At 49.7% G+C, this 68,110-nt stretch overlaps 12 protein-coding genes across 12 annotated transcripts; 7 read left to right on the top strand and 5 right to left on the bottom strand.

The window, feature by feature from the left end:
- Window positions 1-16,903: 16,903 nt before the first annotated feature.
- EI90DRAFT_3145771 (Asp-domain-containing protein) lies at window positions 16,904-18,514 on the bottom strand (the record flags this gene model as incomplete). The annotated part of the gene is made up of 7 exons (XM_039065341.1): window positions 16,904-16,953; window positions 17,014-17,202; window positions 17,259-17,668; window positions 17,726-17,878; window positions 17,938-18,009; window positions 18,086-18,277; window positions 18,339-18,514. The coding sequence occupies 7 exons, from the start codon at window positions 18,512-18,514 to the stop codon at window positions 16,904-16,906; spliced, it is 1,242 nt and encodes a 413-aa protein (XP_038915476.1).
- A 2,945-nt stretch (window positions 18,515-21,459) lies between these two features.
- Window positions 21,460-23,820, top strand: EI90DRAFT_3060577 (6-phosphogluconate dehydrogenase). Its single transcript, XM_039060502.1, has 9 exons — window positions 21,460-21,493; window positions 21,595-21,697; window positions 21,913-22,329; window positions 22,394-22,875; window positions 22,951-23,013; window positions 23,077-23,161; window positions 23,234-23,379; window positions 23,482-23,560; window positions 23,616-23,820. Exons 1-9 carry the CDS (start codon window positions 21,491-21,493, stop codon window positions 23,669-23,671), a joined length of 1,434 nt encoding a protein of 477 aa, XP_038915477.1. The 5' UTR covers window positions 21,460-21,490; the 3' UTR covers window positions 23,672-23,820.
- A 341-nt stretch (window positions 23,821-24,161) lies between these two features.
- EI90DRAFT_1186348 (Golgin subfamily A member 7/ERF4 family-domain-containing protein) lies at window positions 24,162-25,925 on the top strand. The gene is made up of 6 exons (XM_039051556.1): window positions 24,162-24,338; window positions 24,409-25,065; window positions 25,124-25,282; window positions 25,366-25,402; window positions 25,456-25,605; window positions 25,666-25,925. Exons 2-6 carry the CDS (start codon window positions 24,500-24,502, stop codon window positions 25,804-25,806), a joined length of 1,053 nt encoding a protein of 350 aa, XP_038915478.1. The 5' UTR covers window positions 24,162-24,338; window positions 24,409-24,499; the 3' UTR covers window positions 25,807-25,925.
- A 30-nt stretch (window positions 25,926-25,955) lies between these two features.
- Window positions 25,956-29,132, top strand: EI90DRAFT_3060582 (uncharacterized protein). The gene is made up of 5 exons (XM_039060503.1): window positions 25,956-26,143; window positions 26,190-26,460; window positions 26,514-26,622; window positions 26,672-26,713; window positions 26,769-29,132. The coding sequence occupies exons 1-5, from the start codon at window positions 26,029-26,031 to the stop codon at window positions 28,962-28,964; spliced, it is 2,733 nt and encodes a 910-aa protein (XP_038915479.1). The 5' UTR covers window positions 25,956-26,028; the 3' UTR covers window positions 28,965-29,132.
- EI90DRAFT_1187027 (uncharacterized protein) lies at window positions 29,117-30,354 on the bottom strand. Its single transcript, XM_039051557.1, has 4 exons — window positions 29,693-30,354; window positions 29,605-29,634; window positions 29,409-29,544; window positions 29,117-29,329 (listed from the first exon to the last, which is right to left on the bottom strand). The coding sequence occupies exons 1-4, from the start codon at window positions 29,940-29,942 to the stop codon at window positions 29,215-29,217; spliced, it is 531 nt and encodes a 176-aa protein (XP_038915480.1). The 5' UTR covers window positions 29,943-30,354; the 3' UTR covers window positions 29,117-29,214.
- Window positions 30,355-30,570: 216 nt separating this feature from the next.
- Window positions 30,571-32,240, top strand: EI90DRAFT_3060588 (regulator of chromosome condensation 1/beta-lactamase-inhibitor protein II). The gene has a single exon (XM_039060504.1). It carries the CDS (start codon window positions 30,768-30,770, stop codon window positions 32,091-32,093), a length of 1,326 nt encoding a protein of 441 aa, XP_038915481.1. The 5' UTR covers window positions 30,571-30,767; the 3' UTR covers window positions 32,094-32,240.
- On the bottom strand, window positions 32,178-34,347 carry EI90DRAFT_3145774 (uncharacterized protein; the record flags this gene model as incomplete). The annotated part of the gene is made up of 6 exons (XM_039065342.1): window positions 32,178-32,700; window positions 32,757-33,085; window positions 33,143-33,962; window positions 34,026-34,142; window positions 34,200-34,278; window positions 34,326-34,347. The coding sequence occupies 6 exons, from the start codon at window positions 34,345-34,347 to the stop codon at window positions 32,178-32,180; spliced, it is 1,890 nt and encodes a 629-aa protein (XP_038915482.1).
- A 123-nt stretch (window positions 34,348-34,470) lies between these two features.
- On the top strand, window positions 34,471-36,442 carry EI90DRAFT_3280961 (arsenical pump-driving ATPase; the record flags this gene model as incomplete). The annotated part of the gene is made up of 8 exons (XM_039066793.1): window positions 34,471-34,543; window positions 34,696-34,763; window positions 34,825-34,963; window positions 35,115-35,208; window positions 35,274-35,424; window positions 35,540-35,647; window positions 35,711-35,849; window positions 35,901-36,442. The coding sequence occupies 8 exons, from the start codon at window positions 34,471-34,473 to the stop codon at window positions 36,086-36,088; spliced, it is 960 nt and encodes a 319-aa protein (XP_038915483.1). The 3' UTR covers window positions 36,089-36,442.
- A 557-nt stretch (window positions 36,443-36,999) lies between these two features.
- EI90DRAFT_3145776 (protein-tyrosine phosphatase-like protein) lies at window positions 37,000-40,748 on the top strand (the record flags this gene model as incomplete). The annotated part of the gene is made up of 6 exons (XM_039065343.1): window positions 37,000-37,507; window positions 37,659-37,805; window positions 37,833-38,046; window positions 38,103-39,328; window positions 40,248-40,450; window positions 40,641-40,748. The coding sequence occupies 6 exons, from the start codon at window positions 37,000-37,002 to the stop codon at window positions 40,746-40,748; spliced, it is 2,406 nt and encodes an 801-aa protein (XP_038915484.1).
- A 332-nt stretch (window positions 40,749-41,080) lies between these two features.
- Window positions 41,081-42,372, bottom strand: EI90DRAFT_3145777 (DHBP synthase RibB-like alpha/beta domain-containing protein; the record flags this gene model as incomplete). Its single annotated transcript, XM_039065344.1, has 2 exons — window positions 41,081-41,725; window positions 41,746-42,372. The coding sequence occupies 2 exons, from the start codon at window positions 42,370-42,372 to the stop codon at window positions 41,081-41,083; spliced, it is 1,272 nt and encodes a 423-aa protein (XP_038915485.1).
- A 1,891-nt stretch (window positions 42,373-44,263) lies between these two features.
- Window positions 44,264-44,517, bottom strand: EI90DRAFT_2834224 (uncharacterized protein; the record flags this gene model as incomplete). The annotated part of the gene is made up of 2 exons (XM_039053641.1): window positions 44,264-44,374; window positions 44,425-44,517. Coding segments are annotated over 2 exons (204 nt in total), but the record flags the coding sequence as incomplete, so codon positions are not given.
- A 648-nt stretch (window positions 44,518-45,165) lies between these two features.
- EI90DRAFT_1187473 (uncharacterized protein) lies at window positions 45,166-46,188 on the top strand. Its single transcript, XM_039051558.1, has 2 exons — window positions 45,166-45,436; window positions 45,507-46,188. The coding sequence occupies exons 1-2, from the start codon at window positions 45,382-45,384 to the stop codon at window positions 46,025-46,027; spliced, it is 576 nt and encodes a 191-aa protein (XP_038915487.1). The 5' UTR covers window positions 45,166-45,381; the 3' UTR covers window positions 46,028-46,188.
- The last annotated feature ends 21,922 nt before the right edge of the window (window positions 46,189-68,110 follow it).

The raw sequence follows: 68,110 nt of genomic DNA on the forward strand, positions 1-68,110 counted from the left end.
GACCCCCGCTGCAACCCATGACTGCCCCTGTGACCCCCACAGCCATGGCCCCATGCCCCCCAGCCCCACTCCCTCAGCCAATGGACCTCGACCATTCAAGGGCAGACCAGCGATGAGGGCTATGCCATAACTGCAATGCCCCCAGGCACTTTGCATGAGACTGCCCTGTTAGAATGGGCGGAAACGGACGACTCCGGAGTGGAATCGGAGACTTAGCGTGGAGGGACCTTGGCCTCAGCGACTCAAGCGGAGCGCTGTGCCATTGCTGTTTGTCCATTTGGTCCTTAATTTCACAGTAGGTGAGCAGGAAGTCTCTTGGGGGCATTTCAGGTCGATTTCGGACTAAAACCAAAACGAGTATGTACAAGCGCCGATATATATAATGGAAGGGGCAAAAGCACAAAGAGAACAAAGGGTGACCGAATCGGAACGAAGACGTCCGAACGGGAACAAAGGGTAGAGGGGGCGGAGCGGTACCGAAGGTCATAGGGCAAGACCTGTGATACGTCCGAAAGGAGGTAGAGAGGGCGAGGCCCAGAGGGGCAGGAGGATGAGGGGAAGTGGGGATGATGACTAACTGGCTAGAATAGAAAGAAGCAGTAGTCCAAATAGGGATGAAGGGAAAATGCGAGAAATACATTACAGGCGGCGAGAGTGCCGAAGGCGGTCCGCGAAGCTTGGGGGTTGCGGAGCTTACGGAGGTTATGGAGGCGGGGTTGGAAGTCCAAGGAATATTGGCAATGGTGTTTACGTAGTATGAGGTCACCAATGCAATGGACTAAGACCGAGGTGGAGTCAAAGTCCGAGGTAGGGACTATGACGGAGGCTCGGAGTAAGGTACGAACGGTGTCCGAGTGTGAAGTACGGAGCAGCGGTGGACGGTCGTAACTTGGCGGAAGGGTAACGGAAGGAGGAGAGAGGGGACAGGTAAGGAAGAGGGAGTGGCGGAAAGGAGAGTAGTCAGGTCCGAAGGTGAGTATCGGAACGGACGGGGGAAGCGTAGGGGGATGACGGGAGGGTGGAGGTGTTGTGAGGGGGGAGCGGAGTTGTAGGAAGGGTGGCGAGTGGGGCGATGTTCGGTCCGAGATGAGTATCGGAACGGACGGAGAAAGGGTCGGAGAGGTAAGAGGAGGGGTGTGTTGCCAAGACCGAAGGTGAGTATCGGAACGGCAGCGGTAGGTTATGACTCCGGAGGTGAAGAGGGTGGAGGTCCGGAAGTCAGGTCGGGGTCAGGTATGCATGGATATGACACCCCTCCCAAAAGTTCACCAAATACACCACATGCACCCAGAGGACCTTCGAGCACTCGCGGAGGGGCTGAGAAGCCAGCTGATGGGGACACCTGAGAGGGATGAAGAGGGAGAGGAAGCAGACCCCCCAGGGGATTTTCGAAAAGGCAACCGGTGAGGGATGTGTCCTGGCCACCTATGAGCAATAGTACCCAGTGTAAATACCAAGATATGTGTGAGTCCGCACTGTTGTCCAAATTCCACTGGGTAATTGCTAAGAAACAGAGGAAAACTGCATCTCAACCAGGAAAGGCACGAGAGCTGCTGGCCCACCACCTGAGGTGGCTGTCTCCCCACCCACCATCTATGTGCTCGTCAAACAGTCCCCCCGCTCCCTCAACATGAAAGTAAAGGTGACTGCATTACCATCCCTCGCTGCAGTCACCATTTCAGCGCTGTTAGACTCTGGCATGACTGGGAACTTCGTAAGCCCAGACTTCATCCAGAAGCACAGGCTCAAGACAACCCTGCTCCCCCAGCCCATCCCAGTGCACAATGTAGATGGAACGCCAAATGAGAATGGGGCCATCACTGAAGAGCTGTAAGCCCTGTTGATGTTTGGCCAACACACAGAATGGGCCTGCTGAAGGAGAGAATGAAGGAAGGTCAGTTGGGAGGTTCAAACAAGACCACCACCAAGCTGTTCCCTGGTTCTTTAGTTAGGGAAGTGTACTAGTAAAATTTGGTGTAATTATAGTACCAATCCGAGTGTTTTGGCTAATTCTATTTTATGGGTTAGTCTAAAAGTTTCTGAGAATTGACTTACAGATAAACAAAGCCCTGCGGAGCTGTTCCTCTATTGTAATTTCTCAATTTGTCTGGGTGTAATTCTGTGTAGGATCGTTTAATTTGGATTTTAACTTGAATCAAATCTTTTACTTGGTGAATTTTCAAAGATTCTACTCAGTTAATGGGTTTAGATCGTGTCTGAAGTGTTCCTTGACCTTGTCTTATTTTTAACTTATTTTTATTGCTTGTTTTAAGAGTAGCAAAATAACTGTTTTGTGTTTACACTTTGAAATCTGGAGTGTTAACCAGCTCTCCTGTTGAAATATTTACTTAATATTCCTCTCCCTATTTGCTGCCTTTTACTACAGTGGCAATCTTAACTGTATATCACTTTTTCGCACTGGAGTGATAACCAGAAATGCTTGAGAAAAATAATACTCTATTTTCTTACTTCTCTGAGGGGGGCGAAAAGTCACAGAAAGGGTCTCCCTTTTATACTCCTTGGGTTGCCTTCCTTTTTCACGCTCTACCTTGTATTTACAGGATTTATTTACAGTGTATTTTCCTCAAACTGAATAAAAATGAATTTTTCACACTATAGTTCTACTGTGCTCAGACTGCACCTAGAATCCTTATCGTCCTTCCTTGCCTAAGCTATTTTAATGGTTTAATTAGAACTTGACTGCGCTGCATTTGTCACAGTTTTCTATTTCAAATTCCTCTTATTTACCATTTAGTTTGCTATGACTTGGTCATTCTGAATTCAAACTTTGCTTTACTATGCATATGGCTGTGCTGAGACCTTCAGCTGATTTATTCTATTTTTATCCAGTGACATTTAGTTGAAATGAGACTTGAAATGATAAAATGAGTGAATTGTTCAGGTTTAGAATCGAAAGAAAAAGTTGCTAGTAGTTAAGAATTGATCAAACGAATGTGTTATAGCTCTCTGCTTCATTAGTATATCGTTCCCTAAAATTCCTGCCATGGTCCATCATAGTTTAGTGGATTTCGTGAATTTCATCCATTTCCCCTTATTCCCGCTTGTATTATTGCATCCCAGTCCTTCTTATGTATTGTTTGTTGTTATAATAGGTCGTCCTCAAAGATATCATATTTTTATGTATTTTATTTGGGGCTCAGGACCTCTAGAAGTTGTCTTCCCATGCATATTCAGGTTACTAACTTCATGTCCTTGTATCTCATTCATTTCTGAAGGTTTTTCACGTTCTCAGCTTCATAAATCTTTATTTATTCCCACCTTTCCAATGGTACTAAAGTTGTACTCTAACTCTCGGTTTTGGTCAAGTTAGCAAAAGTTTGTGTGCACATTTGGTAATCACGTGTGTTGTTCCCATACTCGTTCATATGTGGGCACCATTTCTGTTTAATTGTTCGGAATTTATTGTATGCGTGGGTGTTTGTATCCTCAATATGGGCTTCCATGATTTATTTCAGATTTTTCCCTCATGTTCTAAGGTGTTTTTGTACTTTCCGTGCTCTGTTTTGACTGGGGTCTTCCTTATTTGGACAGAAATTGGTCTTCGTGATCTGCTGAAGTGTGGATCTTGGTTCCAACGGCCGGTTCCCTTCACATCGCCACCCTCATGTGTCTTTAAGCATGATGCGGATTTCTAATTCCCATTGTTGGTCTAACTTCACAACGGCTGGACCGTTTGGGCTGAAACTTTGCATAACGATAGTTTCCAATTTATAATATTTTCCATGTAAATTTCGTTATGTGTTTTAAATATGGATCTTGCGTGAACGTCGTCTCTTCCCTGAGCTGTGACTTTGATGTCACTCATCCCATTAATGAATATCTCATTGATGCGTGGTCCTTTTATTATGAAGATTTGGGTGAATTAAGAGTATATCCCTTCCTTTCTAATGGGCTCTCAAGCTCGTCTCGGTCGTTACTGGTTGTTCTTCATGCTTTCCTTTTGTACGTTGTCCTCATTTTCCGTGAATTTTGGTCATATCTCCGTCATTTATGGGTAGTTTTCTTTGAAATTACTTTCATTGGGTCCGTTTGAGAACCATCTACGTTCCCTATTATAAACACGACTTTGAATTTTGCATTGGTTCCTAAGGAATCCTTGTTCCATAGTACTTCCAACCTCAGCTATGTGTGCGGGTGTGGGAAAGTAGTTTCCGTGGAGGTTCTCTGGTTGGTTTTATAGTCAAATCTTGCTCGATTGTCCTAGTTCCTTGTTCAATATTCGCTATAAGTTCCCCCGAGCATTCCGTCTTGTTGGTGCTAAGCTTGAAGTATTTTTATTAATTTTCTTTCTTCCAATTTATCGTATGTAGTCGTAATAATTTGTTAAAATTTGTTAAAATTCAAGTTCTTCTATTTTCTGATATCTACTTGATGTATGGGGTTTTTCGTGGTTTATCTGACATATTTCCATAATGAGTTTCCATAGGGTGACCGTTATTTCTCCTACACCGCTTCGCCATGGTGAACCTAGGGCAGCAGTCCCTTATCATTGGGCACTCATGGCTGCTACACCACAACCCAGAGGTCAACTGGGCATGGCAGAAGGTCATCATGTCTCGTTGCCCCTCCTCCTGCCAGTCACCCAAGCAACCGCTGAGCAGACCCCTGAAGTGGAGCCTGGGGATGGGATCTATGCTGTGGGACACAACCTGAGGGTGACGACCATGCTGTAGGCGGGATAACCTACTATACTCTACACTGCCAGTATTTTCGCAGTTTACTTTCATTAAGGGTTCCTCACATGCAAAGATCACCTACCAATGCCCATGGTGCATAAAAACATTTTATTTCATTTTATAATGGGTACAATTGTGCATAATGCACTGGTACTGAATTGGTCCAGTCCAAAAACTATGCTTGGCACTGCCAGCCGCTGAGAGACGATCAAGGGCTCAGAAAATAGAGAAAAATCATAAACATGGATTCCCCAAATTTCATCCAGATCGACCCAGCTGTTGTGGAACAATGGTGGTGAGGATTTCCCATCTACCTGTGAGGTTTTGCACAATGTGGAAGGGCACGTGAGGGTGGCGGTGTCGAAAGTCCCATGCAGTGGAGCCGAGATCTGTACTTTGGGAGATTGTGAAACTGGTTTTCGGCCCAAAATGGAAATCACAAGCCATACCAAAGTAAACAAACAACCAAAATGCACTCTGGAGTGCTCAGAAAAATTCAGAAAAATCACAAAGGACGCATATGAAGATCCAATTGACATGGGGACTCTTGCAGACACTTTCCAGGATGTCTAACCCTGTGCATGGGCCAATTTCACGATTCTCATGCCCACCACTTGGTCAAATCTCAACCATTTGGGACAAATTTGGTATCGGGAGAAAGCTACGAACCAGGAAATTGAATGAAGAGGTCGGAAAGGGATGCTACAGGTAGGAAGAGACGGATGAGTGTGGTATGATGGTGGAAATTGGTGGAGGATGGCAATTATCAGTGGATATGGCCCGCTTATCACTCCTGTCTTTCTTTTATTGAACTTCCACGTTGGCCGTTGGACTTATCGGCTGTACTTAATGGTCCACATGGTGTCCGTAACAACAATCTTTCGTTTTATATTTTCTTTCCATTTGTTTTTCCACATTATTGCTGTTCCATGTGTTTAAAAGCTCTGTACACATAGGAATGGAAGAGTGACCTCCCTTTTGACTACAAAAGAGACTGTATGTCAGGGCACACACCCTGACTAGCCCGGACCCGGACCTGCATCCAGACCCGCACCTGGACCCGCATGTGTGCTCCGCCCCGCACGCTCCACATGCCGCATGCTCCGGGCCCGGTTCCTATTCCTCATATGACTTCCGGGTATCCCCAGAAGTTTTGCTGATATTGGGGCCACTGTGGGAAGATGAGAAGTTAGCTTCCTTCTCATCTTCTTGCCCACAGTAGGCAAGTGTATATACTTGCCCTTGTTTTATCTCATCTTCTTACCCACAGTAGGTTGTGCCCTGGATAGGGCTGGTTACACCATGGGGCTGTGGACCATAGGGGAGGGTCATGGGGACCCAGGAGTTGTCCCCTGACACTGTAGCGCTGAGAGATCCAAGTAGGAAAGAAATTCTAAGCTTGACTCCTTGAGTATTATAAGGAATCCCTGATGATTGTCCAAGATGGACCAGGGGTACGTAATTCTTAAAGAGTTTTTGTGACTGTTTTTGTTTGTTAGCACCTGGACCGAACCTAGGATGAGCTTAAGACATCCCAGACTCCCTCCCCACGAATTTGCTTGCATTTAGGGGGTTAGATCTATAGCCTGCTTGCAATGCCATCCCAACACCTAGCAGAAGAAGCCCAAGATGCGGAGGTGAAACCGCTGATGCTGGAAGAGCTGGTGCCCGAGCACTACAGAGACTTCCAGGATGTATTCTCAAAGGAAGCCTTCAATGTGCTGCCCACCCCCCCTAAAGCCCTGGGACCACGCTATTGATCTAACCCCAGACGCCAAGCTCCCTAGGAGCAAAACCTTCCCCCTGTCCTGACCAGAACAGAAAGAGCTAGATGAGTTCCTATGTGAGTGTCATATCCATACATACCCAATCCTGACCCGACTCCCAGACCCTCCGCTTCATCACCTCCGGAGTCCTACCCTATCCCTGTCCACTCCAATACCCACCTTCAGACCGAACAACACTCCTCCTCACATCCCTCTCCTACCCTATCCCTGTCTGCTCCGATATTCACCTTGGGGCCTGACAATCATTCCTCCTCTTACTCCCCCTTCCATCCCTCTTCCACCAAATCTCCACCAAAAGTTACCACCTTCCGCCACCATCCAGTACCTTGTACTCGAACACCACCCGTACCTTTGCTCTGAGATTCCATCATGATTCTGACCTCGGACTTTTGACTGTCCATTGCATTGATGACCTCATTCTACGTAAACACCATTGCCAACATTCCTCAGACTTTCAACCCTGCCTCTGCAACCTCCTAAGCTCTGCAACCTCCAAGCTTCACGGACCACACTCAGCACCTCTGCCACTTGTAATGTATCTTTTGCACTTTCCCCTCATCCCTATTTGGACTACTGCTTCCTTCCATTTTAGCCAGTTAGTCATCATCCCCACTTCACCTCATCCTCCTGCCCCTCCAGGCTTCGCCCTCCCTATCTCCTTTCAGATGTACCACAGGGTCTAACCTATGACCTTCAGTGCCGCTCTGCTTCCATCATCCCCTTTGTCTCTGTTTGGATGCCTTTGTCCTGTTTTGGACCCCCTTTGATTTCCTTGTGCTTTCGTTGTAACGGGTCTATCGCCTAGACTCGAGACAGAGAGAAGGGGGAGGGTGGTAGTGTGCACAGGTGTGGTTCGTGGGGCCGGGTTTTGGTCCGTGGGTGCTACTGAGTCTGCAAAAACCTCAAACAAACACTCACCTACATCTCTCTTGGACGTCAAGGCTGAGTATTATGATGTGAGGGGTCTTAGACGTGAGCAACTAGCTCAGAGGGGGCGTTAGGGTCGTGGATGGCGTCTTTGCCACTTGGATGTAACTTCTGCTTGTCCCTTCACGGGTCTATTCAGTACTAACTTGTTATGTACAAGCTGTTATCTAGTTTATATATGTTTGAAATGGAATGAATGGCATGGGGGAATGTAAATGGGCCGTTAGGCAACCGTAAATGATGAATATCCAATTGGGAACAAAGAAACAATAAAAGAAAAATGAATGAATGGGGAATATGTGATAACGGTCCGAAATGGAAATTGTGAAGGTTAACTCCGTAACACTTCGCCACAGCGCCCGCCTATCCTCCCGTCAGCAACCTCCTCGTCTCCAGCTTTCCAACGAGCCCTTATTCATCCCAATTGGTGCAGTACTTCTTGAGATGTGGCCATTGACAGGTGCTGTCAAGACCATGTGAGACTCTACTCCGTGCTGAACCATCCGGGTATGGGATTGCCATTCTGGGAAATGCTCCAGGGGTTAAGAAGGAAGGTATAGCATCACTATCGGGTAGAAAAACGGCTGGGTTGTATGTGTGGTTATGGAGATCTGGAGAGGGGGTGAAATTGGCAGCGTGGTTGGGCATGGGAATTTTGCTTGGGGTTGTCAGGAATGATGGGGAAAATAAGGAAAAATAAGGAATGAGTTTATGGAGCGTTGGATAGTGATAGAATGAGCATCAGGAGCGTCAGAGGGTATGTGGTGTATGTTGGTGGCCAAATTCCGCAGAATCCGACTTTTTGCGGTGCACGGAGTTGTCCCCACAACATTGTCCCTCCACTATATACAGGCGCTTGTACATACTCGTTTTGGACCCTCAGTCTAAAATCGACCAGAAATGCCCCCTAGAGACTTCCTGCTCACTGCTTCTGAAATTAAGGACCAAATGGACAAACAGCAATGGCACAGCACTCCCCATCGCTGAGGCCAAGGTCCCTCCTTGCTAAGTCTCCGGTTCCACTCTGGAATTGTCCGCTCTTGCCCGGTTCTAACAGTGAGAACCTGTGGAATGGGCGCATACACCCATCAAAGTTGCTGATGGGTGCTGCAAGCGGGAACGGACTCCTAGAGGGGAGAGAGGGGGAAGAGGGAAGGGAACGCTCCAGCTCACTCCCTGACACTCAGGGAAGAAGAGGGGGGGGGGGGGGTGAAAAGGGGTTGGGAGGTCCACTGTACTAGGTTCAATGTTTTTAGCAAACAAAACCAACCACTCAACTAAACTGGTGGAATTGCCCTAAGGACCAATTTTTTCCTTAGCTTTAGTTACTAAGCCTCTCGTTGCACCCCAGAGTGCACTGACTCCAAGCTAGATGTGAAGAGGGGGGGAATTCACTTCTCTTTCCTAACTAAAGTACATACTTATATCGAATTGCTACATTGTGCCAAGGAATAGTTCCGAAACAAATGGCTTTGGCTAGAGTAAGCCTCCACCACCAATGGCAGTAAGGTTCGGGTGCCATTGGCTGGAGTAAAATCCCAAAGAACAAAAGAAAAATGAAGTGAAAATGAAAAACTTCGTCATATCACGTCCATCACTGCGTCAAAACTTGGTCCCTTCATACCATCCGACTCTCCTCAACTGTAGCTTTCGAACGATACCAATTTTGTGGAATTTGGTGTAGAATTGGCTAAGAACGGGAATTCAGTGGCATGGGATCCACAATGTTATATCCATATCAACTCTGCCAAACCTCCACCCTACTCCACCATTGTTCCGGTCCACCTCCGCCTCCAATCTCTGGTACCTTCTCCGGTACCTCTTATCCTCACCCTAAACATTTATTAATATTTCTATCCACCCCATATTACTATGGACCTCCGAGGACCTCTGTCACCCCTGCAAAGGTTTTCCCACTTTCCAATAGCTGTCGCTAATTCCACCCTTCACCTACCCACTCCACAATGCTCATTAAGGTGATTCTCTCATGAGCTCACTGACCTGGCAAGTGGGTAAGTCCCTCTTGGGTTTTCCCTTTGTTTCCAATTTGTCTTGTATTATGTATATAAGTCATGTACTGTAGTTGATGGCACCTCAGTGCAAAATCGATGAAAGACTATCCCCCAGAGTTTGCACCCCTTTCTGAAGTTAAGGACCAGACTCCTAAAGCGTTACTGAACATAGGCACAGCACTCCTCTCCAAGTCGCTGAGGCCACAGTCCTTCTGCCCATTCTCTACCTCCAGCCTCCCTTCCGGGGAAAGGTCCAGGGATACTGCCCCCCCTTGCTGTGTCTCTGACAGACAATACAATTGTCCATGCACAGGGAAACTTGGACTAAATTATCTCCTAAAATTCCGAAAGTTCCTTGACAATATCCCTTGCATTGCTCGCATATTCCTAGCTTGAATTCCTCTGGAATTTCGCTGAGGCTGACCCAAACGTGACCATCCAATGTTCTCATGTAGTCCCATGACACATGTCAAGTCCAGGAGTCAGATAATTCCCTTGGTTTCTCCACAACCACTCTTCCGTTCTGGATGAGATTCTGCGCTGGGTCTATGGGTATTATTCCACAATTAATGACCCCTAGATCATCCTCCACCGTCGACTTTTGACCTTTTTCCAATTGAGTTTTGGTCAAGTGCACGAATTAAATGTAAGAGGATTGTCAGGGCTCGGTCCTCGATCAGGGACAGCCTGACCTCAGTCCTAGGTGTGTGCGGTGTTCCAGGTGGTTGGGCGCTAGACCCTGTCCTCAGCTCCTCAAACTCACTGAAGGGACTAAGTGGGGATTGAGTTGTCATGTATTACAGAGGGTAACTACAACTTGCCTAAGTGGGGATTGAGTTGAGAAGAAGGGTAAGTTTCCCTATTCCCCGCTTGGCTACTATAAAAAGGAAGTGTACTGTACAGTTCATAACGTGACTCCGGGTAGAAGCCGAGCATGTTCCCATGACTCGGAAAAGGTGTCACATGGGTTAAGGCGAGTTGCTCGCCTTAACCCACGTGATTTTTCCCATGGGCTCACATGCAGGCTGAAGCTGTGAGAGGTATGTAGGGATGGGGAGGTCTGGGGAGTGGGGGAAGTCTGGGAAGGTGGTTCTGGGGTGTGGTTGGGTGCCCTGACAGCGGGGTCAGGGGCTGATCCCTGACAAGGATTCCTCTGCGTGATTTCTCCACCAATTCTCAACTGATTCCTTTGGGGATGCATTCATTCGGTTTGTATGAAAACCCTGTCTTTTCTCCTTTATTGTTCACTTTTCTCATTCTTGATCCTTAATAATGTACAAAGGTGAGTGCCCATTTTTGATGTGTATATCGCGAAAAATTCCATGTTTTGGAGTATGCCCATCCTACCCTCCTACAGTGCCCCTGTATTCTTCGTCAAGAAGAAAGATGGGTCCCTGTGCCTGGTCCAGGATTACTGAAAGCTCAATGAAATAATGGTCAAGAACTCATACCCCTTCCCACTCATTTCTGACACCCTTGTGCACCTTCGAAATGCAAAGTATTTCTTGGCGCTAGATCTGCGCTGGGGGTTCAACAACATGCAGATCAAAGATGGTGATGAGTGGAAGGTGGCGTTCATGACCAACCAGGGCCTGTTTGAACCCACAGTGATGTTCTTCAGGCTGTGCAACTCCCCAGCGACCTTCCAGACCATGATGAACAACATCCTCCAGGACTTCATCGACCAAGAGGTTGTTATCTGCTACATGGACGACATCCTGATCTTCATGTCCACCCTAGAGGAACATCGGAAAGTCATGCAGGAAGTGCTGGAAACACTACGAAGGAAGAAGCTCTTCCTCAAACTGGAAAAGTGCAAGTTTGAGCAGCACCGCATCGAGTACCTTGGACTCATCATCTCCGAGGGCAGCATTGCCATGGACCCAGTGAAGGTCCAGAGAGTCCTTGACTGGCCAACACCAACAAAGGTGAAGGAGGTACAATCCTTTCTGGGCTTTTGTCAGAGACCTGGTCAAGATGAAGGAGTGTCTCCATGGTGGAGGGCTTTGGCCTCAGCGACTTGTGCCAGGAGCGCTGTGCCAAGTAACATGTCCATGCTCTAACTTACTAAACTGGCAACCAGAACTGAAGGGGGTAAACACTAGTCGATTTTATTACTGAAGTGTAACCTATGTACAAGTTGAGTATATATAGTTACAGCGAGGGCGGGTCCAAGTGGAGCAGAGCTAACAGGGTTAGACATTAGCCGATTGAATATTACCGATGAGTCAGGTTACAGGGTTAACGGATAGGCAGGCGATAACCCAGAAATGGAAAGGAGGGATAGGCCCGAAGGTGGGCATTGCAGGGCAAGCAAGTGTATTGTCCAGTGGAGGCGGGAGTGCGCTAGCGGACATCGGAGCTGTCCGGAAGCCTTCGGGGCTCCGTACTTAGGGAGGCGTAGGTAATAAATTGAAAGGAGGGGGTGGTGACCATCGAGGGGTACCGAGGGGATTGTGGAATACGGGAGCTCCAAGGTTAGTGAAGAAGGAGCGGAAGTAGACCAGAGGGATCAGAGGGATTGGAAGTTGATGGCCGGGGATGGATATGACAGCTTTGTAAACTTCTACCATCGCTTCATCAAGGACTTCTCTGAGACAGTGCGGCCACTCCACACCCTAACCCGCAAAGCAAAGGCCTGGACATGGGGGGAGAATGAAGAGTGTGCCTTTGGCACCCTCAAGGACACTGTCACCTCCACCCCTGTCCTTGCTTTTCCCGCTGACTCCAGCCACTACAAACTCGAGTGTGACACCTCCAACTTTGCCACTGGCACCATCCTGTCCCAGCTCCAAACCAATGGCAAGTTCCACCCAATCGCCTTCATGTCCAAGAGCTTCACCGAGGTGGAATGCAACTATGAAATGTATGACAAAGAAATGCTCACGATAGTCCGAGCGCTAGAAGAGTGGCGTCATTTCATAGAAGGGGCTGAGGAGAAGGTCAATATCTACACAGACCACCACAACCTAGGCTACTTCTGCACTGTGCAGAGGCTGAATCGCTGCCAAGCACAGTGGTCGATGTTCCTGTCCCACTTCCACTTCACCCTCATCCACATCCAGGGAAGCTCATGGGGAAACCAGATGCCCTTTCTGTCATATCCATGCAATCCCGACCTCCGCTCCGGGCTCCCGGAACTCCGAACCTGATTTCCAGAGTCCTACCCTACCGCTGTCCGTTCCAATATTCACCTTCAGACCCAACACCACACCTCCCCTCACCCCTCATGCCACCTCCACCCTCCCGTCCTTCTCCTACCCTATCTCCGTCTGCTCTGATACTCATCTCAGACTGAACATCACCCCTTCTGCCACCTCCTCCTTGCTGACTTGAATTCCCTCAAGAGACTTTCCCTCTGCTAGATCCGAAATTAGGGACCCCCAGGACAACCAGCAATGGCACAGCGCTCCACCTGAGTCACTGAGGCCAAGGTCCTTCCACGCTAAGTCTCCAATTCCACTCCGGAGTCGTCCGAATCCACCCGTTCTAACACTTTCCCGCCATGTCGACCACCCGAAGGGGAGGGATGACAACGACAGCCTGACCCTCCTACAGCCAGAATGGTTTGAAGCCCGCATGACCAAGGCTGTCACAGTGGAAGGAGAAGAAACAGCTATCCTGGAAAGAATACATGTGGCAAAAGACCGTGATGAGAAGGTGCTGAAAGTGCTGAAGGAGCTAGGAGATGGAACCCTCAGTGGAGCAGAGATGGAGAGTTAGTCCTCTACTGGGGGAAGGTATATGTCCCGAAGGACCTGCAACTCCGCCATGACCTGGTGCCACTACACCATGACACATGGGTGACAGGACACCTGGGGCAATGGAAAACCCTGGAGCTCATCTCCCACGACTACTGGTGGCCCTGGATGGCAGAGTATGTAGGCCATTACGTAGTGGGGTGCGACGCCTGCAACCGAGTCAAGTCATTCCCCTCACAGAAGGTGGGGAAGCTCATGCCAAACAAAGTCCCCACCCGCCACTGGCAGGTAATCTCCGTAGATATGATCGGAGAGCTCCCTGAGTCAAAGGGTTACAATGCCATCCTAGTGGTGGTAGACTGCCTGTCTAAACACATCCACGCAATCCCCACAGTCATGGCAGTAGACTTGGCTGGGATTGCCCGACTCTTCCTTGAACATGTCAGGAAGCATCACAGGCTCCCTGAGGAGATTCTCAGCGACAGAGGGAGCGCCTTGTCTCTCAGTTCTCCAAAGAGCTAGCAGCCCTACTAGCGGTCAAGCTGACCCCCTTGGCACCTTACTACCCACAGACGGACAGACAGATGGAGTGGGTGAACCAGGAGATAGAAGCCTACCTCCAAGTGTTTGTCAATCACCACCAGGATGACTGGGTGGACTGGCTCCCACTAGTGGAGTTCTCCCATAACAACTGCATCCACGCATCAACCCACCACACCCCCTTTGAGCTCGACACAGGCCAACACCCCAGGATGGGGACAGAACCCGCATGTGCATCAGAAGTCAAAGCCGCTGACATGTTCACCTCGAGACTGATGAAAATGCAGGAAGAGGCAAAGGCAGCGCTAGAGCACACGGCAGAGGAGATGGCCCGCTACTATGACCAAAACTGAAAAGTAGCGCCTGAGTACAAAGAAGGCGATCAAGTCTGGCTCAGCACCCAAAACTACACCACAGACTGCCCAACCAAAAAGCTAGACCACAAATGGACCGGCCCCTTCAAAATCCTTAAGGTTGTATCCCCTGCTGCCATCAAACTCCAGCTCACAGCGTGACAAAGTGGAGTCCACCCAGTGGTATCAGTAATGAATGTCCGGCCCTACCGCCCAGATGAGATCACTGAACAACCCACCGACCCCTGCCCAGGCCCCAAAATCGTAGATGGAGGAGAAGAGTACGAAGTCAAGAAGGTCCTCAACTCCCACTGGCATTGCAGAAAGCTCTGGTATCTGGTGAAGTTTACAGGCTGGCCAAACTCCAAGAACGAGTGGCTCCCTCATGACAACCGGGCCAACGTGCACGACTGGATTGAGGAGTTCCACAGAGCACACCCAGGCACCCTGGGCAGAGAGCAAGAGAACCCCCTGGCCACTTTGAGGCGAAGTGGCTTAAGGAGGGGGTGATGTCAGGGCACGCTGCTCTCCCTCCCTTTGCCTCTCTTTCCTTTTCCTTTCCTCCTTTCTTTCTTTCTTTATATGGACGACCTCCTCTCTTACTTGTGTAGCACGGATGCATCCGACACCGAGTACTCCACATGGGTACCATGCTGCTGGATATGCCATGCATCCCCACTTGTACTTCTTTCCTCTAACACTTGGGATTGCCCACGGAGCCACCCACAATAGCCCAGCTCTGTCCGGGGTGACGTGGCACCCCCACATGACCCATCCCTGCCTGTACATAAACCGAGCCGAAGCAGAACCGAAGAAGTAGCCTTCTTCTCATTACTGCTTCAGGCAAGTACCTTAGTCTAGTTTAGTTTAGTTTAGCCTTTCATTCTAATAATGATCATTACTGCTTCAGCCTAAGAAGCCAGATAGGGATGCAAGCCCGAGTGAGGGCCACCCACCATACATTCCCGTTACTCTGCTGCCACCCGGGCCGCTACCCCCACCTCTCCTGCACCGTCCCTGACAACATACTCGTTTGCTCCCCAGTGTCAAGGCATACCCCACCTGACCCTGCACTGCATCCCATGCCACCCTGCCCTACTCCGCTCCCCCCACTATCACTCCCCATTCCTCCTCCTTTCCTTTTTCTTCTTTCTCTATTTCTGTTCCATGGTCAACTTCCCTTTTCTCTATGTATCACTACACACCTAATGCCACTCCCCCAATTGCTGCACCTGCCATACACATTTCTGCTCACAGTGGCACACCTCTGGGATCTCCCACAGAGACACACAGAGAGGTGCAGTGTCAGGGACAGCTCCAAAAGCGGTGAGGTCCCTGCGTGCGGGACTCGGTGGGACGAATAGCGGCTGTGCGTAGCAGCGATCCCGTCGCGGGGTGAGCGTCCCTGACCACTTAGTCTGAAGTGGGAAGTTGAGAAGAAGGCTGCTTCTTCTGTTCCCACCCCAGGCACTATTATATACATGCAGCTAGGGTCACATGGAGGAAGCCACATCATCTCCACACACAGCCGCACCTCCCTGGGTGTCTCCGTGGGAGATCCCGGAGGTGGCCGCTCAGTAGGTGGGAGTGTGCACGGCGCATGCGGTGATCAGGGGGGGGCGGGGTTAGGTATGTAGTGGTACATAGAGAAAGGGAAATCGACCATAGGATAGAAATAGAAATAGAGATAGAGAGAAAGGGGAAAGTGGGGGAGGAGAGAGGGGGAGTGATAGTGGGGTAGTGCAGTACGGTGCGGGGTGCGGCGCGGGGTCAGGCAGGCGTGCCCTGACACCAGACTTACTCCATGATATCCAAATGATGTAAACCAGGTGACTGGACAAATGACATAAAATGGACAAGCCTGGTATCAAACCCAGGACCTCTAGCGTGCATCCATACACTACTCACCCATTATGCCGGGGGGGTTACTCCATCCCATATTCCAACAGGAAGAAGTCATTGTTGGAATATGAGTCACATGATTAGATTGAACCGGAATATCCGAGAATATTCTAGGGGTTACTAGGTGCCTGCATAAGCGCTGGGCATAGAAGAGCCTGGAATGTTATTCAGGAGTATAAATATGGGTGCTTTAGCACCGTATGTTCTTTAGTTAGTTACAGTTATATTTCTTTCTATATTACATCTTGGTTGCGAGTGAACCGCTGAAGCGGGTTGCCATATTTGGAACGCCGCGTTTACAACAGTCATACCAGTGTATCCAAGTACCAACAAAGTCCGGAGCATGGTGGCAAGACAGTAAAGACATTTATGAGAGTAAATATTCTATTTTTTTTTTCTTGGACATCCCCATTCTCTCTGTTGACTGAAACTAGTCTACTTCATTATATATGCATACAAGATGTGCAAGCATTAGCAATACATTTTTCTCTCTGAAATGCATCCAGTCGTGATGTGATGGGGTCAGGTCAACACCTGATTTATGAAACGGTTCGGTGGTTCGGTTCGGTTCGAACCTGGTTCACAAAATTCCAACATCATAGAGGACCCGAACCGAACCATCTCTGAACCAAGGCCGAACCGAACCGCGGTTCTGGTTCATCCTGGTTCGGTTCATGGTTCATTCACGGTTCGAACCGGTTCACCGTGAACTTCGGTACCCCTATTTACCAAGGTATGTAGAACCAACTATACTTCCTAGCGTTGGCATTCATTGTGTTGAAAACTGGCATTGACATTTGGCCAACGCGGACTGAAACATAGAAAACTAAATCAAGCAATATCGTACACTCAACAACCGCGAATCGTCAGAATTCAAGAATGTTACGGAGAAATACACTGTTCAACGGAAGCGTTCAGGATGGGGAGCGAGACGTGGTGTTCATTTCTGAGTGTTGACTAAAGCTAAAGGCAAAGCATTCTGGATCACACTCGAAGTTTAGCGAATCCGACGCGGGAGTGGTCAAAGTCAAAGGCTGGAAAAAACAAGATCTGCTTGACTCATATTGCCAAGAGGGGAATAAAGGAACGCTCACCTGTATAAACGTTCCTCATAAAAACATCGCCAAGGATCCAGACGTCGCCGCCAGGGTGGCCGACAATGCCACCAATGCAGACGCTTGACTCGTTGAACACTACGTTGCCGACGTTGAAGTATTTGGAGGCAATGGGATACGAAGTTCCGTTGAACGTGAAGGAGACTTGAGGATCAGGGCTGCAGGGGTCTATGGAAAATGGTCAAGTTTTCGCAGACAAGGTAGAGGGACGATTGGGAACGCACAAGAGTAGTAGACAGTCTCATCTATGATGTCAAAGATATGACTGCCAGGAATACCCCGATAGAACTGCGCAACTGTATGGGGATCACCGACAATAAGAGTGGTACCTGAATCAATAAAGGATGATAGACCGCCGACCACCTTCGTTCCCCCAACATTGATACCATCGAGATTAATCCGCCAAAATTTCTGTTGGGTCACAGAGTTCCACTGAAGAGGACCACTGAAGAGCGACTCGTCGGTTCCACCAAGGCGGAGCTCTGAGCCAGACTCTGAAAGGTACAATGCGAAGACACCTTGGGAGACGGTTCCCTGCTGTATGAGGGTGTTGAAGAAAGGCGTAGCATTAAAGGCAGAAGCCGCTGGCCAGGCGAGGCCCAGCAAGCCATCTGTCGGTCTAACCTTGAACTGCCTGTTGAGCCAAGTAATGAATGAAAAAGAACCACAGTCAACATAATTGGAGACAAACGGGCTGTAGCTGGTGGCGGATCCGAAGGTTTGATGCTCAGCAGTGAGGCCGGCCACGGTGACAGTGTCATTGTATAGCTGTCCGCTGGCGAAAGAACCGTCGAAATAAGGATCGTTGAAGGGTTTTCCCACACTGGAGGAAGTAGAGCTCAATCTAAATAAAGATATGATAAATGCAATGCAGCATCGCGGATTCTGAAAGGGCGAGCAAACCTAGGGTTGTAACGCGTATGTGCTCCGCAATTCTGGCAAGATACATCAGGGATAAAGAGGTCACTGCTTCCGCTATGTCAAATTGAAGTAGGAGAGAGGGCATGTGGTTCACTCCCAATTTCCTCTAAAACATCCGGAGGCAACTCACGTATCGAAATCGACGGTAAACGTAACAGGAGGGGTTCCGACTGAGATGTTTCCGTACCAAAATAGCTCCCTATAGTCTGTTAAGCTATCGTTGCCGATACCTCTTTTCGAGGTGTGGGTCACTCTGTTCCTGGTGGGAGGACGGACTGATCCAGTACTCCTCTCGTAATTCTTCGAGGTGGTCTCGTATTTGCTGGGGAGAAGGAAAGATATTCACTGAAAATCCACGGAAGCTATTAAAGTTGCATTCTTACGCGACGACATAGGCGAGGTGGGCCCGGATAGCCATCATGTCGACGACGCCATCCTTGGCGAAGGTGGAACCCCTCTTGCTAATTGGAATAGAAATGCCTTTTTCATTAGCGTGGATGGGACTGGCAAAGACCAGGAAAGGTAGAGACACAACGATGAGAGGTATGGTGAACTTCATTTCGGCTGAAAGAGGGAGCGCCGCGACAAGTAGATGCGGGGGGTGGGCACCAGTAGTGAGAGCCCCATTCTTATTCCCTGCGGGAAAGAGCAGGTCCCTGATTTATCTCTAGCATCGCATTCGGTGCTATCTCATGGCGATGTATAATAAAATGACCCATTCAATCCACGTCGGTATCTATGAATGAAGAATAATGAGCGATTTGGAAACGTAAAAGGAAACGACGAAAATAAGAATCGTCAGTAAACTTGCCTTCTCATTAACCAGATGGTCATGGGCGCTTGGTAACAGCTCCGTCTCAGCTTCAGAAAGAACTTCCCAAGATTACTAGCTTGCTTTCGTTATGGGTGGGACACAGTGTTGGAGGGGGTTGTCATCTCTCCAACGGACATCTCTTTGGTTTGTTCTCTGTCTATGCCCTGATTTGTGGTTCATCAGACTGAGGTTTCAGTCGACTCGGCGTTGAGTCCATACGGCGCCGCTTGGCGCATCGAGTCAGCACAAGACTGGCGAATCGAAGGCGTACTAGCTGGCTTGCCTGATCATCGCTGCGATGGCCTATATACCGTGTCACGCTTCTAGTCAACAAGGCTTTCCATAGACTTTGGAATAATGAGCCAAAACATTGCATGTAAAAACACTCAAATTTACCGCATGGACACCGACCGCTCGACATCGCGCTTCATCTTAGTGGCAGTGGTGTGTAAGGAGCGCGTCCGGACACCCCCGAGACTCAGGCAATCTCACGGTTACTCATTCTTGAGGGAACACGGTAGCCTCCAGATGCTTCCTCATGCTGAACGGACGACAAATACTGTGAGTTCAAGCGAGTAAGCAACGCATTTAGGGGAAGTCCCATGGTTGCAATTATTGGGCTTGCCATCAAATGCTCCATTTTTGGTAGAGAGGAACTCCTCCGCTGAATCCACAATGGCCGATCTTTCTCTTTCTTTGCAAACAGCTGCATTGGTACCGGTCTAGTACAGGAAACCCCACAGGTATTGGGTCACGCATGATCATCACTCCTACCAGCTGACGTACATTTCCACATGCCCGGCGCGTAAGCCTAGAACGCTCACATGAGCAGCTCCAACCCCCATGCAATCGTATGGTACCACGTTACGCTTTTAATTTGCTGCCAAGCAAATTAAAAATGTCTAGAAACCCGCAGCAAGAAGTGCAAGGACCCTTGGTCTTCTGAGTGCGAGATTCCCCAGGTTATGATGGAAGGAGTTGGACAGAAGCCATCGATGCGTTTCTTCTTCTAGGACGCGTCGGCCGCAAGGTGCAAAAGCTCTGATCTGCCATGTATGTATGTGTGGCTGCGCACTCTTAGACTCGTCCTTCAAGTTCTAACACTGCAAAACAACCCTAAAAAGAACGGCTGTGCAACGAGCGCGCGAGCCTGGGGCAATTTAACATGCCAACCGAATTAAGCAAGTGACCAGCCACTCTTTCCAACGGAATTCCCAATACGCGTGAATTGAGGAGATATGCATATGTAGATGTGATTGTTAGGATGATTAACCATGTAGCAGTTATGGTCTAGTTCTGGGATATACGTGATACTTACGTCTGTATGCGTGTACTGCCTCTATTAGACTGGCGTGATTCAGATGTTGTAGTGAGTTATGTAAGTATGGCCAGTATGTGATCATGGTGGATTTGGGCACCGCGCCCATCATAGAACAAGAAGCATGGAAATCGGGCTGTGCAGGCAAACGCTCGGACATAGAACCACTTGTGTGCGCTGTAGCTTTTAATGTGATACGTAATCATTTTGCTGAGCGCCAATTCGGGGCCAGAGGTATTTGTAGCTGAATGACTAGCGTTATCGATGTGCCAGTGTGGCGCTTTCAATTCAATGGACCAGCACCCACACGATTGAGATGGCGCTTGATACTTAAGCTAGCTGGGCTAATGGCTAAGTCATGTAAGGACGATCAATCGTCCTTTGTGCGAACCACACTGGTCTCCATTGAACCCGGGCAAACTTGCCATGACTGCAAGCGAACGATGGATTGAGTGGGGGGTGGGATCCGGCTATTCCCGAAGGCCGTGGGAGTGGACTCAGCGCAACGATGGGCAGGTACATGATTGTATCACTGTGAGTACAACACATCGTCATTGATGCACCTGGGAAGAACGGAGTTATTTTCACCAGGTCGTTATCCTGGCTGTGATTCAATCACACGTTTTGGCATGTACATATCATGGAGAAGCGGGCATGCACGACTCGAAGACATAAAGACGAATCAACGATATTGCGGAGATCCAAGGAACGATCCGGGAAAATGGGCCCGCACGGACCCGCCTGCCTCTGAAAAATGAAAACAAATAGCCTAGTCAGATTGAGTGGGTCTCGCTCAGATTTTGGGACAGTCCCCTTTGGAAGACCAGCATGATTTGATCGACATACTTCATGATGAAGCAGATGTCCGTACATCATTTCGTGCGAATCGCCCTGCAGAAATGGGGGGCTAACAAGCGATGGGGGTTGGTCAAGCGAGCCTGGAGGGCGGACTGCTAATGATTTATTGATCTAATCACCGGCCGGAACACAATTCAAATAGCATCTTCCCTTTCCACTTTGACACCCAAAGGCGCCGACGTCGTGGTCGGCCATTTAATGATCGATAAATAATCCTTATGTTCTGTCAAAGGATGAAAGGATTCTCGGGCAGTCGTTGATGCGTTTGAGATTGCCGAATCCGCCATTGTGAAAATCGGATTCTCACACTATTACAAAGATCCGTTTCTCCCACTCTACTCTAACTTGCCTTTCTACCACCTTTCCACCTCCTCCAAGCTTGACGCCTGTTCTTCCAAAACTTGTCAGAAAAACATGTCTCAGCCAGTGTACGCATATATTCATCGCCAGGTGTTCCTCCATATCGCTAAGTAACGTCATCGGTGTATCATGGCTGGGTCGTTTGGTCGTCTAGTGGTGACATCGGCCTTATTGGCTTAGCTGTTATGGTATGCTACTTCATCTTACACCATCGGGAGCGCTTTGGTCCGCCAAGGACCGTTGCTGATTATCGTCGATTTGTCGATTTGATCTTTGATAATGGCTACAGGGTCAAAATTTGATCCTTAACATCAATGACAAAGGTTTTACCGTCGTTGCGTATAACCGAACGACTAGTAAGGTCGATGACTTCCTTGCTAAAGAAGCTAAAGGTATGTTTGGTGGTGGACTTCTTGAAGAGAGTTTTTGCTGATGTGTTGCTGCTACGATCGTGTTTCTTGAACGCCGATCGGGTGTTCGATCTTGCCGTCGGCCGTGCGAACTTTCATTGTGATATTCCCTCCTGCCTTATTTACGCCGTTTTTGCGTTGGATGTGACGACAATGACCCCAAAATTGCCCTCGGGGATTTCGGTATGAATGAATAGGAACGAATGTTCAGGGAGCGCGCTCCATCGAGGAGCTCGTCGCCAAATTGAAGAGACCCCGCAAGATTATTCTCCTCGTCAAGGCTGGTGACGCAGTGGATAACTTTATCCAACAGCTTGTCCCTCATCTCGAAAAGGGTGATATCATCATTGATGGTGGTAACTCTCATTACCCAGATACCACTCGTCGCGTGAAGGAACTTGATCCCAAAGGAATTCTATTCGTGGGGTCTGGTGTATCGGGTGGCGAGGAAGGCGCTAGACATGGTCCTTCGCTCATGCCTGGTGGTCATCCTGATGCTTGGCCTCATATCAAGGAGATCTTCCAGAAGACGGCTGCACAGGCGTTTGGTGAGCCGTGCTGCGATTGGGTAGGTGAGGAAGGAGCTGGCCATTATGTCAAGATGGTGCATAACGGTAGGGGAATTGGAATTAAAGTCTTATTGTGCGATCTAACAACCCACCTCCTTTTCGCGTTTAGGTATTGAATATGGTGACATGCAACTGATTGCCGAGGCATACGATATCCTCAAGCGAGGTCTTGGATTGAGCGAAGCAGAAATTGCCGACGTCTTTGAGACATGGAACAAGGGCGTACTCGATTCTTTCCTCATCGAAATCACTTTCAACATCCTCAGGTACAACGACCCAATAGATGGTCGGCCCCTCGTCACCAAGATCCTGGACAAAGCAGGCCAAAAGGGAACGGGTAAATGGACGGCGATCGCTGCTCTTGATGCCGGTACGCCTGTGACGCTCATTGGGGAGGCCGTTTTCGCTCGCTGTCTTTCGGCCATTAAGGAGGAACGTGTAAGGGCTAGTGCGGTCATTGCTGGACCTCAGAGGGAGACGTTCAAGGGTGATAAGAAGCAGTTCATTGATGATCTGGAGCAGGCGTTGTATGCTTCGAAGCTTATTTCATATACGCAAGGGTTCATTCTTATGCGTGAGACTGCTAAGGAGGTGAGTACCGTTTAGCTAAGGTTGGTCATGTTGATCCGGGCTTGCTGAATTGCCTTTCGGGGCCGGGGTTTCTAGCTCAATTGGAATTTGAACTATGCTGGTATTGCTCGTATGTGGCGCGGTGGATGTATCATCAAGGTCAGTTACGATATGACTAGGCTTGGGGGTTTGAGAAGATGATCAAACTTCTCGTCCATTTAGAGTGTTTTCTTGGCCGATATCACCAAGGCTTACGACAAGAATCCCAAGCTGGAGTCTTTGCTCTTCGATGACTTCTTCAACAAGGGTACTTGTCGTCTTCCCATCAGCTTCCGTTAGTCCAGCTTGCTGACGGACACTTTGAATGTCTCTCTCTCAGCTATTCATAAGGCTCAGCCTGGCTGGCGTCGTGTTATTGCTCAGTCTGTTCTTTGGGGCGTCACACTTCCTGCCTTCAGCACGGCTCTCGCATTCCTTGATGGCTATCGCTCCGCGGTCGTCCCAGCTAACTTGATTCAGGCTCAGGTACGATTTCGTTCTCCTTAGCATTCGTCTCGGTGGTCCTTTTAGAGGCTGAATCCTTTTCGTTCGCTGACGTGCCGTTACGTTGTTTCGTCCATTTGTTAGCGTGATTACTTTGGTGCGCATACATTCCGCGTATTGCCTGGTAATGAGAACAAGTTGCTTCCTGCGGGCAAGGATATCCGTGAGTTTTCTGACTGACGGTCTTATTGGTTTTTGATCGGTGCCTTCTTTGCTAGACATTAACTGGACTGGTCGTGGTGGGAACGTCTCTGCTTCTACCTACATTGCGTAGGGCAGAGTGCAGTTAGGAGAACTTGCACGGATACGAATAGACCATCGCACCGTCTTTTTTTGCTTCCATACGCTTGTCTATGTCCCAGCGCCTCTTCCCGCGCCTTTCTCCCCTCTCACACATCACTGCATCCCCTCCGTCTTTCCTTCTTCGTATTTTTGCTGCCACAATTATTGAAACGGAACTTTTTCTTCCCAATTTTGTCTTGGGGAGAAGGAGAGAATCATGTTTTTGAATCCCTAACTCAACTGTTCTTGTTAGTTTTTCCTTGTTCATTTGTAAACTACAATCAGTGTGAAGGTCAAAAAATCGAAGAGTGAAAAATGGTTAGAATGCGATCGATACGAGGATATTTTTTGGGCATCGTGGGATTCAGTAGTGAGGTGGCTTCGAGAGACCCGAGAAGAGAGATTACAATATGGATTTGTTTATGTAGTGAAATTCGGGAAAGCGCGCGTCATGTAGTCGGGAATGAATTGAGCCGGGGGGTTGCCGGTACGAGCATAAATTACTGATCTTCGACGTTCCGAATCCTAAGGTTTCAATTAGGCGGTTTTGGTCTTGGGGTGCTGGCGGCGAGGGGTCCTCACGGTTCTTTGACTTACGAGCTTTAATCGTAGCTAGGGTTCAATTTCTACGCGCACGTCTATCTCGTATACGCCCGCTGGTATGGAGGCTAACACCGTTTCTGGTCAACGACAAGACCTTGAACGCGATGATCCTGAACTTGAGGGTAGAACTCACGCAAAGGCACATGCTGTGGTTGGTCCGGAGAGTGAGGGGCGCCCTTCCCCTTCAAATGAGGTGATTGTTGGGGAGGCCGCTCTTATGGATGGCGACGCAAATGGTGGGGAGGGAGAATCGGAACGCTCCCATCGAGGACACCAAGATTCTCCCAAGGATACTCGGAGTCGGAGACTTTCTACGTCATCACCTTCATCACATCCTCAACCTAGTTCCAACCCTACCACTCCACCAATTTCACCAGTTAAAACGGAAGAAAAGCACGTCAGGATTTCTGCTGAAGACGAAGAGGATAAAGAACTAGAGGAAAGGCGGGAAGTGGAGACGAGCCGCCATTCTCTCGAACTTGATTCGTCGCCCCAAAGGACGAAGAGTGCGCGTCGGCATGGATTGCTAGGTCAGACGGCGCTGAATGAGATGGTGTTTGCGAACCCTTCGACGTCTCCCCACAGACATGCGAGGCCCTCAGATGGAGATGGCGAAGGGGAAGAAGAGGATAGGGATGGTGATTATGGTGATTATGTTGTGGTGACCTCGCTGGATGTTGTCTCGGAGAAGGAAATGAGACGAACGGCGATGGCGAAGAGGAAGATCGAGTTTGGAACGGATCCGAATGCTGGTGGTCGGACGATGGGAGATCAGAGTGAAGTGTAAGTTTTTTTTTTTCCATCTTGTGAATATGGGGTGTTGAGTTTGCAATACGGATAGACAACATGAAGAGATTAGACCTCCTAAATCGTCGTATTATATTGGACCTCCGGGTGTCGACTCTGCTTATGGGACTCCACCTATTGGTCAAATTGGTATACATTATCCTCGGGAAATATTCAGGATCGAGCGCGATTATACAGCTGGAGAACTTCCTCAGTACGTTTGTTCACCTGGTCTGTTTCGACGACCGGCCCCATACTTTCTCGGTTGGCTGATCAAGGTACTGTTTGGATGTTTAGATTTCTTCCCACGTATCCCCTGGAACTCGAAGGGAGGGTATGCTATCTGCTCATCTCTGTGCTCACATGCAAGCTGACACTATCGCGCAGATCACACCCACACAATTCCAGGAGACCATCAACGACATAAATGAAATCCTTATATCGGCATATAGTACACAAGCTGCATTTTGGGAGAATTTGCTAGCTGTGGCCACTTTGTACACAAGCATGCTTTTCATCAAAACGCATTACAACAAGGTTGGTTTAGTTGTTTTTTTTTTTTTGAATAGCTCCCATCATTGCTTAATCGGTTATTAGGAAATGCGACGGTTGAAGATGCTCATCGATGAAAAAAATGCAATCATGTACCATCCTCAGGGTCTACATATCGTATGGCCTCGAAAGTCAGCTTTCCTTTTCGTGAGTGTTGTTCCCATCTTGATGGTCCTGCAATATTAATCAAAGTCCCCAATTGTCACAGTTGGAGATTGAATATTATGTGCGTTGTCCTCACTTTTCTATCGTCGCGTCTTGCAAACTGATTGTACTTGATAGTGATATTAATTATGGATAATTTTGTATTCGATGCATTCAGTTTATCATATAAACCTTGACTCCCTCAATGTGCACTTCGAATTCTAACAATATCGGAATTTGACTTGATCATTGCCATCTTGAGGCATGTATGTCGGAGCATGCCGCTTTTTCGAGCACTCCTTTCTACTCACACGCTACCCTCAAACAGCAAGACAGCAAGTGATGGCGATGCACAGCACTCTAGACGACGCGGTTAGAGGTGACTCCAATATTGACTTGTCGGGTCTTGTTCTGATCGAGCCTAGGCGCCAGTTCTGCTGTTGATCTTGAGATGGAAGAAATAGATCGCAGTCCGTCTCCCAGCACTCTATCTAATCAAATCTTGGGGCGCTTGAGTGATATACGGACTGCATTGCTATCTGTTGAATTGACCAATGACTTGGGGTATAAACCTGGACTTCTGAATCTCCTCGGCCAAATTGATCAACGGGTACAAATATTCCATTTCCGGCTACTCAGCGACCCCAATGCTCGTCTCCTGAGGGAGGCGAATCAGAAACTACCGGAAATGGACAGGTTGGAACACCAAATGCCTTTAATCTCCACTGTCTAGCTGACGCAGGTTCCAGTCTGACAAAAGCGCTTATGGCTGCGTTTAAGGGGGGATCGAGAGCGGACGTGCTCAATGGAATCAGTGTCTTTGAGAACTCGGCAAGTGACTGGATAGGCAGCGGTGCAGTTGAGTAGCACCTTTGTGCCGCAGCCTCATGCTGAGGTCCATTTTCAGGAAGAAGAGCAATCACCCGAGCAGAAGCCATCAGTTTTTGACGTAAGCATGCGACGACAGCTTTGCCTGAGCCTCCCTCAAATAAGTCATCCGTCAGACCCTTGCTGTGGACGTTCCGATGGATAAACCCCTATGCCGGCTTGAGACCGCCTTTCTAGGCAATGGCGGAATCCGCAAGAAATTCTACAAAGTCGAGGATTTTGTCGAATGGCTGTACGACGAGCAAGGCCTTGGACAGGACTGGAGTGTCCGAAGCGCCCATCTCTTCCGTGAAACTGACCCCATACATCACGAGTACGCCATTTTTGGACTCCAGGAATCGTCTTTCTCTAGTTGGCTTCGCGTGGAGCGAGCAGCTCGATTCAAGGATCGCCGTCATCGGCTCCAAGCCGACATGTTTGATCCTCTTTTCAAAGGGACGCCGTTGCGGCAGCAGCTTTGGCTTGGAGCCTCCAAAGAAGATATTATATCACCCAATGGAAGGGAGATTCTAGTCCTCTCCATACATGATCCGGATACTGCGCGTTTATCGCTTCAGGAATTAACACACCAAATATCGGAATCTTCTGCTATAAGTGATATATATCTGCTTTTTACAGAGAACTGCAGGTGGTTTGCCCGACGTAACATTCTTAGCCTTGGAGAACGGATGCGTATGATGAATCACTTGATTTCGCTGTCCTGGAAAGGCAAAGAAGCTGATCCTGGCGGGCTGGCATCCCTGCTTGGGAAGGACCCAAATGGAGGATGGCAACTCGGAGGTACGAAAGGCGCCTATCTGCAGGCGGACTCGCTAGTAGAAGCCGCCCGTGTGGCACTTTCTCAGGGCCGTCCTAGGGAGGCGATCCCTTTCGCGGAGGAAGCTCTAAGCCTTCTGGAACCCCTGGACGACCCGAAGCGGGCTGTTCGTTTACTCATCGCTCGTTCTTCTGCTCATCGTCATCTCGCGAGTGCTCTAGAGGAGACTGGAGAGTTACCCATGGCACTCCATCACATGCGAGAAGCATGCGAGCTTTCAACAACAACGTTTGCTGATCATTTCCAACTCTACGTCTACAATACGAATTCTCTCGTTGGGATACTCAATATGTTAGGCGATACTGCTGAGGCCTTGAACAGACGGCGACATATCGTTAGTCTTGTTCGTGGCCTACATAACAACCAACCCGAGAGGTGGGTTTCCGAGGCCCTTAGCGAGTACCTCAAAAATTGGGCAGTGGAAATATGTGGCTTGCCTGCCAATGATCCTGCACGAGACTTGGATCATGCCATTGATTGTGTGCAAGAGTCAATCACTATTCGAACTGGTCTCTATGAACTATCCCCGGACTTGTACAAGGATGATTTATCTCACACATTCGCCGTACTTGCCAATGTTTTGGATGATCGTGGTGATTTTTTGGAGGCACTTGCAGCTCAAAGAAAGGCCGTCGACATATTGAAGGCAGGGGACGATGAGATAGGCGATCATAAACATCAACTCGCCGAACGGCTTGACAACTTAGCATGTTATGCCGAGAAGCTAGGAGACTTGCATGCGGCACAAGCAGCAGCCTACGAAGCGAATGATATTTGGAAAGCACTCGATCCAAACAGTAAAGAGATTTTATCCCTGCAACGGCCGCGCACTCTCATCCGACTTAGTCATTACTTAGAGCGGGAGGGGAAGCTGACCGATGCATTAGACTATCTGGAGGAGGGACTGCGTTTATTCCGCTCGGCATTTGACGAGGATCCCGAAGGCGGGAGTAAACGATCGAACCTGGCAGGCGCATTAATGCAGTATGCTCATCTTTTGGAAGGACTTGGCCGCCATTACGAGGCCCTCGATGCGTCTAAACAAACGGTAGACCTTCACAGGCTTGCCTTCGGCCTCGATCCTACCTCCACTCGCCCCGAAATGGCTCGCCACATGTACAACCATGCTGGTTACGCAGCCTCTGTGGAGGATTGGGATGAAGCCTGCGAGGCCTCTATGCACGCCGCTCGACTGTATCAACAACTCACGGGACTTGATCGAGATCAATATCTGCAGGATTACGCTGATGCACTAAATAATTGGGGATATAACTTGAAGGATGCAAGCAAGCCGAAAGAAGCACTTGCACCTTGGCAGGAGGCCATTCATTGTTTCCGAGATCTTATGGCATCAGGGGCAGACTGCCGCGACGAACTAGTGGATTTGTTGCGTGAGGTGGCCACGATTATCACTGTCCAAGGGGATGTAGCTCAGACGTATGGGTTGAGCGCAGAAGAACTTGGAATGGAAGCTGATGAGCTTGAAGCTCAGTGATACGCAGTAATACGGCTATGTGTAAGAACTGAGTGCAGGAGGGGTTTAGGGCCCGATGCCCAAAGGTTGTCGCTGTGGATTGTACTATGACTCCACGTATAATGTGGTCTGTATTTCGTTCTGTTGCTGCCCACTCACAGTATCATCCATTCAGTATCATGTACTCCAATTTTTTTTGAATGGATACCTCTCCAACTTTCCGCACCAATCGACGAGATCGGACAGACCTCGACCATACAGCATACGAGAATCAGGCAATCGAAGTCAAGCCAAGGAGATCACCGTCCTCTTTTATGATAATGAACCCAGAAGTACCACGGAGGAGAGAGGTGAACAAGCAACAACCAAGCCAAGCATGGAAATAGCTGCTCCTTTTACGAAATTTCGGATGAAAGTATCCATTCAAGCCTGTCAGGTCATCATTGGAGGTGGGGGGATTATCACCTGCTGACCGCACCCTCATCAGCCACCATATCTTCGTTGCGACGGGAAAACGGGCACCGTGTAGGACTGGGTCCTTGCAACTCGTTGTCACCGGCTCGTTTCTTGCTGGTGACGGACAGGACGGTGTTGTCATCCTCTAGCAAACGAGTGGACTCACAATGTGCAAAGCGGACCAATGGATTTGGAAACTACGAACTTCGCTCGTGCGTTGCTTCGAGCCCGGGTACTGAATGTGATGGTATTACTCTCCGCCCTGGTGCCTAAGTGTCATGAACGATACTCACAAATGCAAAGTGGCAGTCCCGACGACCGTGACGCCACCCCTGAAGAGAAGCTCGAGTGGATCGTGCGGAATATCGTTTTCAGTATGAAAATATTGGGATTCTTTCTGTACAGTTGCTGATGGTATGGCGCATCGGAAATGATTCTCTGGATCCTACTTAGGATGGGAATGGATGGACGGAGTGCTGTGATCGTGATTGGAAGTGCTTGTGGTGTGATCGCTTCCTGACGGCTCCAGAGAAGGGAGCTCATGTGGGATTCTCCATCGGCTTAGTGCGTGCTTTACTGACATCCAATGTCTGGGCGACCCTCGCGAAACATCGGGTGCTGGACCCTGATGTAAGGAGCGCTTGCTCAGATATACCCAGCCGTATTCATTCTAACCACTTCGTCTAGTTAAGTACACCTGGTCAGACTCGTGCGCTAGGATGTGAACAGTCACATCCATCGGTCTGGTGGCCTAATCCACTTGCATTTTTGAGACGGATCAACCCCAAAATTTGCTCCTTGAACGCTGTTAAAGGACATCAATTGAGGAGGGGACGATAGCGAAATGAGGATCACTCCCTGTTCTCCGCTGGCAACGGGCAAGTGGAAATGAGCGATAAATCGACGCGACGAACATCAGCACGTGCGACTTGAGTTAAGTTTGATGGGTTGTGGCCCACAGTGTGAGTGGTTGACGAGAAGGGTTGAGAGTGTGTCATGCGACTCACAAGGAGAGTCGGAAACAATGTGCTCGAACAACATGCACAACGACATAGAGACCCAATGCTCGATTAATTGAGACGTCGAAGACCTAGAGCGGGACCATTTTTTAGTGTTTGAGGGAAGAGGATCGGGACAGAACTGATCAAGCTGTTGGATATGATCATCGATCGGGGGAAGCCGACCACACACAGCCAACAAAAGGGAGGGTCATAGCAGTGTGCATGTAGGATATGATGAATTCAAAGTAATCCTGTAGGGTATTCCTGACCCTCCATGATCAGTGCGAGTCCCACACGGCGCGTAGGTGGTAGGGTTAGATTGGGAAGTACCCCGTCTCACTCCACGTGATGGTGCTGTTGATTCCTTATGACTTTGCTAGCAGCCGGCTCTAATGCGAAAGGGCAACTGGCAAGCGGAGACGCGTTCGATAGACCGAGATTCTCCCCATGCGTGTTCGAGGGGACCCACTTTCCTGGTCCTGCTGAAGTACTTCAGGTTGCAGGTGGCGCTAATCACACTTTGGTTCTTTGTCGCCGGAGCAGTGACCCACCGACGAAGACAACTCTCTGGGGCTGCGGGGATGGTTCGAAAGGGCAATTGATTTCCATACGCTCTAGCCACACCTTCAGGCCACTGGACCTCACGAAATTAGGGGCTAAGGGATACATTGCGACAGCTGTTGCTGCTTGCTGGGAAGCCTCATTCATTGTGTTCACGCCGAAACAAGAAGGTTCCCGCCAAAAAAGTTCAGATCTAATTTTCTCTTTTGGTTCAAATGATTTCGGCGATCGAGGTGTCCCTAAACCAGCTCAGGCTGTTCCTAGTTCAGTTCCGTTGGAACCCGCTATTAAAGGAACTGGTCTCAAAGTTACATTCCCCATTGTCTATCGTATTCTGATGATCTCCTCTGGGCCTCATCATGTTTTAGTTGTGGTGCTCGTGACGACGGTTGACGGCTTAGAACAAGAAGTAGTTTTGGGGTGGGGTGCAAGCCGGCATGGTCAACTTGAGCTCGAGCTCATGTCCGATAAAGCGCGCGATATCCTCCAGAAATCGAATAAGGCCCAGCCATTCGCTCAAACCCCTCGGAGTATACTTTTACTACCCCATCAGAGGCGTGTCGTGAGCATGTCCGCGGGTCAGCAACACTCCATAGTTGTCGACAACGAGGGCAACGTTTATGCTGGAGGATCAAATCGGAAATTTCAATTGGCATCGATCCATTCCATCCCGGACATTACGTCGCTAGAATGTACCTGGAATGGGACCTACTTTGTTTCGCGGGGCAATTCGTCGTGGAGGGTTTACTCTACAGGAAGTGGCGTGAAGGGTCAGCTAGGACATCGCCAGTCTCAGCCGACTACAAGCGCATCCATCATGCCTTCTGTGCCCTACACATCTTCTGTTCCCCAAGAAGTTGCATTCCTTTTTCAACATACCAGCACGAAGCTTATCGGCCTCGCTTGTGGAAGTGAGCATGTGCTCGCATTGATCGAGGATGAATCAGATCATTCGAACAGTGTTTTTGGTTGGGGTTGGAATGAGCATGGGAATTTGGGATTGGGCTCAACCGAAGATGTATGGGAACCGGTTAGAGTTTGGCCACCATCCGACGATGGGGGTGCTACACAAGGATCGGTCAGAAAAATATGGGCAGGCTGCGGGACCAGCTGGATTTGGGTGGTTGAGTAGACAGAATTTTATACATTGTACTTGCACAAATTAAACAAACGGGGCTTTTGCGTTGTCCGACCGCAATGGCCCGATGAGGGAAATTCATTTTCTACCCCACCATCCACCCAATATACCGCCGATACTATACGAAGCGCTGTCAACGATCTTGACTACTGGCGGCTCCTCTTCTATCTTTGTAGGCAAACGCTTCTCCTTGACCTCCGTTGATGTGGGTTTCTTTACCACTTCATGGGCGACGGCTCTCGTCAGTGGTGCCTTCTGTGCACGGGCTTGCAACCGGTCAAATGGTAACTCAATGTAGTTGAAAGCGACGTCGAAGAACAAAGGCTTCTTGTGAGGGACTTGGTCGATGCCTGGCAAACCAACACGACCGCCATCGAACGAGAACCATTCGCTTTTTGTGCCCTTTTCGTCATCAAAAAGTGTCGACTTCAGAGACGCAATATCACTCAACGTGATCGGATAAAAGTTGTCCTCAGGAGGTTTGTCAGAGGATGCAAGATGGGATCTCATCTCACGCAGGTATATATGTGCCTTGGCTGTCAAAGCCAGTGTCTCAGCGTATTTTTTAACGGAGGAGTGGGCTCGTGACAGATAGAGTAGACTATAGGGGCCGCATCAATGGGACGAGAATGGCAAATGAGTGTTAGCTACACTTACCGACGTGCTTTGGAGTATGAAAGCTTGGCCTCGATCGCTGGAACAAGGTTTATGCTCTCGTCCACGATGCTCAAGGTCCTCATTCTTTCTAGGGATTGAAGGATTGCATCGTACAATTTGACAAGTCCTGGATTGAGACGTGGATCCTCGGAAGCGGCAGCATTCTGCGTTAGCTTTCCTTTTGCTTCCTTTTGGTGCGATGTAAGTGAATCGACCAAAAGGAGATCCCGTTCAATACGCTGGGATAATAAGCGGTAACCAATAAATGCGTGAATAAAGTTTATGTCGCGGACCCCGCTCTCGCTAGAAATAGGACCAGAACCGAACAGCTGTTGAATGGTATGTGCGATTAGAATGGATGGTTATGTGGTGCCGAGGCGACGTACCTCTCGGGCTTCAACTAGTCGTCGAGAAACTTCTTCGGCATCAGAGAGTGCCAGGAGCAGATCATCGTAAGCGGCAATTTTGCTTTTGGATGACTTAGAAGAGGGGTTCTTGGAGGCTCCTTTTGTTCCGCTAGCAGGGATATATGAGGATAATGAATCCTTTTGAATAGTTTTTTGGCCCTCGCGAAGGATATCCTCGGCTTTCTGAACTTTAAGGAAGGCGTCGACAAGTTCGGGGCTCCGCATCGGGACGGGAACACCTTCCCAGAGGATCTCGCGAAGTAATGATCCTTCGCCCAACGTAGTCTTTTCTTGGCTCAGATGTGCAAATAATTCATTTGACGCCGGAAGAAGCTGGTCTCTGACACGTGGGGCGACCTCATTGACAATGCTGTCGATGTCGTATGCTTTGCTTCGACCAAGTGAATGCGCCCCATAACGAATCTGTGGTGCAATCTCATCCGAGAAAAGGGTGTAGAGTGCTTGGTCATGCGACGTCGCGGCGGAGGTTGTCAGCTTATCGAGCATAAAACGCGCCACGGAGAGGAACTCGACACCCTCCTGGAAGTCATCTTTTCTAAGATGGAAGCGACCCTCAAGTATGAAATGATAGACAAAAATTTCCAGCAAGGACGCTGAGTTGATTCGTTGTGATTGGTAGAGGATGAGGGCGGCATTCCTGAGTTCTGCGGCTGAATGCACAGCGCGACGGAGGCGTCCTGTTGCACGCTGACGAATGGCTTTAGCAGGGTCTCGTTGGGAGGAAAGCTGTTGCGAATATGTCCACGAGCGCTCCGCCTCAAAGAGCAGGAGTTGTAAACTGGTGATCAAGAAGGTGTCAGCATCCCTTTGCGGTGTCGATGATCATGGGCAAGGAACACACTGGGCGTCTGTGAGATTTGCTGTTGGAATTGGCGCAGTCTTCGTGTACTTCTTTCCCTTTCCGTGAGTTAGTTTGAGTTTTTGGCGCAGTTTTGATATCTTCCGTGAACAATGCTCCCTGAGAGATATCGCGCTGAATGGGGACATTTGAGATCACACCCAGTCTGTTACTGACCTATAGCGCCCGTATTCATTCAGCCTCAATCCATAAGAGTTCCTCTCCTCATTTATGAGCGATAGGACTAAAAAATGCGCTCTTTGAGTACGCTACATAGTATAGCAAGAATTATCCCAAACTGACCTCTGAGACTGACCCTTGTCATGGCTTGAACGATCAGGTGACTAAATTCGAGCAACCGATCGAAATTCGGTTCAAGCGCTCATACCGCAGTTCCTGTTAGACGACATAAACACAAGATTAGAAAATTTTCTGGGCAGATATAGTAATGGCTGAAGAGACGCTTGAACCAACCCTTCAGAATATACTGGACCAGGAAACTCTAAAATGGATCTTCTGTGGTACGCGTCGCCTTGAACACGTCTTAGAGGAACAACTGAGCACTGAGAAGTATATTTAATGCCGTATTCGCGATTACAGGTGGGAAGGGGGGCGTAGGTGGGCTCTTTAAGGTCCGTTGATCGGACAAGATTTACCACCTTGACGTGTCTAGGCAAAACCACTACGTCTTGCTCACTGGCGATTCAGCTTGCTGCTGTTAGGGAATCAGTTCTCTTAATTGTAAGCCTTCTCGCTTCCCTTATGGATTTTTGGAGGAATCTGACCCTCTACGATCACGCAGTCGACAGATCCCGCACACAATTTATCAGATGCGTTTGGGCAGAAATTTAATAAGGAAGCCACGAAAGTTAATGGATTCGATAATCTTTATGCTATGGAAATTGATCCAAATGGTTCTATTCAAGAAATGGTAGAGGCAGGTAAGTGCTTCTGTGGAGTTACTTAGGTTCCTTAGGGTCATCACGACTCGGCGTGAGAGGCCCTAAAAGCTGCTGGGTTTTCTTACTATTTTCAGAACTATACTGATGATATCTCTGGTTACTTTTCTGGCTTGTGGTTATCGGGAAGCAGCTGACGAACAGGGGGCCATGGGGGCTATGATGCAAGATCTAGCCTTTGCTATCCCCGGTGTTGACGAGGCAATGGGATTCGCAGAAATAATGAAGTATGTTTCCGTAATTCATACAATTTGGAGACCCCATGTTCTGAATTCGCTTGATGTCTATTCAGACATGTCAAATCTATGCAGTACAGCGTTATCATTTTCGACACCGCTCCTACTGGGCATACACTAAGATTTTTGTCGTTTCCCACTGTGCTTGAAAAAGCCCTCGGAAAAATCAGCCAACTGGGAGGTCGGTTTGGCTCCATGATGCAGCAGGTACGGAAACTTGAACAGGTGATACCACGTCGTTGGTTCTCTTATGATTCCGCTTTGCTGTGTCACAAAACTGGGATGAATTGGGCTTGATTTCCACGCCGGAAACAAACTGAAGATGTCCGCTATGATGGGTGCTCCACAGGGAGGTCAGGAAGACATGTTTGCGAAACTGGAAAGCATGCGAGCCGTTATCACCGAGGTGAACGCGCAGTTCAAGGACCCTGTACGTGGTTAATCATGGAGTAACAATCCTGTGCTCAATTGCCCAACAACTTTTGACAATCAGGAAAAAACAACATTTGTGTGCGTGTGCATTTCAGAATTTCTGTCGTTGTATGAGACGGAACGACTCGTCCAAGAATTGACGGCGTACGAAATTGACACACACAACATCGTCGTGAACCAATTGCTGTTCCCTGCGAAAGGTACGTAATATTAAGTCTCGTCTTCCGAACGCCTGCTGAACGAAAGGTTAGATTCAAATTGCCAACAATGTAATGTTCGGCACAAGATGCAGCAGAAGTATCTGAACGAGGCGCACGAGCTCTACGACGAATTTTTTCACATTATTCAGCTACCGTTGCTGACGGAAGAAGTCCGAGGTCCGGAAAAGCTGAAGAACTTCAGCGAAATGCTGGTCAAGCCGTATGGCCCACCCTCATGAATGAAGGTGTTTTACCCAGAAGTCAGGCTCCGTCACATGCTGGACTCGTTGATTGGGCATTGATCGGGTGTTGCATGTCGGCTTAGGTGTTGGGTTGATGTTTTAGTTTTTTGTGTCTTGATTTCATAACGCCGCAGATGGTGGTGGAGCTTGGCAATGATGGAGGAATATCATGGGGCATCATCAGTCCAGCGTATGTTCCCTGCTCACCAATAATCAACAAATCGCAGAAAAGAAACCGCTTGGAGGGTCGCAGAACTAGGAGCGAAGGCCTAGATTGACGATCAGCGTGTTGACGGTTATGTGTGCCGGGAGGCGTATGACGTCATATTCAATTGGAGGGACGGTTTCTTTAAAGCATGACACCAAAAAAGCAAATGGGCCGTTTTCATCCGTCCCCAGCTGGTTGAGCCTCGACGACACTGACGATAGCACTCGTCCCACTCCCTTCCCGCCACGAAACTCATGGCGGATGACTTCTTCTCGAGTGCGAAAAGGGATCCTCAGGAGCTCACCAACCCCCCGGACGACCTCGATACTTTTCAACAAGCCATCGGCAGGAGATTCAGCGCGCAAGACACCTCCCCTTTCGCCTCAAGGATGTCCCTCCATCCCCCTCCCCCAACCCCCGGTGCTATCCCTCTCAGGACGCCTAGTCTGTCTTTGGGGCCCCTACAGTTGCACTCACGAATCTCTCAAGCACACCTGGCTCCGCTTGGCCACTAAATGCCCACGTTATGCCCCCTCCTTTGACATCAATCGATCTCAAGGGTCCTTTCTTGAGTTCTCATGCCTCCGCGCCTCCAAATAGTCTAAAATCTCTCCCTGGGGTTGGTAGGAACGGAGTTGTTCCCAAGCATCATCTTGCCGCTCATAGTGTAAGCTCAAGGTATATTCCCATCCAACCTCAGATGCTTGAGGCCTTCCTTTGCCTCGACACCACCACCTCTTTCCAGCGACCCCTCCTATCCTCACAACTTTCCCCAGACGTGATTGTGATCGACATTCGAAGCCATCATTATTTCCTCCACTCCCGTATACAATCGGCCATCAACTTATCTGTGCCCACCATGCTGCTCAAGCGGTCTTCATCCACACTGGAAAAGTTAGCAGATATGATCGCGCCTGCTTCCTGTCAACCTATCTTCAATGCGTGGCGGTCGGCCCGCAGGATCATCGCCTACGATGTTGACTCCACAGCTCTCACTTCCGGAAGCAACATTTTGAGCCTTCTCCGAAAATTCGAGAACGAAGGTTTCACTGGGTCCTTGTGCTTCCTCCAAGGAGGGTTTTCCGGTATCTCTAGAGTTCACCCAAGCCTGATCGATAGCAGGCCCCTCACACCCCCTGGGAAGGATGAAGAATCATCACGGGGTGTGCTGCATTCATGCGAGCTCCCGATGGCCGCCTTCCAGCAATGTAAGTCTCCCAACTTCCCTACGGCAACGTTTGAATAACCCTCATTTATCATTTACCTTTTCAGCATCGACGACGAGCGCTGGGAAGCGTGATCTGACGGATGAGACAGGCCGACTACCACACGAATCCGGATTTACCAAAAGGACCGTAGCGAATCCATTCTACGACAACATACGTCAGTATCTGGAGCTGTCGCAGGGTATTACTGAGCGTATTCCCCTCGAACTGCCAGAGTGGGTGTTGGAGCGTAGGGATGAGCTACCGTTCGAATGGCTTCGTGAAATTGTCCGGAAAGCGAGTGCTAGGAGCCCAGGTGGCCATACAGGGGGCGAGGCCTTGGAAGACCTAGCTATGCAGTTCTATCGAGTAGAGCTTGGGGAGCAAAAGCGACTCCATGGTGTTATGGATCATCACTCAAGGGAGAGTGCTACTGAAAACAGAGCTGCGAAGTTCCCAATGAAACCTATCGGGCTTGCTCTGAACAAATCATTTTTCCCATACAGCATCACGGCTGGCATAGAAAAGGGTGCCAAGAATAGGTGGGTATTTCCCTTGGATCCCAGTAATCTCTGTGATTCTGAGTCATAAATGTCAGATACCGCAATATTTGGCCGTTCGAGCACGCGCGAGTTCGACTTATAGAGCCCGTGGACGATGACAAGTCTGATTATATCAACGCGTCCTATATCCAACCCCGTGGTACCACGTTCAGGTACATTGCCACGCAGGGTCCACTTGAATCGACATTTGCCGACTTCTGGACGCTTTGCTGGGAACAGAATGTGTCAATTATAGTAATGGTTACCCGGCAGAAAGAAGGGAACACCGTCAAATGTGGCAACTATTGGGGTGACCGAAACTTTGGGCCGTTGAGCTTGAAATTGCTGAAGGAGGAGGGACCCGTTCACATTGATCCACCCGGTGAGAACGGCGGCTTTGGAGGATACAATTTCGGGATATACGATGAGCACGGGAAGGATAAAGAAGAGGAGGAGGACACCATCATTCGACGGACATTCGAATTGAGGAACAGTTCGTACCCGGAGGCGCCTGCACGTAAGGTAACCCAACTGCAGTACATTGGATGGCCCGACTTGAATGTGCCCAAATCCCCGAAACATCTTCTCGAGCTTATTAAGGAGCTAAACAAGCTGAGGGTGGAGGCGAAGCAACATTCTATCCGCATGACTGGACAGAAGGATGAGAGCCGTCGACTGTCTCTTGGTCCTGTGCTTGTCCATTGTAGTGCTGGTGTTGGTCGGACTGGTTCCTTCGTCATGGTTGATGCAATTTTGGATGCAATACGACGGGAGACCCGCACAAAGATGGAGCAGGAAATTTTCCGAATCAAGGGGAGGCAGGAGTTTAAGTCGGACGAAGATCCCCCCGTGTTCCCACCATCTCACCACTCTCCCCCCCCGCTTCATCCCGACGATAGTGGCGCTATTCATCTGCGCTACGACAGAAAACCGTTGACGTCAGCCGACAAACGAAGTGTTAAGAAACGCCGAAGTGACCTAGGGGTATTTCCGTCTAATATGCAGTCCTTGCCAGAAGAAGGTGCCGGGCGGCCTATTACATCTCCTCCCTCGTCTTTGCGCAATTCGGCTTCGCCAAGAAAGAAGCACCATCCGAACAACTCAATGACGGACCTAACGGCAGAGAAGGCAGACATACTTATGGCACCGCTCTCCCGTGCTTTGGAGTCGCTGAGAGATCTGAGGCGATCTGCCGAACCCAGGGAAGGGATGTCATTTTCAAATGCCATGGAGTTGGATAACAGCGATCAAGCCACAGGAGCGCCTTCTCTAGCCTCTCGAGGTGATTTTACCGGCTCCCACACCCCCAGTTGGCAACTTGTGTCGGCCTCGCCACAGCCGATGAAGCAGACTCCTAATAACTTGGCACGTGTTGGTCAGGCAAAGCCTAGTAGAAGATCCCTTGACGAATTGGGCGCTTCGATGGACTGGGATATCGACAGCACCAGCGCGGTAACTACTCATTCTTCTTTGGTGGACGGTAACCGGACAGGATCGTCGCTCAGTGTTGAACGGCAGAGCACAGCAGCATTATCTCCTTTGAAATCTTCGGCCACAGCCTCATCAGTTGAAGATAAACTAAGTAATTTTCCTGAAGGTAGTCGCTTACCGTCAAGGGCGTTAATGGTCAATTCCTCTGGACCCCTTTCGTACAGGGCTCCTTACCTGCTGACTCCCCGATGAAATCAACCTCGCATCCGCCTGCACATCCTTCTTTCCCGCACACCCTCAACGTGTCGTCTGTGAGAGGTGACCTGGTTTCTTCCAACCCATCTAGTGTAGACCAGGGTCAGCCTAACCTTCCAGTTCCGTCTATCGACGAACATGCGCACGACAGTGGAAAGGGTGGTAGTGGTTCCTCGCATACTACACAGTACGGACAACGTGGACCGAAGCATTCCCGGAGACATCCAGAGTCAACCCAGCTTCCGCCAGTGACTATGTCCCCCCGAGGATGATTAGGTTGCCCCGTGACGTAAGTAGGAGGTTGCAAGCCACAGACGATTTGGGCTCTGGAGATTCAAAGGCTGTGGCGCGATCGTCGCCTCATGCGATCCCTATCCCCATTCCCAAAGGGCCTGTGAAAGATTCTCCAGAGGCACGTGCTTATCGATCCGGGCTTGACATGACCGATGATGAGGAAGATGCTGATGAGCGTCTTAAGAAGCCTAGACGTGATTCCTCCGGGGATTCGAGTTCAGCCTCGCCGCCGTCACCCTTGTCAACCATCGCTGAGCCCATTCGGGAAGTTCTGGAAGATATGCGCCAACAACGGATGAGTCTTTGCCAGAGTTTGCGGCAGTACGTTTTTGTCCATCTCGCCGTTGTTGTAGGGGCATTGGAGATTGTCGACGAAATAAACGCAGAGCTAGTAGAACGAGGTGTGCACAACCTAAGTCGCCATGTAAGTTTTTCGCCTCGCGCAACTGTAGCTGCTGAGGGATGACCAGTATCACCCATAGCAGATCTACCCTACAGTTAGGATTTCTTCTCCTCGACTTTCCCCTCCCCAGATAGTGTTTCCGTCTGTTGAGGCATCGGGGGACGATATGTTTCCGGGCACGTATACCATATCCACTGCCAACCTCGCCCAGTTCAACGCAGAAGGCGGCTTGTATAGGCTTGGGAATCGGGCGTCCATCAAGCGCAAACAGCCAAGCATAGGATCGTTAACCGACGAGGGGACCACTTCTCGCACCTAAACTATTGCTTCCCGCTACACATGAATCATATTGATTTTTTTCGTTATCTGCCTCTGTGCGGACACCCAAACTTTTGTGTTCGGTGAATCTCAGCTTCATATGAACTAATCTGACGGGTTCTTATGTCCTTTTCTTAATTTAAACATTTGGGCTACATTACTTGTTCTCTGTTCCCTCCCCTTTCTGGGCTAGAGTTTGTATTTGTTATCCTTGCGTTGGGTCTTTTACAGCACGGTGTTGTTTGTGTCCCTAGATCATCAATTCAGAACAGCCTATCTACGAGTGCCTGGTACTTGATTATAAACTTGTTCTTCAATACCTGTCTTTTTTGTTTAGTCCACCACCGGCAATACGTATCTCGTTTCACCAGCAGCTTTGCGCACGCGATTCATTATTGCAAGTCCTTCATGTGTCTCCGGTATGCTCTCTGCGATGATTACATCAACACCGTCATTGTCTAAACTCAGCAACCCATCGAAAAGTCTTTGGGCAGTGACCTGGGGTGTGTTGGATGTACCCAGCAGATGGACTTTGTATTCGTGCCTGCAATAGAAGGTGCATGTGGAGAGGGCCGCATTGAATGGCGTGAGATAAGGCGAGTCTGAGGTGAGCAGAAGACCCAATTTTGTACTACGACGGTCCGAACTAGAGAACAAGGCGGCTAGGAACGATCGGACGGTCTGAGCTGCAATCGGTTTCTGTCCTGTTTCTGTTAACGATAGTGGCAGTTCTACTATCAGTCGCGAAGGGTCCATGAGGAGAATGACGGGCGATGAGGGTGCATAATGACGGTACTTCATTCCAGGTGTCGTTGGTGCCGCTTCGATGTCTTCATCCTTATAATCTCTCCTGTGAACCAGGACCTTCGTCGGCTGTCTTGTTCTTGCACCATCTTGACTCTCATCGTGAGAAGCAACGACGCTCTCAAGTTGTTCAACCGTGATCCCACCAGGTCTCAACACGCGTAGATGTCCATCCTTCCTAATCCATCCACAACCGTGCTTTCGAGTCCGACCTGAGAAGGTCCACCATCAAGAATGCATTTAATCTTCCCATTTAAATCCCTATAAACATGTTCTGCACGGGTGGGACTTGGACGTCCGGAGGAATTGGCACTGGGTGCAGCGAGAGGTTCGTCACAGAGTGCGATAAGAGCTCTGGCGATGGGATGGGATGGAATACGGATGGCTACGGTTTCGTGACCTGCAGTGACGGAAGTTGGGATCAGAGATGAATGGGTGATTGGGAATAACAATGTTAAAGGACCGGGCCAAAATGATTTGATGAGTGATTGGTAAAGAGGTGAGAGGGTGTATGAAGGTGGAAGAATGCGTTTGAGCATGGATAACGTAGATACGTGTACGATCAGTGGGTTGTCCGCTGGTCGACCTTTTGTCGAGAATATTCTCAAAACGGCGTCATGGTTGAGTGCGAGTGCACCAAGACCGTACACGGTTTCGGTTGGGAAAGCTATTGGTTGAAGACCTTTCTTTAATATGGAGCAAGCATCTTCCAAAGCACGTCGGGTATCTAAGGAGGATATGACGGGTATCACGTTCTCCCCGTGCTCTTCGAAAGATATGGAGTATGGATCACAGGGAAGTATGACGGTTTCGACTTCCATCTTGTTGTCAGATCGAGCCAGATGGCTTGAACCTGATGCAGAGAAGAACCGCTGCCGCTGGGGCACCGAACACTGGCGCAAATGACTACAGCAGGAAGTGGCAGGGAGTAGGTGAATGTAACAAGACAGCGAGAATCTTGGTCGATTAGATATGACTCGGAGTCGATGATCGATCAAGTTCTTCCCCTCCGCGGTGGAGCCGCGAAGAAGTGCGCAAATAGAACGGAGTATAATGATAAGCCTTACGGTCCTCCGTCAACCAGAACGAAATTTCCGGAGGCGTATAGTACCTAGGTGATTCAGGAAAATAAGATCCGAAATACGGAAGCGCGCGTTAATTCAATGTCAAAAAAGTGATGACAGCAACGCGCAAACAGTTATTGATTCTTTCTCGTACGGTAAGTGCAAAGCAGATTGTCAGTGATATACAGGAGTCAAAGCAGTTGCAATAAAGGAAATCCACAAACTCGGTCGGTGTGGTTGCAGCGAAAGAAAAAAGAAACCCCCATGTGCACAAGCGGTTAATAAATAGGCGCAAGGCGACAACACGGGCTCGATCACTTGGTTGCGACTCGGGGGTGTTCCGAAGTAAAAAAAAATGGTCAGGATGGGACATCAACAAGATAGACGCGCAATCACGTTTTGCGCAGGACGGAAAGGAGGAAGCTACACACATCCCCAACGTCTCGTGTGTTGACTCGCCTACAGATAGGAAAGGGCTCAGCGCTTGTACATGCTTGGCAACCTCCTGACGATGTTGTCAAACGATTCCGCCTCCAACACGGGACGCGATCCGTCACAACGAGCCTTCGCGCTCAGTTCGTTGCATAACTCGTCAATGTCGCATTCCTGTACAACAGGGTAGAGCAGGGAAGTGAACATAAAACCATCAACACTTCGAGTACGGGCAGCCAAGGTCATTGAGAAGGTCTAACCTCAAATGATGGATGCTGTCTGACTTTCTCCCAAGCTCTCCCAATCTCGATTTGGTTGGGTTTCTTCACAGTCCTCGGCAAGTCCGCACACAGCGCTGCCATCCTAGCATGCGCGCACGCATCCTTTTCATCAGCCTTTCTCGGCTCTCCGTTGTTAACGGATGAGGTGGAGGGAGCAGAGGGAATAGCAGTCATCACTGTTATAGGGGGGCCGAACGTGCTAGGCACCGAATTTGCCATCTTTCTTCTCACATCCTCTGCTGTCTTGGGGCAACCTTCACCGGAATCGTGGCAGGAGGTAGCAGCAGTGGTGCCTGAGACGTCCGAGCTGCTCTGAAGGCTTGACGTCCGATACAGGCCCGGCGAATCGCTGGGGACTTGAACGAGGGTGGTTGAAGTAGGCGATGGATTACTATTGGAGAAAGCACTGCTCAAGTCAAATGGTTGAGAGAAGATCTCGTCGATCGATGTGACGTCTCCCTCGAAACTGCTTCCGTAAGCTGGGGGGATACCGAAAAGGTTGAGGCCGTCTACGCCATCCTGACCATAATCACCGAAAGCATTCCAGGCAAGGGGTCCAAGCTTGTGTCCCTGAACGAAGTGTACAGAGGGTTGGAGGCAATAGTGGTGTATTGAGGCTTCTTCGGGTCATCCCCGATGCTGTTGTAGTCTGGAAGGCTGATGAGGTCAATGCGAGAGGTGTTCGCTTCGGAAGGTGGCGAGCTGGACGAATTGCTGCTACTTGGACCTGATGGACCTCCTAAGAAGAGAGATGAATGGACAGAAACAACTTGAGTCGACTCGGGTGAAGAAGCCGCCGAGCTGGAACTGGACGAACTAGGGTATAGAGCCTTTGGGGAACCTGACGGGTTGCCGGTTGCGGAGGCGGAAGCGCCCGTAGTGGAAGAGCCGGCACGAGCGGAGTTGTTGGGGAAGTTGAAGGTGAACGCCGACTGCTTGAGCACCAAGTTCTCGTTTTGCAAACGACTCAAGAGCTCTCGGAGGCTGGTGTTCTCCAAGTCCTGATTCTTGGATTTGGCCTCAAGGACTGCAAGTTGATCCTCAAGCTTTGGGGATAACGAGATCAATATCCGACCGGCACCTGAACGAGCATGACGTACCTCTTTGACATGGCGTTCTTTCTTTCACGGAAAGCACGTTGGGCCGCACGATTTTGTTCCTTTCGTTTTTGAAGTCGGCTCTCGTCCTTTGTGAAACGTGAGCCGGATGTGCGTTTACGAGTGGAGGGAGCGGAGGAAGGTGGACGAACCGTGTTGCCCGAAGAGCCTTTCCTGCGACTGCTGGATGTAGCAGACCTCTTGTTGCCCTCCAGATGTTGCGACTTTGCAGGACGGTCACTATCTTCTTCAGAATCGGTGATGTCGTCAGCCTTCCGCTTGGTTCCCTCATCATCGTGCCTGTGAGCGCTTGGGGATGGTCCCTCTCCCCGTAGCTGGGGGGGCTTGGGCTGCTCTCCTCGCTGGCTGGGGGAGTCGGATTGTCGACTGGTGGGGCTGGGAAGCGGGTTGAATCCAGCATCAATGCGGAAGGCGTGGCAGCAATCTGTTTTTGAAGCATTGCCAAGAAAGCATCGTTATCGAGGGGAACGTTGTCCCAGGAGGCAGGGTTATTGTAAGACATGATCAGTAGGGGGGAAAGTGGGGTGTCGTACTCGAAGTTTTGGGGGATTGCTATGGGAGGAGTGTCAGGCAGCGAGACGAAAGGAGAGAGGGGAAAGGAGATCTCCGTTCTCAATCAAATGTATCGGATCAAGTGGCGAATGGTCAACTTTTCTGGGCGCCCGCTGTCTTCGACGAGGCAGAACGCTACCGCCTGCGTCACGGATGATCACGGGGGGGATATGAGTGGTCGAAAGCAAGCCTGAAAGCTGTCGTCGCGGTGTTCTTTAACCCTCTGACTAATTCGATGGAAGCTTCGGATCCAAAGCATCTCCAAGCGCTCTAAAAGGAAACGCCCTTCCCGCTCACCTCCCCCCGTTCCATTCCCTTGGACGCTTGTTCCAGCCAGGCCAGTGAACACCCCGCGAACTCGGCCAGCGCATGCGGGCGTGCAAATGGCCCCCGTCCGTGCACTCACGGACTATAAGTTCCGATCCAGGATATCATTTCATCCTAGGAATGGGAATGTATTATTCATTCATGCCATCTGGTGTGTGATAAGTGCTACGAGACGTTGAACATTCCTTTCTGCACAGAACCATCTTCCAACACAGCCAGACGGTTGCACATCGATTGAGGCATTTTTCGGCCGGCCACGTCGTCAATGACTCAGCCTGTGCGCCACCTCCACATCGTTCCCAAAGGGATATTACATTCAACCCATATACTCGGAATGACTGTATAGCCAAAACGGATAGTGCCGACGCCGCTTCTCGCTTGGTCTGCATCGAACACCCAGCGATAAACCCGTTAATCACCGTGCGTGCGGCGTCCCGTCCAAGTGGCCGAGGAGGTTCTTCATCTATATTCACTCAAATCCCAAAGTCACGCTCGGCGAACCGAATACCGCCATTGACGTCGTTGGAATCTGTGTTATCTTATCTCCAATGTCCATCTCACTTGTACTGTTACCTTACCCGCTGTTGCAGGTCGGTGTGCCTTCCCCGCTCGCACTTTGAGGTGCACAGTCATCAAGGAGCAAATATCTCTGATCAGCGTTTGTATCCACAGAATGAATTAATGGGGACACTCTCAATCTAGGTCAACTGCCCCATTAGTACTATAGCCTGGGCCACCTGACGCTCAATCTTCGGGTCGCCACCCGTGGTTTGATTGGCGCTCATGAAGTTGCCGTAACCTGAACCGAGAACGCGTGTCCCTCAGTCTCATAGTCAAATTGACCTTCGTCAAGTCTCTAGCCGGGAGTTTTCTGTAACGATTGTGGGGCCTTTTCTTCTCAGACACGGGCCGGTGCAACATTTTTACGCACCCGTGCTTAGCGGTACGAATGCTTCCACCTGATGTGGCTTCCATTAGTGAAACCTCCATCTCAGGTTGAGCCGGGATGATCTAAAGGTATCCATGGACCGAGATCATATAAGGTTTTCCCAACCACTCCTTCTGTTCATCGATGCAACCCTTGCTCATGCGATTTGCCCACGGCCTGTGTCGGCCATTTGTGGCCGTCGAACCTTCGCTGTCAAAACCAATCAAACCTCAGGGCTCAGGAACAATCGCAAACGAATGACATCAATATGGCGGAGGAGTCTAGACGGACCACAACACGTTCCTCGTGGCTATCGTCAAGTGCACAATGAAAGACAGCCTCATGCAATGTTTCATCAAAAGTTGTGGTGGTCATACGCCTGAGCACCACTGCCCAATAAGGGACGAACTTTGGCTTTTCGTCCACCCCAGGTGAGACAAAAACTCCAGCTGGATCTGAACTTGCGTCCTAGCTCCAGATTACCGGTCACGGAGTGCATACTGAGCCCATGGCCGTCGACAGTACCACTGTAATCCATTCAAGGAACAACGTTTGTCCAACAGTGACCGATATATCGTCAATCCTTGTAAAACGTTCATTAATTTGCGGTCTTGACCCCCGACTTACTCCGTCCCAGGGTGTAGCCCGACAATGAATTATGGGCGTAACCGTTCCCTTTGGTGTTCAAGACTGCCTAGCTTCTCACAGCTTACCCTGAAACCATATAACATAATCATTTGCAATCTCCAAGGGACGCCTTCTACTGCCTGTTGCAGAGCAACGTATCGGTCAGGGAAGACCTGAAATGTTCGTCACTTGCCAACAAACTGAATATTATTCCCCACCCGTTCTGCTGTGCTTGATGACACTCCAAGGTTATAATCCGTTATGGTATAGGACAAAGCCTGACTCCTTTCTCCATCCCCCCTCGGTGCCGTAGCTTGTAACACTTCGACACTTCCGGCAACTGGTTGACATCGTTCTACCGTTCAACGGCTTTGCTTATCGACCGGTGCTGAAGTTAACGAATTTATACCGTTCCCCGTGGCCACGTCACGGGTTCGATCTTTGGCACGACGGCGGCGTCGATCGCGAAATCGATCTGTGGATGGCAAGACCTGCGGATCCTCGCATCAATCGTTGTCACCTCTATTTTGTGAGCAAATCCAATCATGCTCTTACAAGACCCGGCGCCGCGACATTGTTCATTTTCTTATGAACTGGCTAATTCTGAGTATTCGGAAACGGTTAACTTGTATGTTCGATCCGGCTACCTTCTCGCACATCCGTTATCGTGTGAAGGTGTCTTTGGCGCGTTGTTGATTTTGGTCGCTGCACTTGTACTGCCGAATCTCACCTTTTGCCCTATACCTAGCCATTGACAACCCGCCCTTAGTGACCTTCGTTTGTTGGTTTGGCCCCATGTGTGGGTTCAAAGTTCATCTGTTTGACGAGGATTTTAAGTATGATGCATGGTTATCCGACGGCGGAAATGATCTGGAAACCATCCAAGGCATGGGAACCCTCGGGCTCCCCCTCGCTTCCTCTGGCATGAGAACAAGACGTTAGCATCATACCATAATTCCGACCTCATGCTCTCGACAGCACTGTGTACAGTTGGCTGTCATGGTTCGGTGAATTCCTGTGCTGTAAGCGGCATATCATGCAGTGACTGAGTGTGCTGTGGTTTAATCGCTCTGTACATGTGAGCGAAGAGCCACAAGGTAGTCAAACAACGCGGTGAGACTCGCGAAGGGAGTGGATGCCGAAAGTCACCTGCATTACTGCTACTGAGTATAATGAGCATGAGGTAGCTAAAGCCAGCATGTGTATAGAATGGACATTAGGTTACGTGTCAAACAATTAGGCGTTAAGAAAACGCAGCCAAAGTGCGAATGGATGTCAAATGAGCACTGAAATTGATGTCGGGGACGTCAATCCCAATCCGGACATGAGGGCGAAATGGGAGCCAATGAGAGGACCGCGTCGGAACCGACCCAACTTGGGGTTAAGGTTAAAACCTTAAAGAGCGAGAGCTTGAGCAGAGAGTCGTCCGGCTGGACCCGCGCAAGTTAGATAAATGAACGTCTTAGTCTACTCTGGGCCAGGTGGCTCCGAAACATCTCTTAGGCACACCATACACACCCTCCAGTCTTTGCTTGAGCCTGCATATTCTGTTCAAATTATCACTTGAGGTTGAGGGCCATGAGGAGAGAGTTGAGCGAATGCAAAGACGTCCACCGAGGTTTTGTGTGCAAATGAATGACTGCTGAGTAAGTGGAATGAGATGAGGATGTAACTTGGGTTGGAACGTGCTGGATCGGTGGGGAAAGAGAACCGGGGCTGTCAATGCAGAATGCAATGCTCGTGGGAGTGTCGTGGGATCCAATCCGGATGAACATGTTGCAAGTGAGAGTGGAGGGCAGGGACAGGTGTGTCAATCGAAAACCGCTGTGGAAAGACAGCGAGAGATTAGGACTCCGCGCACAGAATGAAGCGCATTGCACAGCTGGGAACACCGCGTAACTCCGGGTAACGGTTGACGCGCGCGAATTGCTTCCGACAAAAAACCGTCAATGTCCGTGATAAGTCCGGCCAATGAGCAAGCGTAGAAGCGCAAATGAGAGAGCGAGAAAGTCGAGGTGACCAATCGGAGTGCTTCGATCGTAAGCTTTTAGTATATGTAGATACACAATTTCTTCATGCAGTTGAACTTCAAAATTTGACCTTGTAATAGTATTGTCATATCCCGGATCTTCCGCCTCCTGCCACCCTATTCCTATATGACTCCTATGACCTCCACCAGCCCTCTGTCAGGGCACACCTGCCTGGCCCCGCACCGCACCCTGCGCCGTACTGCACTACTCCGCTTCCCCCACTATCACTCCGCATCTCCCCATTCCCATTTTCCCCCTTTCTCTCTATTTCTATTCTATGGTCAATTTCCCTTTCTCCATGTACCACTACATACCTAACCCCGCCCCCCTGATCACCGCACACACCACACACACTCCTGCCTACTGAGCAGCCACCTCTGGGATCTCCTGCAGAGACACCCAGGGAGGTGTGGCTGTGTGTGGAGATGACGTGGCTTCCTCCATGTGACCCTAGCCACATGTATATAATAGCACCTGGGGTGGGAACAGAAGAAGCAGCCTTCTTCTCAACTTCCCACTTCAGTGGTTGGGGATGCTCACCCTGTGACGGGATCGCCACTACACATAGCCGGTATTCGTCCCACCGAGTCCCACACACCGGGACCTTGCCGCTTTTGGAGCTGTCCCTGACACCCTCCCAATCTCTCTCTGCTGCCTCCGGTTGATGCCAACGGCCCTAGGACTACCTCCTGTCAGGGACAGCTCGAGAGAGGCGGAGGTAGTGGCATAAAGCTTGGCACTAGTGGCCTGGATGGCGGCGGGGTGGTGAGACCGTATGGTGGGCAGCCCTTCTCTGGGCTTATGTCCCTAGGTAGCTTCTTAGGCTGAAGCAGTAGTGATTGTCATTAGGATGAAAGGCTAAACTAAACTAAACTAAGCTAGAGTAAGGTACTTGCCTGAAGCAGTAGTGAGAAGAAGGCTACTTCTTTGGTTCTGCTTTGGCTCGGTTTATATACAGGCGGGAACGGGTCATGTGTGGGGTGCCACATCAGCCTGGGTAGAGCTGGGCTATTGCGGATGGCTCTGCGGGTGATCCTGAGTGTCAGAGGAAAGAAGTACAAATGAGGATGCGCAGCATACCCGGTGGCGCAGTACCCACACAAAGTACTCAGCGTCGGGCATGTCCATGCTACACAGGTGAGAGGAGAGGTCATCCATATGAAGAGAGAAAGGAAAGAGGAAAGACAAAGGAGAAAGGGAAAGAGGGAGGAGAAGGAAAGAGGAGCAATGGGAGGTGTGGCATGGAGCAGAGCTGTCAGAGACCAGGTCGAGACGAAGGAGTGTCTCCGTGATGGAGGGCTTTGGCCTCAGCGACTTATGCCAGGAGCGCTGTGCCTAGTAAACACATCCATGCCCTAACTTACTAACTGGCCACCAGAACTGAAGAGGGTAAACTCTAGTCGATTTTATTACTGGAGTGTAACCTATGTACAAGTTAAGTATATATAGTTACAGCGAGGGCGGGCCCGCAAATGGCGGAGCCGAGCGGAGCGGAGCTAATGGGGTTAGACATTAGCCGATTGAATATTACCGATGAGTCAGGTTACGGGGTTAGCGGAAAGGCAGGCGATAACCCAGAAACGGAAAGGAGGGATAGGCCCGAAGGTGGGCTTTGCAGGGCAAGCGAGTGTATTGTCCAGCGGAGGCAGGAGTGTGCTAGCGGACGTCGGAGCTGTCTGGAAGCCTTTGGGGCTCTGTACTTAGGGAGGTGTAGGTAATAAATTGAAAGGAGGGGGTGGTGACTGTCATATCCGTGCATACCCGACCCCGACCCGACTTCCGGACCTCCACCCTCTTCACCTCCGGAGTCATAACCTACTGCTGCCGTTCCGATACTCACCCTCGGTCCTGGCAACACACCTCCTCCTTACCTCTTCGACCCTATCTCCGTCCGCTCCGATACTCATCTCAGACCGAACACCGCCCCTCTCGCCACCCTCCTACTACTCCGCTCCCCCTTCACAACACCTCCACCCTCCCGTCATCCTCCTACACTTCCCCCGTCCGCTCCGATACTCACCTTCGGACCTGACTACTCTCCTTTCCGCCACTCCTTCTTCCTTACCTTTCCCCTCTCTCCTCCCTCTGTTACTCCTCTGCCACCCTTCCGCCAAGTTACGACCTTCCACCGCTGTTCCGTACTTCGCACTCGGACACCGCTCGTACCTTACTCCGAGCCTCCGTCATAGTCCCTACCTCGGACTTTGACTCCACCTCGGTCTTAGTCCATTGCATTGGTGACCTCATACTACGTAAACACCATTGCCAATATCCCTCGGACTTTCAACCCCGCCTCCGTAACCTCCGTAACCTCCGCAACCCCCGAGCTTCGTGGATCGCCTTCAGCACTCTCGCCACCTGTAATGTATTTCTCGTGTTTTCCCTTCATCCCTATTTGGACTACTGCTTCTTTCTATTCTAGCCAGTTAGTCATCATCCCCACTTCCCCTCATCCTCCTGCCCCTCTGGGCCTCGCCTTCCCTACCTCCTTTCGGACGTATCACAGGTCCTGCCTTATGACCTTCGGTACCGCTCCGCTCCCTCTACCCTTTGTTCCCCTTCGGATGTCTTCGTTCCGATTCGGTTACCCTTTGTTTTCCTTGTGCTTTTGCCCCTTCCATTATATATATTGGCGCTTGTACATACTCGTTTTGGTTTAGTCCGAAATCGACCTGAAATGCCCCCTAGAGACTTCCTGCTCACCTACTGTGAAATTAAGGACCAAATGGACAAACAGCAATGGCACAGCGCTCCACTTGAGTCGCTGAGGCCAAGGTCCCTCCACGCTAAGTCTCCGATTCCACTCCGGAGTCGTCTGCATCCGCCCGTTCTAACAGTGACCATTGAGGGGTACTGAGGGAGTTGCGGAATATGGGAGCTCCGAGGTTAGTGGAGAAGGAGCGGGGGTAGACCGGAGGGATCGGAGGGATCGGAAGTCGATGGCCAGGGATGGATATGACAAGAGTGGCGTGCCCTGACACCCCCTCCTTTGACTCTCTCCCACTCTGCCTCCCATCTACGTCCACATCACCTCCGGACCTCCACCACCATACCACCACCTCCTTGGACCCCTTGTTCAAAGGAGATGGGCCTGCTCGTTGTTGATAAATCTCAACTTGCCTATCCACCCTCCTTCCTACCTCCGGTCTCTGCACCTCCAGTGCCTCCCCATTCCTACCTTGCCTCCATGTCAGGGGACGGACCCTGGGTCCCCATGACCCCTCTCTACAGTCCACAGCCCATCTCAGGGCATGACTACTGTGGGTAAGAAAGTGAGAGGAAGGTTAGCTTCTCACTTTCCCACAGTGGCCCAATATGGCGAAAACTTCCGGGGATACCTGGAAGTCACATGAAGGATAGGAACCGGGCCTGGAGTATGCGGCGCACAGAGTGGAAGTGCTGTAGGAGAAATAATGGTCACACTATGGAAACCCATTATGGAAATATGCCAGATAAATCACAAAACCCCATACAATTAGTAGATATGAGAAAATAGAAGGACCTGAATTTTAACAAATTTTGACAAGATTTTACGAATTATTATGTGTCAGGGCATGCCGCTCCGCACCCTCCTGCTGCTCCTCTTTCCTTCTTCTCCCTCTCTCCCTTTCTCCTTTGTCTTCCTTCTTTCCTTTCTTTCCTTCCTTTCTTTATATGGATGACCTCTCCCCTTACCCATGTAGCATGGACATGTCTGGTGCCGAGTACCCCACATGGATACTGTGCCACCAGATACGCCATGCATCTTTACTTGTACTTCCCCCCTCTGACACCTGGGACCGCCTGCGGAGCCATCCACGATAACCTGGCTCCACCCAGGCTGATGTGGCACCCCCCACGTGACCCGTTCCCACCTGTATATAAACCGAGCCGAAGCAGAACCGAAGAAGCAGCCTTCTTCTCACTACTGCTTCAGGCAAGTGTCTTACTTTAGTTTAGCTTAGTCTTTCATCCTAATAACAATCACTACTGCTTCAGCCTAAGAAGCCGGACAGGGACATGAGCCCGAGTGAGGGCCATTTGCTATACATTCCCACCACTCCGCTGCCACCTGGGCCGCTAGCACTGGAGGCTACGCTGCTACCCCCACCTCTCCTGTACCGTCCCTGACATTATGACTACATACGATAAAATGGAAGAAAGAAAATTAGCAAAAATACTTCAAGCTTAGCATCAACGAGACGGAATTCTCGGGAGAATTTATAGCAAATATTAAACCAAGAATTAGGACAATCGACCAAGATTTGACTATAAAAACAGTCAGAGAACCTCCATGGAAACTACTTTCCCACGTCTGCACATGTAGCCAAGGATGGAAGTACCACGGAACAAGGATTCCTCAGGAACTAATGCAAAATTCAAAGTCGTGTTTATAATAGGAAATGTAGATGTCCCCCAAACGGACCCAATGAAAGTAATTACAGGGAAAACTACCCATAAACGACGGAGATATGACTGAAACTCCCGGAAAATGAGGACAACATTTAAAAAGCAAGCGTGAAGAACAACCAGTAACGACCGAGACGAACTTGATAGCCCATTAGAAAGGAAGGGATCTAACCTTAATTCACCCAAATTTTCATAATAAAAGGATCATGCATTAATGAGATATCCAATAATGGGAATAGCCACATCAAAAGTCCGGACTCAGGGAAAAGACAATGTTTACGAAGGATCCATAATTAAAACATACAACAAAATTTACACGGAAATTATGAAAAATAGGGAACTATAGTTATGCAAATTTTCAGCCCAAACGGTCCAGCTGTTGTGAAGTTATACCAATGATGGGAATATAGAAATCTGCATCATGTTTAATGACATGTGAGGGTGGCAATGCAAAGGGAACCGGCCATCGGAACTGAGATCCGCACTTCAGCAGATCGCGAAGACCAATTTCCATCCAAATAAGGAAGAGCCCAGTCAAAACAAAGCATGGAAAGTGCAAAACAACCTTAGATCATGAGGGAAAAATCTGAAATAAATCACGGAAGCCCATATGAAGGATATAAACACCCACACATACCATAAATCCTGAACAATTAAACAGAAACAGTACCCGCATACAAATGACTATGGGAACGATGCATGTGATTACCGAATGTGCGCGCAAACTTTTGCTAACTCAACGAATACCAGGAAATAGAACACAAATTTAGTACCATTGGAAAGGTGGGAATAAATGAAAATTTATGATACCAAGAACGTGAAAAACCATCCAGAAATGAATGAGATACAAGGACATGAAGTTAGAAACCTGAAAACGTGCAGGAAGACAGCTTCAAGAGGTTCAGAGCCCTAAATAAAATACATAAAAATATGATGTCTTTGAGGACGACCTACTATAACAATGAACAATACATATGGAGGATTAGGATATGATAATACAAAGGGGAATCAGGGAAGATGAACGAAATCCATGAAAACCACTAAACTACGATGGACCATGGCAGGAATTTTAGGGAACAATATTCTAATGAAGTGGAGAGCTATGATACATTCGTTTGAGTAATTCTTGACTACTGGCAACTTTTTCTTTTGGTTTTAAACCTGAATAATTCACTCATTTACCATTTCAAGTCTCATTTTAACTAAATGTCGCTGAATAAAAAATGGAATAAATCAGCTGAAGGTCTCAGCGCAGCTGTACGCATAGTAATGCAAAGTTTGAATTCAGAATCACCAAGTCATAGCAAATTTAATGGTAAATATGAGGAATTTGAAATAGGAAACTGCGACAAATGCAGTGCAGTCAAGTTCTAATTAACCATTAAAATGGCTTAGGTGAGGAAGGACAATAAGGATTCTAGGTGCAGTCTGACTGCAGTAGAGCTGCAGTTCAGCACAGCAAACTGTAGTAGAACTATAGCGTGAAAATTTCATTTTTTATTCAGTTTGAGAAAAATACACTGTAAATAAATCCTGTAAATACAAGGTAGAGCATGAAAAAGGAAGGCGACCCAAGGAGTATAAAAGGGAGACCCTTTCTGCGACTTTTCGCCCCCCCCCCCCTCAGAGAAGTAAGAAAATAGAGTATTATTTTTCTCAAGCATTTCTGGTTGTCACTCCAGCACGAAAAAGTGATATACAGTTAAGATTGCCACTGTAGTAAAAGGCAGCAATTAAGAAGAGAAATATTAAGTAGATATTTCAACAGGAGAGCTGGTTAACACTCCAGATTTCAAAGTGTAAATGTTATGGAAATGGGAATTTCCCATTTTAGACTCTTATGGGTTCTGTATCACATGATTTGTATAGTAATTAAGTTTAACCAATCAAAAACCCACTGCCACACTACCTGTTCAACAACATGTTAAACCATCTGTGAAACCACCTGTAAACCCCTATGTCCAACCCCCTTTCCTATTCCTGTGCCAGAACGGACAAAAATGGGCGCTTCTGGCCCCATTTTTGTAACAGTAAACACAAAACAGTTATTTTGCTACTGTTAAAACAAGCAATAAAATAAGACAAAAATAAAACAACTCAAGGGACACTCCAGACACAATCCAAATCCATTAACTGAGTAGAATCTTTGAAACTTCACCAAGTAGAAGATTTAATTCAAGTTAAAATTCCAAATTAAACAATGCTACACAGAATTACACCTAGACAAATTAAGAAATTTCAATAAAGGAACAGCTCCGCAGGGCTCGGTTTATCTGTAAGTCAATTCCCAGAAACTTTAGACTAACCCATAAAAATAGAATTAGCCAAAACACTTGGATTGGTACTATAATTACAACAAATATTACTAGTACACTTCCCCATCCTAACTAAAGAACCAGGGAACAGCTTGGTGGTGGTCTCGTTTGAACCTCCCAACTGACCTTCCTTCATTCTCTCCTTCAGTGCACATGCAGGTGCAGGTGTGGATGTGGATCCGGGTCCGGGTCCGGGCTAGTCAGGGTGTGTGCCCTGTGTCAGGGACCGACCTGGGGTCGAGAGCACCTGGGTATATCGCCCAGTGCTGAGGGCCCAGTAGGGTGTGACGTGGGCATGCATGGCAGTGGGCCCGGTACAGATAGATGTCCCTGGCCACTCAGGCTGAATGTCAGAGACCAGACTTGAGATGAAGGAATGTCTCCGTAATGGAGGGCTTTGGCCTCAGCGACTTCTGCCAAGAGCGCTGTGCCTAGTGACACGTCCGTGCCCTAACTTACCGACTGGCACTTAGAACCTAGGGGGGGTAACTCTAGTTGATTTATCTGCTGGGGTGTAACCTATGTACAAGTGGTGTATATATATGGTTACAGCGGAGACGGTTCCGCAATTGGCGGAGCCGAACGGAGTGGAGCTAACGGGGTTAAGACATTAGCCGACTGAATATTACCGATGAGTCGGTTCGCGGGGTTAGCGGAAAGGCAGGCGTTAACCCAGAAACGGAAAGGAGGGATAGGCCCGAAGGTGGGCTCTGCAGGGCAGGCGAGTGTATTGCCCAGCGGAGGTGGGAGTGCGCTAGCGGACGTTGGAGCTGTCCGGAAGTCTTCGGGGCTCCGTACTTAGGGAGGCGTAGGTAATAAATTGAAATGAGGGGGTGGTGACCATCGAGGGGTACCGAGAGGTTTGCGGAATACGGGGGCTCCGAGGTTGGTGAGGGGGGAGCGGAGTTAGAACGGAGGGATCGGAGAGACCGGAAGTCGATGGCCGGGGATGGATATGACACTGAAGTGGGAAATGTGAGAAGAAGGCTACTTCTCAGTTCCCACTTAGGCTATGTTTATATACATGCAGTTGAGGCCATGTGGGAGATGGCCACATCATCTACAGACACAGCCATGCCCATCCAGGTATCTCCACAAGAGATCCTGGTGCATGGGAAGTCGCCTGGTGCACCCGGGTCCGGGCATGTTACATTGCAGTCAGGTCAATGGTACATTGATATAAGGGAAGTCGTCTGTATAATGAAAGGAGAGAAGGAAAAGGAAAGAAGAAAGGAAGAAGAAAGGAAGAAGAAGAAAGAAGGGAGGAGGGAGGAAGCAGGGCAGGGGGAGGGTAGAGGTACCGGGTGGAGGACAATGGGATCAGGTGGGTCTGGGCCAGGCAGAGCAGGGTCAGGCAGGTGTGCCCTGACACCCTGACACCCTGACACCCTGACACTCCGGTCTTGATAATCTTTATTGTTTTATCATTTGATATTTTCTACAACCCCAATCTTCTGGACTGCAACTTCTGGGCTCCGGACCTTTCCGGACATCTTTCTCTGTAGTCCCCTGTCAGGGCACACCCGCCTGACCCGGCTCCACCCGGCCCAACCTGACCCGGTACCCCGCCGGTCCACCCTTCCTTACCTCCTCCCCCTTTCCCTTCTTCCCCCCTCATCCTCCCCTCCTCAGTTTCTCCTTATCTTACTTCTTCTTTATTCTCCTTTATTCTACATGGACGACTTTCTCTGTATCAATGTACCATTGACCCATCTGCAGCGCGCCCACCATGTACCCGGCCCGGGCACCTCGGGCGACTTCCTGCTGTGCCCAGCATGCACGCCTGCACCGGATGCCCTCGGGATCTCCCACGGAGACACCCAGGTGGTCACGGCTGTGTGCGAGGGTGACGTGGCACCCGTCATGTGATCCAAGCCACATGTATATAAACGAACCTGAAGTGGGAACCGAAGAAGTAGCCTTCTTCTCAACTTTCCACTTCAGGTAAGTAGTACAATATCTCTCCTTTAATGATAATAACAACTTTCCACTTCAGTCTAAGTGGCCAGGGACCACTGTCCCGCATCGGGCCTGTCAGTACGCATGCCCGATCCGCCCCCCGCCAGGCTCTCGGTCCCGGATGCTACACCCGGACCCCCTCGACCCTGGACGAGTCCCTGACATCCCCTGCTTATTCATAGACATTTCCAGACCTTGCCATTCAGTTGGCTTTTAATTCTCTCACTCCACAAACCCCAGACGTAATTTGGGCTTTTTGCCTATTCCTTATTTGTCCTGTGGATTCTTTTCTATTTACTTCCCCTTCCCCTTGGTAACCTTTGTTTACCTTCAGATCCAAATGTTTCTGCTATATGTATGCGCATACCCCTCTAGTAAATAGTTCCCCCCCAGTTATAATATAAACAGTCTTGAGCCCTCTGTCAGGGCAATAGCCCCAAACCCTGAGCCATATGTAATTACAAGGTACATACAGTGCCCCAAAAAACCGTTGCAATGTTTTGCACTTTTCACTTTACAAGCTTATTGAACCCTGGGAAGGGATCCTAAAATTGCATAAAAATATGAAAATAATGCACTAGTAGCTCATCAATAGCTCCACCAATTCTCTAATAAATGTGTCCATTTTTGGTAAAGTTATTTACTTTACAAAGGACCCATGTCATTGCAACAGTTTTTTGGTGTTGTCATATCCGTGCATACCCGACCCCGACCCGACTTCCGGACCTCCACCCTCTTCACCTCCGGAGTCATAACCTACCGCTGCCGTTCCGATACTCACCCTCGGTCCTGGCAACACACCTCCTCCTTACCTCTTCAACCCCATCTCCGTCTGCTCCGATACTCATCTCGGACCGAACACCGCCCCTCTCGCCACCCTCCTACTACTCCGCTCCCCCTTCACAACACCTCCACCCTCCCGTCATCCTCCTACGCTTCCCCCGTCCGCTCCGATACTCACCTTCGGACCTGACTACTCTCCTTTCTGCCACTCCTTCTCCCTTACCTTTCCCCTCTGTTACTCCTCCGCCACCCTTCTGCCAAGTTACGACCTTCCACCGCTGTCCCGTACTTCGCACTCGGACACCGCTCGTACCTTACTCCGAGCCTCCGTCATAGTCCCTACCTTGGACTTTGACTCCACCTTGGTCTTAGTCCATTGCATTGGTGACCTCATACTACGTAAACACCATTGCCAATATCCCTCGGACTTTCAACCCTGCCTCCGTAACCTCTGTAAGCTCCGCAACCCCCGAGCTTCGCGGATTGCCTTCAGCACCCTCGCCGCTTGTAATGTATTTCTCGTGTTTTCCCCTCATCCCTATTTGGACTACTGCTTCTTCCTATTCTAGCCAGTTAGTCATCACCCCCACTTCCCCTCATCCTCCTGCCCCTCTGGGCCTCGCCCTCTCTACCTCCTTTCGGACGTATCACAGGTCCTACCTTATGACCTTCGGTACCGCTCCGCTCCCTCTACCCTTTGTTCCCGTTCGGACACCTTCATTCCGATTCGGTTACCCTTTGTTCTCCTTGTGCTTTTGCCCCTTCCATTATATATATCGGCGCTTGTACATACTCGTTTTGGTTTAGTCCGAAATCGACCTGAAATGCCCCCTAGAGACTTCCTGCTCACCTACTGTGAAATTAAGGACCAAATGGACAAACAGCAATGGCACAGCGCTCCGCTTGAGTCGCTGAGGCCAAGGTCCCTCCACGCTAAGTCTCCGATTCCACTCTGGAGTCATCTGTTTCCGCCCGTTCTAACAGGTGTGCATTTTGGAGAAAGGAAAATCACATTAACTAGTATTCAGTATAGCCACATTTTGCCCTAAGTAGTGCCTCAATTCTCCTAGGCGTACTCTTGATAAAATTCTGGCAGACACTTGGTCCTATCCTCTCCCAATCCTCCTGAAACTGATCCCACAGCTCATGAACACCACTTGGAGGTTCTTCATACTCCCCAAGCTTCCTCTTTACATGGTTCCATAATTGTTTGATTGGATTAAGGTCTGGGGACTGGGAGGGCCACTCCATGACCCTGATACCATGGTTATTGAACCAGTTCTGGGCCCTTTTGCTGGTGTGTTTTGGGTCATTGTCCTGTTGGAAGAGGATGTGGGCTGGGTATTTGTCATAATATGAGAGGGTTTGCTGGAAGTCCTCTTCCAGGATTTGGCAGTAGAGCTCTGCATCCATCTTCCCATCAATCTTGCATGCCATTCCAACTCCATCTGATGTCATACATCCCCAAACCATGACAAAACCACCACCAAACTTTTTTGTTCCTTGCACCAGCCTGTCTGTAAGAGGTTCATCCCCCCATTTCCACACCCATTTCCACCCATCTGAGCCCAAGTGATTCACCTTAGTCTCACCAGACCACACCACTCTCTTCCAATCCTCCAGAGTCCACTCTTTGTGGCTGATTGTGAAGTCCATTCTCTCCATCTTATGATGTCTGCTGAGCATGGGCTGCTTCTTCTTCACCACAGCTTTCCAACCAGCCTCCTTTAGTTGCAGACGAACAGCCTCAGTTGAGAGGCTGGTGCTGGTGACTTTTTGAAGAATTTGGGTGACTTGTGCAGCATTGTTGGCTTTACCAGAGTTGATAAGATGCATTGCATGATGCATATTGGTGTCTGAGAGCTTAGATGGGCAACCACCACTGGGCTTATGTCAGGGCACACCCGCCTGACCTGGCTCCACCCGGCCCAACCTGACCCGGTACCCCGCTGGTCCACCCTTCCTTACCTCCTCCCCCTTTCCCTTCTTTCCCCCTCATCCTTCCCTCCTCAGTTTCTCCCTATCTTACTTCTTTATTCTCTCTTTATTCTACATGGACGACTTTCTCTGTATCAATGTACCATTGACCCATCTGCAGCGCGCCCACCACGTACCTGGCCCAGGCACCTCGGGCGACTTCCCGCTGTGCCCAGCACACGCGCCTGCACTGGATGCCCTCGGGATCTCCCACGGAGATACCCAGGTGGTTACAGCTGTGTGCGAGGGTGACGTGGCACCCGTCATGTGATCCAAGCCGCATGTATATAAACGGACCTGAAGTGGGAACCAAAGAAGTAGCCTTCTTCTCAACTTTCCACTTCAGGTAAGTAGTACAATATCTCTCCTTTAATGATAATAACAACTTTCCACTTCAGTCTAAGTGGCCAGGGACCACTGTCCCACATCGGGCCTGTCAGTACGCACGCCCGATCCGCCCCCCGCCAGGCTCTCAGTCCTGGACGCTACACCTGGGCCCCCTTGACCCTGGACGAGTCCCTGACAGCTTAGGAGTGTCAGGATGATGTTTAGACCAAAGATGGGTAACAGTGGAATGGTGGACAGCAGTAATTGATGAGCACTGTGGCCAGAATCAATGAGAGAAAGCACTTGTTCAATTTTCAAAGCAGCCAATTGACACATTTTAGAATTGGGGATTACAGCTTAAAATCCATGTGTATTTATGCTCCAGCAATGTTTATTTGTTTACTAGTGTGTATACTAAACAATATCACATGACCTATCAGATGATATTTCCAGTTTTAGTCCATTCTGGCTGTTAGAACTGGGCGAGGGCGGATGATTCCGGAGGGGAACCGGAGACTTAGCAAGGAGGGACCTTGGCCTCAGTGACTCAAGCGGAGTGCTGTGCCATTGCTGTTTGTCCATTTGGTCCTTAATTTCACAGTAGGCAAGCAGGAAGTCTCTAGGGGGCATTTCAGGTCGATTTTAGACTAAGGACTAAAACAAGTATGTACAAGTGCTGATATATATAATGGAGGGGGCGAAAGCACAAGGAAACAAAGGGGATCCGAATCGGAACGAAGGCGTCTGAATGGGAACAAAGGGATGACAGAAGCGGAGCGGTACCGAGGGTCATAAGGCAGAACCTGTGGTACGTCCGAAAGGAGGTAAGGAGGGTGAGGCCCAGAGGGGCTGTCATATCCATTCCCGGCCATCGACTTCCGGTCCCTCCGATCCCTCCGGCCTGCCTCCGCTCCTTCTTTACTAACCTCGGAGCTCCCGTATTCTGCAATCCTCTCGGTACCCCTCGATGGTCACCACCCCCTCCTTTCAATTTATTACCAACACCTCCCTAAGTACGGAGCCCCAAAGACTTCCGGACAGCTCTGACATCTGCTAGCGCACCCCCGCCTCCGCTGGGCAATACACTTGCCTGCCCTGCAGAGCCCACCTTCGGGCCCATCCCTCCTTTCCGTTTCTGGGTTATCACCTGCCTTTCCGTTAACCCTGTGACCCGACTCGTCGGTAATATTCAGTCGGCTAATGTTTAACCCTGTTAGCTCCGCTCCGTTCAGCTCCGCCATTTGCGGACCCATCTTTGCTGTAACCATATATATATCCAGCTTGTACATAGGTTACACTTCAGTAATAAAATCGACTAGAGTTACCCCCCTTCAGTTCTGGTTGCCAGTTAGTAAGTTAGGGCACGGACGTGTTACTAGGCACAGCGCTCTTGCATAAGTCGCTGAGGCCGAAGCCCTCCGCCATGGAGACTTTCCTGCGTCTCGAATCTGGTCTCTGACAGGGGCAGGAGGATGAGGGGAAGTGGGGATGATGACTAACTGGCTAGAATGGGAAGAAGCAGCAGTCCAAATAGGGATGAGGGGAAAACGCGAGAGATACATTACAAGCGGCGAAAGTGCCGAAGATGATCCGTGGAGCTCGGGGGTTGTGGAGCTTACGGAGGTTATGGAGGCAGGGTTGAAAGTCCGAGGAATATTGGCAATGGTGTTTACGTAGTATGAGGTCACCAATGCAATGGACTAAGACCAAAGGTACGAGCAGTGTCCGAGTACGAAGTACGGGACAGCAGCAGAAGGTCATAACTTGGTGGGGGGTTGATGGAAGAGGAAGGAGGAAGGAGGGAAAGGTGTGGAGGAGAGGAGAGGTGTCAGGTCCGAAGGTGAGTATCGGAGCGGATGGGAGAAGAGTAGGAGGATGACGGAAGGGTGGAGGTGTGGTGGGGAGGAAGTGGAGGATTGGGAGGAGGAGTAGTAGTAGGGTGGTGAGAGGGGTGGTGTTTGGTCTGAGGTGAGTATCGGAGTGGACGGAGATAGGACAGGAGGGGGATGGAGGAGTAGAGGTGGCATGGGGGGTGAGAGGAGGTGTGGTGTTAGGACTGAAGGTGGATATTGGAACAGACAGTGGTAGGGTAGGACTCCGGAGGTGGTGAAGAAGGAGGTCTGGAAGTTGGGTCGGGATTGGGTATGCATGGATATGACACTGGCAGCACACCAAAAAACCATTGCAATGACATGGGTCCCTTGTGAATTGAATAACTTTACCAAAAATGGTCATATTGCTTACGTAATTGGTAGAGTTATGGACAAGATACTAACACATGTTTCACATATTTATTTGAAATTTTAGAACCCTTTCCCATTGTTTAATATGCTCTTGAAGTCAAAGGTACAAAACATTGCAACGGTTTTTTGGGGCACTGTATAGTCATGTGGGTAAGTGGTAACTTCCGTTAACTGCTTACACACACTGTAAAATACACACCTTTGTATCACTTACGGCTCTGTGTGCTGAGCTACCCCACTGAGACCTCACACTTTTTTAAGTGTATGAGGTGTGTTTTACAACACAACCCACCAAACTATCAAATCTTAACAACTTGACTCAGTAGCGCTGATGGCATCTAAACATGCTTGCAAGGGCAAGGTTGCGTTTGCAGCAATGATAAAGAAAAACGAGCGGTTTATAAAGAAACTGCAATCTCCCATCATGGGAGATTCAAATCAACAGCCATCGTCAGATGATGACAAGGATCAACATGATCCAGAGAGAAAAACCACATCAGGGCTGGTCCCTGAAGGTTTCAAAAACTTATGTGGAGTAAGTGTGGGGCCCAATACCCCTAGAACTCCACATCACATCAATCTCACCCAAGCTGGGGAAGATCTCCTGCCTCCTCAGGAGGTGATCGACTTGCATGACGAACGCGTAAGCACTGAACAATCAGCCTGAAAAGCTGATTGGATAGAGTTGCAGGAAACTCCAGGGCCCCACTATTGTCAGGGCACACCAGCCTGACCCAGCTCCACCTGGCCCCACCTGACCTGGTACCCCTCCTCAACCTCCTCCCCTCTTCATTTCTGTTTCCTTATCTTCTCTCTGTCTTACTTCTTCCTTATCTTCTCTTTATTTTACATGGATGACCTTTCCTTGTATCAATGTACCATTGACCCACCTGCAGCGCACCCACAACACACCTGGCCTGGACACCTCGGGCAACCCCCCGCTGTGCCCAGCATGCATGCTTGCACCGGATGCCCTTGGGATCTCCCACGGAAACACCCGGGTGGTTACGGCTGTGTGCGAGGGTGACGTGGCATCTGTCAGGTGACCTAAGCTGCATGTATATAAACATACCTGAAGTGGGAACTGAAGAAGTAGCCTTCTTCTCATCTTTCCGCTTCAGGTAAGTGTCAGAGACCAGATCAAGACAAAGGAATGTCTCTGTGGTGGAGGGCTTCGGCCTCAGCAACTTATGCCAGGAGCGCTGTGCCAAGTAACACGTCCATGCCCTAACTTACTAACTGGCAACCAGAACTAAAGGGGGTCAACTCTAGTTGATTTTATTACTGAGTGTTAGAACGGGCGGATGCGGACGACTCCGGAGTGGAATCGGAGACTTAGCGTGGAGGGACCTTGGCCTCAGCGACTCAAGTGGAGCGCTGTGCCATTGCTGTTTGTCCATTTGGTCCTTAATTTCACAGTAGGTGAGCAGGAAGTCTCTAGGGGGCATTTCAGGTCGATTTTGGACTAAACCAAAACGAGTATGTACAAGCGCCAATATATATAATGGAAGGGGCAAAAGCACAAGGAAAACAAAGGGTAACCGAATCGGAACGAAGACATCCGAAGGGGAACAAAGGGTAGAGGGAGTGGAGCGGTACCGAAGGTCATAAGGCAGGACCTGTGATACGTCCGAAAGGAGGTAGGGAAGGCGAGGCCCAGAGGGGCAGGAGGATGAGGGGAAGTGGGGATGATGACTAACTGGCTAGAATAGAAAGAAGCAGTAGTCCAAATAGGGATGAAGGGAAAACATGAGAAATACATTACAGGCGGCGAGAGTGCTGAAGGCGATCCGCGAAGCTCGGGGGTTGCGGAGGTTACGGAGGTTACGGAGGCGGGGTTGAAAGTCCGAGGGATATTGGCAATGGTGTTTACGTAGTATGAGGTCACCAATGCAATGGAATAAGACCGAGGTGGAGTCAAAGTCCGAGGTAGGGACTATGACGGAGGCTCGGAGTAAGGTACGAGCGGTGTCCGAGTGCGAAGTACGGAACAGCGGTGGAAGGTCGTAACTTGGCGGAAGGGTGGCGGAGGAGTAACAGAGGGAGGAGAGAGGGGAAAGGTAAGGAAGAAGGAGTGGCGGAAAGGAGAGTAGTCAGGTCCGAAGGTGAGTATCGGAGCAGACGGGGGAAGCGTAGGAGGATGACGGGAGGGTGGAGGTGTTGTGAAGGGGGAGCGGAGTAGTAGGAGGGTGGCGAGAGGGGCGGTGTTCGGTCCGAGATGAGTATCGGAGCAGACGGAGATAGGGTCGAAGAGGTAAGGAGGAGGTGTGTTGCCAGGACCGAGGGTGAGTATCGGAACGGCAGCGGTAGGTTATGACTCCGGAGGTGAAGAGGGTGGAGGTCCGGAAGTCGGGTCGGGGTCGGGTATGCACGGATATGACACTGAGGTGTAACCTATTTACAAGTCAAGTATATATAGTTACAGCGGGGGTGGGCCCGTAAACGACAGGGCTGAGCAGAGCAGAGCTAATGGGGTTAAACATTAGCCGATTGAATATTACTGACAAGTTGGGTTATGGGGTTAGCAGAATGGTAGGCGATAACCCAGAAATGGAAAGGAGGGATAGGCCTGAAGGTGGGCTTGCAGGGCAAGCGAATGTATTGCCCAGCAGAGGCAGGGGTGCGCTAGCGGACATCGGAGCTGTCCAGAAGCCTTTGGGGCTCTGTACTTAGGGAGGCGTAGGTAATATATTGAAAAGAGGGGGTGGTGACCATCAAGGGAAGCGGAGGTGATTGCGGAATTGTCAGGGCCCGGCCTCGGACTCGGAGGCTCCCTGACCTCAACCCCCATCTGACCTGTCCTCACACTATGCAGGGCATGAGATGTATAGTAAAAAGGAAGAGAGTATATACACTTGCCTATGTGGGGCATGAGATGAGAAGAAGGGTGAAGATCTCATCTCCCTGCATGGTTGCTGTATAAAGGAATGGGTCACATGCCCACAACTATACAGCTCCTAGAGTTGTGTAGTGTGACCTGGAGGGAACATCCAGGTGGCAGTGCCCAGTAAGCGTGGGAACGTTCTGGGCAAGTTGCTTGCCCAGAACTGTGGCTGTGACCCGTGGGAACATTATGGGTGAGCTGCTTGCTCAGAAAGTTCCCACGCTATCCCGTGTGTGCGGATACACAACACAGGAAGGCAACAACAAGGCAACAATGAAGGAATGGAAGGAAGGGATTGGTTGGGGAGTCTGGGGCACCCTAGGGCAGGGTGCTGAACCCTGACAGGAATGTGGGAGCTCTGAGGTTAGTGAAGAAGGAGTGGAGGTAGTCCAGAGAGATTGGGGGTAGTGGAAGTTGATGGCCGTGGATGGATATGACAGTAAGTAGTATAGCATTCCCCTTTTAATAACAATAACATCTTTCCACTTCAGTCCAAGTGGCCAGGGACCACTGTCCCGCATTGGGCCTGTCAGTACACATGCCCGATCCACCCACCAGGCTCTCAGCCCTGGACGCTACACCTGGGCTCCCTTGACCCCGGATGAGTCCCTGACAGCAGAAGAAGGCTTCAACCTTGTTTCCCCTGCCTCTGTCAGAGACTGGAATACTATCAGAGTCTGGAATTTTGTCAGAGTCAGGCAGACTGTCAGAAGACGGACTGAAGACAGATGGGTTTCTGTCTGAGTCGGGGTTGGAGGTGTTGGCAGCAGTCTGTTGGAGTGCGCATGTGCGGATATGCAGGCGGAAATATGCGGTGCGTCTGGAAGCGCTGTTCAAGGTTAGCAGAGTGGGATCGCGGCCTCAGCGACTCAAGTGGAGTGCTGTGCCCTGAGCTTGACGTTTGGGGGAGATCCCGTATTTACAAACTGACACTTACAGCGGACTTCAAACAAGACTTGCGGGCGGAGCGGACCTGTAGGAGGGGCGTGGACTCCGTGAGCACGGACTCAGAAGGGGGGAAGCCCCTTTGCAGAAGGAGGGACTCAGACCAGACAGGGGGGGTACTCTAGTTGATTTTAGACTGAGGTCCCTGAAAGTATTTACAAGGTATAAGTAGGTAAGAGAAATCAAAAGAGGGACTGGTCGGTCCGGTGCAGAAATAAGCGGAAATGAGTGGGGACTTGTCAAACTAAACCAAGGACAAGAACCTGGGAAATAGGAGGCAAGGAATGAATAATGTCAAAGTGGATCAAGTACCAATATTGACAGATTAAATGAATGAATAGGAAAGTGCAATAGCACATGGATCAAATGCCAATATTGGGGTGAACATAATAGGCACTCGGCAAGGAATGAATGAATGCTGCCGAGTGGCAAAAGGCCAAAGGAAAAGCGGGGTTGGCATGCAGCACTGACACAAGTCCGTGAAATGGGATGCAGGAATCAGTGTGGTGCTGATAAGTCCGCAATGGAGGGTGGTCCATCAGTGCTGTCACAAATGAGGACAGCATGATGGCCAGCAAAGGTACGGAGGGGAGTGTTGACCTGACTACAGGGTGTGGAGGTCAACCAGGAGTGGCAGGGGTGCAGAGGGTGCAGAGGTGGGCAGAGGTCCGGATGTGGAAGATGTGCGGAATATTGTCGGAGTATGCGGAGGCAGGGATGTGAGACTGAGTTGTGCTATAGGCCTAGGAGGAACCTGAGGGACTGGATGCTGGGAGCACCAAAGGCTTGGGAACTGGAACTGAAGTCGGAATGCTGGCAGGGTCCAGGGTCTGATTGTTGGCAAAGTCTCACTCGATAGGGCAGGGGGGCCAGACATCGGATTGAGGGCTGGTTGGATCGGGTTTCGGGTCAGCAGATTTGCCTATCGGCATTGATTCGCCACTGACAGAGCCCTGGGATTTGTCGGTCGTGACAGCCTCCCCTGCCTCCCCTGCCATGGTAACAGAAGAGCAGTACGACGACCTCCTAGCCCGGTTTCAGGAACTGCAGGCTATCATGGAGAGCCAAGTCCTGAACCACCCCCCACCCGCTCCCATGCCTACACCTGTGCCCATGCCTGCACCCATCCCCACACCTGCGCCCAGACCCAAGCCATCTAAGGTTGCCCCCCCCATGCCTTTCTCAGGAGCCAGCAAAGACCTTGATTGTTTCAAAGCCAAATGTGGAATCTACTTCCACATCCACGCATCTGTCAGGGCACACCTGCCTGACCCTGTGCTGCACCCTGCACTGTACTGCACTACTCCGCTTCCCCCACTATCACTCCCCATCTCCCCATTCCCATTTTCCCCCATTCTCTCTATTTCTATTCTATGGT

Source organism: Cantharellus anzutake, assembly GCF_015039405.1.
Source record: "Cantharellus anzutake strain C23 chromosome Unknown EI90scaffold_27, whole genome shotgun sequence".
NCBI lineage: Eukaryota > Fungi > Basidiomycota > Agaricomycetes > Cantharellales > Hydnaceae > Cantharellus > Cantharellus anzutake.

Coding starts and splice junctions, on each gene's coding strand:
- EI90DRAFT_3060588 (XM_039060504.1), top strand. CDS start 30,768: ATGACTTTGCTAGCAGCCGGCTCTAATGCGAAAGGGCAACTGGCAAGC.
- EI90DRAFT_3060577 (XM_039060502.1), top strand. Junction 21,698..21,912: donor CCTTGCTAAAGAAGCTAAAG/GTATGTTTGGTG, acceptor ATGAATGAATAG/GAACGAATGTTCAGGGAGCG. Junction 22,330..22,393: donor TGTCAAGATGGTGCATAACG/GTAGGGGAATTG, acceptor TTTCGCGTTTAG/GTATTGAATATGGTGACATG.
- EI90DRAFT_3060582 (XM_039060503.1), top strand. CDS start 26,029: ATGTATGTCGGAGCATGCCGCTTTTTCGAGCACTCCTTTCTACTCACA. Junction 26,461..26,513: donor AAACTACCGGAAATGGACAG/GTTGGAACACCA, acceptor CGCAGGTTCCAG/TCTGACAAAAGCGCTTATGG. Junction 26,623..26,671: donor ACTGGATAGGCAGCGGTGCA/GTTGAGTAGCAC, acceptor GTCCATTTTCAG/GAAGAAGAGCAATCACCCGA.
- EI90DRAFT_1186348 (XM_039051556.1), top strand. CDS start 24,500: ATGGATGGCGACGCAAATGGTGGGGAGGGAGAATCGGAACGCTCCCAT. Junction 25,403..25,455: donor CCCTGGAACTCGAAGGGAGG/GTATGCTATCTG, acceptor ACTATCGCGCAG/ATCACACCCACACAATTCCA. Junction 25,606..25,665: donor TCAAAACGCATTACAACAAG/GTTGGTTTAGTT, acceptor ATCGGTTATTAG/GAAATGCGACGGTTGAAGAT.
- EI90DRAFT_1187473 (XM_039051558.1), top strand. CDS start 45,382: ATGGCCCCCGTCCGTGCACTCACGGACTATAAGTTCCGATCCAGGATA. Junction 45,437..45,506: donor CCGATCCAGGATATCATTTC/ATCCTAGGAATG, acceptor GAGACGTTGAAC/ATTCCTTTCTGCACAGAACC.
- EI90DRAFT_1187027 (XM_039051557.1), bottom strand. CDS start 29,942: ATGAGCTCCCTTCTCTGGAGCCGTCAGGAAGCGATCACACCACAAGCA. Junction 29,635..29,692: donor GGGACTGCCACTTTGCATTT/GTGAGTATCGTT, acceptor CATCACATTCAG/TACCCGGGCTCGAAGCAACG. Junction 29,545..29,604: donor CGAAGCAACGCACGAGCGAA/GTTCGTAGTTTC, acceptor CTCGTTTGCTAG/AGGATGACAACACCGTCCTG.